At 49.3% G+C, this 71,023-nt stretch overlaps 1 protein-coding gene across 3 annotated transcripts; it reads left to right on the top strand.

Annotated features, from left to right (window-relative positions):
* Positions 1 to 5,185: 5,185 nt before the first annotated feature.
* On the top strand, positions 5,186 to 45,096 carry Kiaa1755 (KIAA1755 ortholog). 3 transcript variants are annotated; one of them, XM_063248362.1, is made up of 14 exons: positions 5,186 to 5,729; positions 15,312 to 15,509; positions 19,008 to 20,349; positions 20,759 to 20,956; positions 23,755 to 23,878; positions 25,895 to 25,988; positions 26,741 to 26,827; positions 28,697 to 28,813; positions 30,688 to 30,786; positions 31,639 to 31,787; positions 34,414 to 34,552; positions 35,221 to 35,343; positions 35,873 to 36,082; positions 41,953 to 45,096. In XM_063248362.1, exons 1-14 carry the CDS (start codon positions 5,727 to 5,729, stop codon positions 42,004 to 42,006), a joined length of 2,937 nt encoding a protein of 978 aa, XP_063104432.1. In that variant the 5' UTR covers positions 5,186 to 5,726; the 3' UTR covers positions 42,007 to 45,096. The 3 variants fall into 3 exon arrangements, with proteins under 3 accessions (XP_063104432.1, XP_003467797.2, XP_063104431.1); XM_003467749.5 differs by lacking the exon at positions 41,953 to 45,096 and adding an exon at positions 38,964 to 40,163; XM_063248361.1 differs by lacking the exons at positions 5,186 to 5,729; positions 41,953 to 45,096 and adding exons at positions 5,751 to 14,144; positions 38,964 to 40,163.
* The last annotated feature ends 25,927 nt before the right edge of the window (positions 45,097 to 71,023 follow it).

A 71,023-nucleotide genomic window follows, 5' to 3' on the forward strand; every position in this document is an offset into this window, starting at 1 on the left:
CCTAGCATCTGATCAGGAAACTCATATAGCATAATACTTTCCCCTGTGAAAATAAACATCACAGAAAGAAGACACCACATTTTCTGTCTCCTTTCTTCCCAGTATGTATGAAGTGGTAAGGATCATCAAAGCTTTTGCTAATGTACCCGGTATCCTGAGCTCCCATTTACTGATCTTTTGGGAGAACTTCTCCTCACTTCATGCAGCCCTGATACAACCAACTTCATGCCACCCCACCCTGGAGCGGGAATAGAAGCTATCCAGCCAGTCAGAATATCCTCAGTTACCCTGGGTCCAGTGATTGATTCAGGAATGAACATGTGACCCAAGCAAAGCCAATCAGGGTCTTCTTTGGAGTTACAAATTTTGCTATCAGGAAAAATATACTCTCTTTGGGCTAAGATTGCCTGCTTTAAGACAATGTAGGCCTAGAGGTCATCTTCCAATGATAGAGAAGAAGCTATTAGAAGACAGATGGCAGAGATCTTCTCACTTGTAAGACCTTTAACATCCTTTTTACCTAAATGAGGTCAAGTTGAGTTTCTATTATCTGAAAAAGCTGGGATGCCCAGGGTTGTGTCACTGTGGCCGTGAGCCTCTTTTCCTGTCATTCATTACCCTGCCTTCATAGTAATTTCTGGGCCACCACAGAAGAGGAGCCCTGCTCCTTCTCAGTGATGATGTCACTTGTGACTTCTGGGGAAAAGATCCCAAAAACAGAGTTAGAAGGGCAACTAATCCTCATGCAGGTAAAGGAGCAGGAAGAACAGGAGGCCCAGGGGACCCTGAGGTTGGCCTGACTCTGTAAAACCAGAAGGGGATGGAGGAGATTCGGACAATAGCACACCTTTGAGAAGGCCTTGGTCAGCCCAAAGGGGAGATCGGGGCAGAGATTATTCACAGAAGAGTCCTGCCCCAGGCAGAAATGGTGAGCCCTAGAGCAATGGTTTGATGGTGGTTTGTCTCCATGAAAACTCACACTGAAGCCTGTGGCCACTTGACCTTGGATTTTCCAGTTTCCACAATCATGAGCTGAGCAAAACTTTTTATTTGCCTTCTTTTCCCTCTTTCCTCCCTTCTTACCTCCCTCCCTCCCTTTTTTCCTTCCGTTTTTCTTTTTTGTAGTACTAGAAGATAAACCTAGGGATTTAACACGGAACTATATCTTTAGCCCTTTTTATCTTATTTTGAGTTAGGATTCACTAAGTCCCTAAATTGCCCAAACTAGGCTCAACCTTGTGACCTTCCTGCTTCAGCTTCCCATAGTGCTGGGGTTATAGGCATGCACCACCATGCTTAGCTAACCCATTTGTCTTCATAAATTACTTGGCCTTAGGTACCCTGTTACAACAACAGAAAGAAACCTGGGACACTTTGTTCACAGTGTCCTCCCTGGAGGCTGCCCAGGAAGCACATATCCTCAGCTCGAACACTGAGGCAGATCCTCAGGACAGCCACAGGTCACAGGCTCTCTCGGGGGAAATCTGGTTCATACACTGCTTTAGTACCTCCTTATTAGCACTGGAGTCAAGGGCATTGCACTAGTCAGCTTTCCTGCTGCTGAGACAAAAATGTCTGATATGTACAATAGAAAGGAGGAAACGGTTTATTTGTCTCACAGTTTCAGCTGATGATCAGTGAGTTCCAAGACAGGAACATCACAGCAGAAGGGAGTGGTGGAACAAAATGGCTCACTTAGGATGGCCAGCAAGCACAGTGCAGGGGAAAGATGCCAATGAGAGACGCACCCTCCAAAGTCACCTCCCCCAGGGAACTCCTCCATTGGGACCCACCTCCTAACTGCACATTCAGTGAACAGCATCAGTGGGCTAATCTGTTAACAAATACAGCACCCCATGATCCAACCACCTCTTAGGAGTCTCTAATCCAGTTGATTTGACAAGATTAATTGGCACAGGTTTTAGGGAATTGTAAGGCAAGATTCAGACCAACTTTCTGTCATGGGAGCCTGTGTCTTCTTGTACACCAGTTGGCCTATAAATTTCAATTTTAGAAGATAAATAAACATAGAATCCATGATAAGCCCTATTGACTGGAAGCAGCTGCCTGCACTCTGTGTTGAGGAAGGTTCTAAGGTTGCTTCTAGATTTAGCCAGGAATTCCATGATTGATTAGTGATGTCTGTCATGGTTATAGCTGGGGTAAGTATATACATGTATGCCAAGTATTTGGTATCCTTATGGTAGGAACACATACTTATTGGAGGAATGAATATGTTCTGAATCTTGTAACAGTCTGCCTAAACTAGGTAACTCCTTTCTCCAAAGTGAGCTTGTCCCCTGGTGAGGTTCCTGGGAGCCTTAACCGTAGGTAGAGCTGTCATTTACTGAGGATCTATTATATACCAGCCACTCCTTTAAGCCTTTTCAATCCATTATCTCACTAGGTTGGCACAATTCCCTCCCAAGGAAAGATTATAACATCCATCTTATGCTGAGAAAACTGACTCCAAGACGGGATGGATCTGCCCAAGGCCACAAAGAAATCAGCAGGGAAGCCCATTTCTATATCACTTCCTCATTTTCCCTACTCCACCGTTCGTCAAACCAGTGATGGATTTTGTTATTTTTCAAAATCTAGTGTAGCAATTGGAACATGGCTTGATTATTCATTTGCCAAAGGGAGAGGAAGTGAACATTTAATTAGTCCTTGGAAAATCCTCTGGAAAGTCCCTGAGAGATGCATCAAGTGCACTGCGGTAGTTAAGCCTGTGTGTTTAGAGACCGATTCCACAGCCCTCAGCACCTAACATAAACAACACAATTCCATGCCTTACCTATTAATTCTGCTAGGTACCAGGCACGGTGCAGTCTTTCACATTCATTAACTTATTTACTCTCCACAAGGGTCATTTGTGGAAGTATTTTGTTTGCAAAAGTGAATCCGAGGCACAGCCAGGTGAACTTCCTTGAGGTCACATATAATATGAGTCCAAGCAGTACAGGTGTTGGCTGCACAGAATTGCTTTACCGTGTCAGAAGAGCACAGTTTTGGAAGAACATGTGTGGGCACAAGACTACGAAGGGGGCTGAACAGCCCAGGAAGTGGGCTGTAATGATACTTGTTTATAGACCATTTCATGCCAATTTCCTCTTGCTTCTTATGCTATCTGATTTCCTCTGGGGGATTAACTATTCGTGGTATGTGCAGTCTTAGCTAGGCCTTAGGCACCTGGCCCCGTTATAATCTGCCTTTTAAGTCTTTAAACCAAGCAAGGAGTGACACAGAGTACAAAACATGTTGGGATTCATTCAAGTAACTTAGTAAAGTAGTTGATAGCATAATTTCCAGAACTAGTTAGCCTTGCCCAATTCTGAAATCCAGAGTTTACTGGCTATCTGACACTAGGGAAGCTGTGTAACCTTTCTAGGTCTCAGCTTTTAATTTCTATAGTAAGGGCAATAATTGAAATTACTTTATAACTTATACACTTACAAAAGTATCTGACACTAAGAAAGTCCTACTTTGGTGTGTTTGTTGTACACCTTGTAACTTTGTCAGTCTTCAAGGGGTCCCACCTCATTCTTGCCAGTTCGTTTCCTCTGGAGTAAGCAGCTTGTCCTAGAAAAATGGGCCTCCAGCCTTCTTGCGATTCTGTGAGCATCTGACAGGTTTTCTGTCACCTGCAACTCCAGAACACTTACTGCAGGTTAACCCTGTGTCACTGCAAGCTGGGTCTCTGAAGCCTCCACAATCCCCAACCCTAGCTAAATTCTTCACCAGACACCCACAATTTTATTCTCTACTAACTGGATGAACCATGACTACGAAACCATCCAGGTTGCTTCCTAAGTTGGAGAGGCCTGTTGACTGCCTAGTAAGCATTATCAGGGTGAGCCTCTATTCTGTCTGCCATAGCAGAACTATCTGGAGGATTATTCATCTCTAATAATGAGCAAGGCAGGTCCCAGGGAAGTAAAGGGACTCTCAAAAGTCACTCAGCAAGGTAGTACACGCCTACCTCAGGTTCTCTCTGCTAAAACATTGGTGTGAGGTGAGTTATGAATAAAGCTTGATTTTGAACTCAAATGGTTGCCACTGCTTTCTCCCTTTTCAGCTCTTCACTGACTTCTCATGTTTTTAAGTCTAATATTACCTCAGACCCTTTGCACATGCTCTTCTCACTGCCTGGAACTCTGCCCCCCCCCCACTACCACAAACACACTTTCCTGAATTCCTCCCCTTCTGTCAGACTAAGCCCCTCATCCCCTTCCACTAGTCCTTGTGATACCCCTACAGTTGTCTGTGTCAACATCTGTGTCTTTCCTTCTTCTTAACAGTTCACTCCATTATTTCTCTGTTTATCTGTTTCTCGCCTGTCTTCCCACCAGATCGTACAGTACCCAAGGGCAGGGATTTTATCTGTCTTGTTCTGGCTCAGCACTTGGCACAACATTTGTAAACAAATCTATGAATCCTTGAGTCATCCAACCAGAAGTGACTTTAACCACTGTTTAATTCATCTGTGCTGCTGCAATAAAATGCCTTACACTGGGAAGACTTCTGAAAAACAACAGAAATTTGTTTTTCACAGTTCTGGAGTCTGGGAAATCCACGATCAAAGCACCGGCAGTTTGGGTTTCCGTTGGCCTTGCATTTTGGCCCACAGATGACACCTTGTGACTATGTACACCCACAGGACGGAAGGACGGAGGCAGCCCTCCGCGTCTCTCTGTAAGGGCACTAAGCCCACTCAGGAAGGCTCAGCTCCTGGTGATTACTAATCACCGAACACCTTTGCATTGGGGATGGGGCGGGCAGTGAGGGGATGGGGGTCCGGGTTTCAACACACGGATCTTTTGAATGTCTCAGACTATAGTAATCACCCTCTAGATCTCAGTCTACTGCCGCAGCTGCAGCCCTGGAGGGAAGGCGGGGTTATGCTGAGTCAAGAAGAGACGCTCACCAGCAATGGGCCACCTTCATCTGAAAGCCCGGGATCGGGCACCCCGCGCGAGGAAGCATTCTTGGATGGAACAGCGCTGGGACAGAGGCTGACTCTTCACTCCCAAATCTAAGAGGCGGCACGATCACGCTCACCCTCACGGGCACCAGCCCATTTCACAGATAAACAAACAGAGCCTATGAGTTGCTGGAAGCGGATGAGAGACTGGCAGGCAGCTGGACCCCGCGGTCCGTGGACTCTGAACCGGGCTGGGCCGGCGGGGTGCCGGGAGGCGGGCGGGACTGGCTCCAGCTCCTCCTGGCAGCGGCGCGGCCGTGGCCCGGAGGGGGGCGCCTGGTTCTCGTCATCTGCGGCGGCGGCGGGCGGCGGGCGGGGGGCGCGGCGCCGGCACAAAGGGGCCCTGTCCCGCCCTCCGCGCCGGCCCACGCGGGGCGCAGCTCCGCCGCCGGCCGCCCCGCCCCGTCCCTGCACCGCCCCCCACGGGTGGCCGCGCCGAGCGCACTCCGCTCACTCCCAGCGCAATCTCGCTGTTTCTCCCAGCGTCTCTGGGGCTCTCTGTCTGTCTGTCTGTCTGCCTGCCTGTCTGCCTGCCTGCCTGTCTGCCTGCCTGTCTGTCTGTCTGTCTCGGGACGCTGGGCCACTCTTTGGAGATGAGATCCTGGTCGTTGCCCCAGGCCCGCTGGTCCAGCTCGCTCCAGGACTAAGCGAGGGCCGGGGCTACACTGGACTGACAGACCACAGACACAGACGAACAGACGCGCACTCAGGAGAGAAGCTGTGGCTGCGGCACCCCATCACCATGGTAACGCCTCCTGGGGACTGGACCACCGAACACTGTCCCTTTCCTTTCTGCTGGGCACAGCCCTCTGGTACCCTCTGTGGGTCAGAGTAGAACCCCAGCGTGTGTGCTGAACTGATCCGCAGTACCTGGACCTTCAGCACCTCACCAGGGGTCGATGCTTAACTGCACCTCCCCGCCCCCCGTAGGGGTAGGGTAAGAGGGGTGCAGGAACCCATCTCTGACCATGTCTTCCCTGGCCTCTTCGTGGGCCAAGTGGACGGACTAAGATGGGATGGCTTGTAACGATTCAAGCTGTCTAGCCCACAGCACAGGGCTGGTCTTGAATCTTGACTCTTGAGCTATGCACAACACTTGGAGTACTTTTGCATTTTAAATTTGGAGCCAACTGTGTTATCCCAAAGTGGAATCTGGACAGAGAAGGAGGTCAAAGTCTGCTCCAGGGCAGCCCCGCAGTGCTGGGCCAGAGTGGTAGTGTGGTGGGGTTTTAAGGGTGCTGAAAAGAGAGGAGAGAATTGCTTACAGAAACCTGGTCTGCTTTGCTGTTACACTTGGATCTGGAATGTCAAATGTGTATATTGTCCCGGCCTGGGGTGCTTCCGTGGGAACTGGGTGGAAAAGTAGTCTGGGGAGGGGACAGAGGGAGGATGGTACCTCTATACCTGGGCTTTCCCAAAGAGCACTCTGAGAAGGTGGGGACACTGGGGGGAGTTGTGTATATGCACACTTGTGCCAGTATCTGGGAACAAGGAATCAAAGAAAAGTTTGTTTTCAGAGAATCCCAGCCCAGCTGCAGACAGACCCAGCAGAGCAGGGTGGATTCACAGCAGCAACTTTCCAAATCACAGGGGATTTGGAAAAGGGCTGCGAAGACAGGCCAGAGCTTTAGCCCTTGACTGTGGCCCACCATGGTGGATTTGTGTGTTTTCAGTCTTATGCACACCCACACATAACAATTCCATACAGAGATGTGTTCATACACACATACGTACACCCTGAAGCCCACTCCTGCTGACTCACACGGCTGAACACATGTGCCTTTCACACACACAACCTTGTTCACCTGCTGTCCCACACTGCCGGAATATGGGCATACATCTGCACACACAGGTGCACACTAGAGGCATACTGCAGAACCAGGTGCCCACATCCATATACCTGCAGGACTCACGGACACACTCATTGCTCTCAGAAGTACCTGAAAACATGTCTTGAACTGGCAACGTTCCCCTTTCCCTATAGGAAGGCCCTGTTCTGGGTGCTTTAAACACAGGAGCTCGTGTCACTTGCACCAGCTTTAGGTGTAGTCTTGCTTGTATCTGCACCCCAAGATGGGGACCGGACATTCTGAGAGTACAAGAGACTGTCCAAAGTCACCGCACCAGGAAGTGCAAGTTAGATGGGCACCCCAGAGCCACAGCCTGCACCAACCAAGCGTTCACCGCATCTCTCCTGGTCTTGGATCTAGTCCAGTTATTAGTTTTAGAATCTAGAAACTACTCACCAAACTCCAGACCTTCAGGTTAAGGTTCAGCCATTGGGATGCCCCTCTTGAGCAAATCTTGTCTGAGTGGCAGATTTTCCTCCCTGCTCTGATTTTATTTATTTATTTTGGAGTTTTTCCTTTTTATCGGTACCAGGGATCGAACTCACGACTGCCTGCTTGCAAGGCAGGCGCTTATGCCGCTGAGCTAAACCCCCAGCCCCCTCTGATTTTAAACATTAAAGCCCGCTTCTCTGATCTCTGTTCCAGATCTCTTATGAGCCATGCTGTCTGTTATCCCAGGGTCTTTACACATGCTGTTTCTGTTGGGAGGAACACCTTTCTCTGTGGAATTCCTGCTTACCCTGTAACTCTCTACCCATACATCACCTCCTCGGGAAAGCCTTTCATGATTCGCCTCTAACAAGGCATGTCATATATTCCTCCCTTGTGACAACCATCATAGCTGTAACTTTTGTGGAGTGATTTGCTTAATGGATGGCTAGTGTTTGGGGCCAGCTCAGGGTGAGACACTCTTATACCAAAGGGCTTAAGACACATCCATTGTTACATTTCCCCAATTTCAGAGAACATTTTTTAAATATACACTCATTGGATAAGCAAGATATTATAAGGAAACAAATTATATGGTCAAAATTGTTCTTCAACTCAACTTATTTTATAAACTTAAAATAATCTGAGTAGGAAGCTTTGTAAGTAGACAGTAACTGTAAAAATCTGCACAATGAAGGCAGACCCGTGTTGGTAACCCTGCTAGGGAGGGTGAGCTGTGGGCCCTTCCACCTCAGGATGCTTTCTCTATTGAAGGCGGTAATGAGGAAGTGCCCAAGGTGTCTTCGAGACACAATGTCCCCAGGCTAAGGCTGTCTCCTTGGTGTCCTCAAAGGAACTAGGAGGCAACTGAGTAGCTTTCCTGTGTGATTTTGCATCAAGTCCATGTCCACCCAAGATTGTCTTGCAGGCCGCCTGCAACAACACATCCTACGCTTCAAAAAAACAATGGGTCTGGTTTAGTTCATTCAACATTGCCTGAGAACTGGCTGCATGGTGGTTCCCGTCCAAGCCTCTAGTGTATGCCAGGCCCTGAGGCCTCAGGGTCCATAGGGAATGGGGGCTTGTTTGCTGAGAGTTTTGGGCCATGTGATGGGTGGTGGGAAGCTGTCCCTCTCCTCACAAACACATGTGTCGTGAAAAGCTAAAGAGAAGAAGAGGTACAGATCCAGCAGGGCCGTGGAGGGTGAATAGGAGCTCTACTAGTCAGGGGAAGAGTACAATGTGAAAAACAAAAAGAAGTGTGTGCTCAGGAGTGAGTGCTTCCTTAGGTGGAGCCCAAACCATGGGTTCTGGGGTGGGGAGACTTCAGATGTACTGGGTGAGCATTTTCATTTTATAGTTTTTCATCCTAATGAGTATTAGGTAGTAATTACCACAGCACAAATCATGACAAATAACAAAAATCTAAGTTGAAAACAGACAAAAAGATAAACACTAAGTAAATATTAACTCATAAATATTAAACAAATAATATTAAACAAACCAGGGCATGTGGACATAGCACGAAAACCTTGTGTCCGGGACACACAGATGACTGGGAAGCCCTGGACCAGAGCATGAAGAAGCAGGAGAGGTTAGCTGAGAGCCTACGGCCTCGAGCACCAGACCAGCACCTTGTTAGGCAATAGGGATTTAGCTCAGCGGCATAAGCACCTGCATTGAAAGCAGGCAGTCGTGAGTTCGATCCCTGGTACCGATAAAAACAAAAAAGACAAAAAACAAAAAACAAAAAACAAAAAAAACCCCAAAGCAATAGGGAGCCACTGACACTGCCGAGCATGGAGGGTCACAACTGCGTCCCTATGTAGGAAAGGCCATTGTGGTCTCCAAAGGGGAGCCTCGGCTGGTGCTCGGATTCATACCCCAACTTTATCACCCACTAACTGAGCCTTGGTCATAGTTTGCAAGCTTTAATATGAGAAAAGCCCAGCTTGTAGAACCGTTGGGGCGATACAATCAAATAACACGTGGAAAGTGCTCAGCACGGGCCAGACCCCAAAGACCTGCCCGGGAAGAAGTAGCTCTAGGTGTATCTGCTACCGTTGTGTGGCGTGGGTGGGAGACAGTGAGCCGAGGGCAGAGGCAAAGGGAAGAGGAGACAAATAGCATAAGGCTAAGGTGCAGAGAGGGGAAGTGGCTTGCTCCAGGTCACACAGATGAGAGGTGACATTAGACGTATGCTGTGACGGAGCTAGACTTGAACATGAGTCTTCTGGTAGCCACCCACCTGTTGGTTTAATGCATCTGGGCTGTTTTTCCAGTTTTCAAAAAAAATTTTTTTAATAAAGAGCCAATTCTTGCTCATACCTCCACCCACACACAAATACTAAAAGGGACTTAAAACAGTAGAAGTTTTAACTGGACGTGAGCAAGAACTTTCTGGCAGCCAGAAGCTGATTTTAGAATCTCAGCCTAGACGAGTTCGAGAGAAATGGCTAGATAGTTAAGGCTGGACTGGAGGTCATGACCTCACATCTGCCGGGCTGCATCTGGCTCACAGACACATTAAAAATCAGTAGGTGTGGAGTGCTGGGCCGAAGCCACACTTGGCCGATGCTGAGGGGGTGAAGTGGGCACTCAGGGTCCACTGGTCCACTCACGTTTGTTCCTGTGGCTGCTGGTGTAGACGCTTCTGAGGCAGGAAGATGGGTAAGAAAGACCTTTCAAAACCTTCTCACCAATTGAGGGTTATCTGACCCCACTTAGGACCCACATCTCAGGTCCACACCTTCTTGAACCTGCCTCTGTTGGATGTAGAATGCCCCCATTGGAAGGGGATGATGTACCCAGTGCCTCTTTTACAAGTGGGGAAACCAAGGCCAGGGTTGCCCGGTGAGTGAGTCAGGAGCAGACTTGCACCTTCCCCATGTGTTTCTCCCACAGCGGGAAGGGAGGATCAAAGGTAATAAATACTCCCCAGCTCAGCTTTTCTCAATCTGCTCTCTTTCCAAGCCAGAGGCAGCTGATGCTAAGTGAAACTAAAATTTTTGTGTGCTGGAATAAGTGGATAAATCTGGATCTTTAAGAAAGTTCAGCCCACATTAGGGGAGGCCCAGCTAACAACATCTGGTGAGACCATTTAGAAAGGCCCCAGTTTTAAAAATACACAAAATCACACTTTTATTCCCCCACCTTTATAAAAGCTATACAAGCTGCTTACAGAACATTTGGAAAATCCAGAAAACTATGAAGAAAATTGAAACGCTGCCTTATGAGACCCCTGCCACTCACAGCCCTTGGGGTAACTGCAGTTAACACTTCACTTGGCGCTCATTTGGACTGGGTCTGGGCTCATACGCATTCTATAGATCATGCCGTAAGGAAATTCTTCTTTTAAAAACTATAATGAAGAAGTGTTCTGGCGTGCAGGCCGTTGAGGGAAGGGGTGGAAACCTTTTTGTATGTTGATCTGGGTACTGGTACAGCAGTCTGCATATAATATCAACTATACGTTTTGTCTCTGTTTCATTTTGCTTGACTAAAATAATACGATGACAGTAATAATACAGACTCACTACAAAGACATTAACATAGAAGAGTATGCACACTGCTGCTTCCTGCCCAGACCTCACCCCTGTGAGCAGCTGGTTTCTGTGTCCTTTGGCACCATTCAGGGGTCCCCAAGTCAGACAGGAGGTCACGAGTGTCGTGCAGGGTCTGGTTCCGCGACTCTGTGGTCCGCACGACAGACCCCTCCCCTGGCCCAGCTTGCAGAGGGGGCTGGAGGGTGCCGTTGACTCTGGCTGGTCTTCCCTTCTTGCTTCAGCTTTAGACCCTACTCACTTGCTGCCGAAGAACAGTTAGAGCCCTGCCGGGCCGACTCACTGGGTAGGAATGGAAACAGGTCTATTGAGTTTCATGGAAATCATTTTGAGGGGCCCACGTCTGGCTGATAGTGTTCAGGTTCCTGTGGTTGAAGGCTGGGCGCCAGGTTGATTTGGGATGGCGAGTGGCCAGTGTTCTTTTTTGCAGCCACCGTGGTCTGCTTCATCATGAACTTGGACACTTTGGAGCCCCTGGGGTTCAGGCCTGTGGCAGGTAACGCACTGGCAGAGAGCACAGAGTTCTGCTAACTTGGAGCAGCCTCGCATTTTATTGGCTGCCCGTAAATGGTTACAGTGTGTGGAGAAGCGAGCCAACTTGTGAAGGCCAAGGGCGTCTCAGTCGGCGAGGCTTGCTCTTCAGAGGTAAACAGTTTCTTTAGGCGCCGCTGGAAAGTGGGAGGCACGGGCAGCTGCGCAGGCCACCCCTGTGGCTGGTGACGCCCTGGCAGAGCAGGCAGCAGGAGGCAGGAGGAGGAGGCTGGTTCAGTGTCTGGGTCTGGGTTGGAGCCTAGTAGCTCTGTTTCTCCTTCTCTCTGTGACCTTGAGCAAAGTTGCCCTCCCTCTTTCTCTACCTGTAAAATGGGTGTCCTTGCCTGGTACCAGCACAGTAGTATGAGCTGAGCAAGAGAACACAAGGTACCAGCCTGATGGGACGCAGATGCTTGGGGAACTGCTGTTATCACTTGGGGGGTGGTGGTGGTAGCAGATTCAGGGGGATGCCTGTCTTCACTCGGGGTGGGGCCGAAGCTTCTGGCCGGTGGGTGAACACAGATGACAATAAGAACAGAACCTGCAATACCTTTTGGTTTTCTCAAGACTCTCTGTGCGCCTCAGTATCTCCTTGCATCTCCAGGACAATCAACTGAACAGGATATGATGGAGACTAGAATTCCACTTACAGATGGGGAAACTGAGGTACATGGAGGCAGACAGCGTGTATGTCACTGTCTCCTAGAGGTTGGATGCTGCTGGTAGTTAGGATATCAGATGTATCACAGACATGAAGTGAGTGACATGATAAATAGTTATAAATATGTACAATATAAATAAAATTCATATAACACACTGATGTATTTGTATTCTATCTGTACCAGTTGACACAGATTTTTCCTCTTGCAGTGGTGATGTGATAATATGTACAATAAGACCACAAAAATAACAATGATGGCTCGTACTTAATGAGCACCTACTAAATGCTAGTCCTGTGCAGGAAATTTCCATGTATACTCTCACCGAATCTCTACCAACTATTTAAGTGAGATACTGTTACAATCTCTATTCTGTAGATGAGGACATTGAGGCACAGCGAGTTCAGTAACTGTCCAGGTCAAACCATCAGTAAGAGACAGAAGCAAAACCCTGAAAGTGTGGCTGGGTTTTGTCTGTGCAGTTTTTAAAAAGTGGATCTGAAGAAAAACAGAGTAATAGTAAGTACAAAGGGCATGAGAAGAAAAAAAAAAATCATGAGTGACAGTGAATGATTAACTTTCTCAAAACAGAACCAACTTAACCCGGCTCAATCTGCACAGAGAAGCGAAGCCCAGAGAGGGAAGGGACCCACTCAAGGCTGCAGGGCGAGACAGAAGCCAGGTGTGCCAAGGTCCAGCAGAGGCGGGATGGAGTGGGACAGTTGTGTGGCCGGGAAGAGGCCCGGCCCAGTGGACTTGGTGTGTGCTCATGGAGGGCAGGTGCAGGCCTCTGTCCCTTGCCCCAACACTGACTGCGGATTGCAGGGGTGGGCAGTGACAGTCTGACCTTGTGTGGTGAGGGCTGGGGCATTGGAAGAGGCCACCAGGCTGGACGAGCCTTTCCCTGTCCTGCCACACTGACAACCCTTCACCCCTCCTGGGAAGATGCCCTGTGGACATCAAGTGTCTGTCATCAGGTCACCCCTCTGAGCCCACTGCCACCCAGGGCCAGGAGGCTCTTCCTTCCTCAGGATGGGGCTGTAGACTTTTTTAGTCATTTATTCTGCAGGTTGTGAGGGAGGCCAGCCCCGTGAGCTCTGGGGGGAGAGGGGCTTGGGCTTCTGTCATGTCCCTCCCGACAATCTTGGACAGAGCAGTGTCCTGTCCTCCTGCTCAATACCCCCTTTTAGTTCCCAGTCTATCTTCCAAGGCCTCATTCATAAAGACGACCTTTCCCACCTGTTAAGCTCTGCTTCTGCGGGGTCTCTCTTCGTTTCCACCCCTAGCCCCTGAGCCACAGGGCTCCCAGCCTGGCTTCTCTTAGTTTCTTTAAGAGTTGAAAGTCAGAATTCTTCTCATTGCTGCAGCTTTTGGAAACCTCTGGCCTTGTCCAACTTGCCTGTTTTATAGGTGGAAAATGTGGTTCAAAGAAGGCCATTAGGTTCATCCTCCCCCACAATGTACTGAGCACTTACTCTGTGCCAGCCCCTTGGCAGGGGTGGAGGACCCAGAGCGAGGAGGAGCCAACGTGTGCTGTGGTTTTTTTTAATCACTGCTGCAACAAATGATCACACATGTACCGACCTACAGCGACGCAGCTGTATTGTCTTGCAGTTCTCTGGATATAAAAGCTGACACGGATCTTGTAGGGCTCAGATTCTGGCGAGAGCCAGGCTGAATTTTTTTCTGAAAGATCTAAGGGCAGAATCTGTTTACTTGCCTTTTCCAGCTTCTGGGAGCTGCCCACATTCCTTGGCTCTTTGTGCATGTTCGGAGCCAGCGCGTGGCATCTCTGTAATCCTGCTTTCATAGTCACATTCCCTCTCGTTCTCCCACTTTTGGGGACTCTTGTGAATACAATGGGCCACTTGTAGATTCCAGGAGGTTCTCTTTGCTGTATGGCCAGCTGATGAGCTTAATTCTAACTGTAACCTCAATCTGCCATTGTCTGCGAGGCAATACAGTAACAGGTTCCAGAGATTAGGATGTGGGCGTCTTCAGGGCTCTTCTGCCTGGCACACCTGCCCTTGTGGAGCAGCGGTCAGCATGGAAGCTGCTCAGACACAGGAAGAGAAGAGCTCAAGAGAGGGAACATCCAACCCCTGAGCCACGAGGAGGCAAGTTTAAGGTCAGAGAAGAGCTGGAGGAGACGAGAGATGTCCTGAGCCTTAAAGGACAAGGAGCCGGGATGGGGAGGAGGCAGGGGAAGGGACGGCACTCAGGAGGAAGGAACATGGTATGCAAAGGCCTGGAGGCGGATGAGGGAACACTGGTGCCATTGTAGCTGAAGCTCGGACAGGGGTAGCGAAGCTGGGGCTGAGCACAGTGGCCAGATCCTCCGATATTGGAAGCCTGAAGGCCAGATGCTTCTGGGAGGTAGCAGGGAGCCCTTCAGGAATGTTGAGCAGGGGTCTGACAAGGTCAAATTTGTTTTGAAGAAAGATCACCCTGGTGTCCTGGTGGAGGATGGCTGGAGTGAGGAAGATGAGGGGCTGGTGACCAAGGAGGAGACAATTCCCTGGAAGCGGGGGGTGGATGTCCAGCCTGGGCAGGGGCAGAGGACTGAGCACATTGGTGAACTCTTGGAGGAGGGGGGCAGAATGGGGCATGGCTGAGGGCTGTGGTAAGTCAAGAAGCTGCTGAAAGAAGCAGCCCAAAGAGCCTCAGAGTCTGCGTGGATGGGGCTATCACTGGGAAGGGACACAGGGAGAAGCAGGTTTGGGAAATTGCTAAGGTGTGATGTCTATACCTGAATGACAGTTTGGGGAAGTTGTTCAGGAGGCAGCTGGATGTATGAGTCTAGAGCTCTGGCTTATATTGTCAGTTACTGCTGTGTAACAAATCACCCCAAAGTCAACGGTATGAAACAATCACTTAGTACCACATCTGCACGTGGACCAGGAGTGTCTGATCTGTTCTGACCACCTTTAAGCTGTAGATCCGTCAGATGATGGGATTTGGGGAACTGACTCCTTTCCCTTAGGCCCCGACCCATATGCCTCCTCCCCATCAGACCTCCAGATGGCATCTGCAGCAGGTGAGGCAATGCAGATGTCTGAGACACGGTATTCTAAGCAGAGCCAGCAGCCAGTGTCAAGGCCCTGAGCTGGGCCTGTGCTTCATGTGTTCCAGGAATGGGAAAGAAGGGCTGGCGGGCCAAGTGATGGGAGGTGATACAAGAGGAGCTTAGAGACTTAGTAGGGGCTGTATTGACATGCCTGGAAGGTCACAGGTAATGGCCACTGGCCTTTTTATCACTGCTGCTATTATTTTCATCCTCTCTTCTTCTCCACAGGACCCTCCATCCCTCGATGCAGCCATCCAGCATGCCCTGGCAGGCCTCTACCCTCCTTTTGAGGCCACGGCTCCCATTGTCCTGAGTCAGGTGTTCCGGCTGCTGGACTCTGACTTCCAGGGGGATGGGCTGAGCTTCCTCCTGGATTTCCTGATCCCCGCCAAGCGTCTGTGTGAGCAAGTGCGTGAAGCCGCCTGTGTAAGTCAGCAGAGGTGCAGAGCCAGGGCCAAGATCCCCCTGGAAGGGTGCAGGGCTGCTGGGTGTCATGTCACATGGGTAGGGTAGTTTGCAAAGTAGTTCTCAAATGGAGGAGGAAGGTCACCTGGTCCTTTTCTCTCTGACCTCTAGGGGTCAGTGGCATCTGTTCTTTCACCAGAGGGAGGGAAGCCCATAGATAGGCATCCTCGGGGTCTCACTGGCACTTGGCCCGCATGAAGCAGCATCCATGGAAACAATAGAGAATGTGCCAGAGTCTCCCTAGAGCCCTCAGGCATCAAAGTCTTGCTTTTGTCCGTGGAGAACCCTTCAAACTCATATCTCAAGGAAACTGCTTCTGGGGCAAAGAGGAGAGAAACATACTTCAGATAAGACCTGGTGTCTGGAAATGACAGGATCCTCCCTTAGACCAGACCTGGCTAATCCACCCATCAAACGCCTGAGCACCCTTTCTGCCTGCCTGCCAGCATCATTCTTCCAGGCTGCATGCTCCAAAGCTGGGCCCAAGCAAGCTCGAAGATTATCTTCTGCCCTGGAAAGGAAAATGAACTCTTCCTTGGCAGCTGCAGATAGACTGTCAAAGAGCCAGGCATGGTGGCATTTGCTGATAATCCCAGAACTCTGGGAGTCTAAGGCAGGAGGATCATAAACAAGCCCAGCCTGGACAACATAGTGACTTAACAAGACCCTGACTCAAAATTTAAATTTTTTTAAAAAATGGCTATGGGTGTAGCTCATTGTCAATCTTCAGTGCCATCAAACAAACACCTCAAAGGAAGATCCTGATTGGCCAGATTTGAATCACATGTCCATTGCTAGACCAATCACTATGGCCAGAGGGATAGGGTAGTAGCATTGTGTAGACCAGTCATGAGCTTCCCTACCTCTGTGGCCAGGCAATGAGATGACTGTTTTAAGAAACATGTGGGGAGATCTCTGAGGGGGATCAAACTCTCAGAAAGACAGGACCGGAGTTGCACAAACTCCTCATGTGTTGGTCAACTGTTCCTACACTGCTGTTACTTAATACCTACCCCCTGCCACTCTATCTCAAGACCCCCAAAGAGCTTCTTAGGCCAACCAGCCTTTTCTGGGTTGCTGCCTGCACATCTGGAACATAGCTAGTGAGGAGTAAAGTAAGGGTGGGGACTGTGTATGTTGTTCAGGAACCAAGTTGGAGATGGTCAGGAGCAGGTGGAGGGATCAGCTGTTCAATGGGCACAGCACAGAGCCTGACACATCAGGATTTTCGATGCACAGGAACTGCACTGTAGGAAAAGGAATGTTCTCGGGGAACAGACCCTCCCCATCCTCACCAGGCACACAACTGCCACTTCCTGGATTGGGCCATTAAGGCCACATTTGCTGTACTACTTCCTTTGACAAGGTCACAGCCTTTCTGCACTTTTATTTTTAATTATAGGCAAACCCAGTTTGGCTGTAATTACAGGCAAATTCATGTCACCTCAGCAGGAGGTGCACTGTGGGATTTAGAGCAGGGCCTCTGGTGTCAGGTGCCCATGTTGGAATCCAGGCCTCATCAGCATGAACCTGGGGGATCCGTGTCACCTCGCTGAGCTCCAGTTTCCTCGTGTGAATTTTAATAACAGATTAACTAACGTACTGATGACACCACAGCTGGCCCAGAGCCTGGCAGCAGCAAACGCAGGTAGCTGTCGCTGGTTTTCTCTGCCTTCCTCATTTGCCTCTTGGGAATTAGAGTGCCAGCTCAGGATCTGCTCTCTGCCTCCATCACCAAGATGCACCTCCACTCACCTTCAGATGCAGCCTAGCGAGCTTTGGGGACAGACACATCACACTCCCATGGGAAGAACTAGGCACAGTCCTGCTTTTGCTACTTCTCAGCTGACTCTGAAGCAAGTTGTCTCCCCTCTGGGAGCCTCGGCAGCCACGTGTGTAAATGAGAACGATACCTGAGCAGCCTGCGTTACTGTGAGTCAAATAGGACAAGCACAGCTGTCACCTCCTTGGTGCTTTGTGGGGGAAATCTAGGCTGGGCTGTTTGGTCTCACCCCGGGAGAAGGCTGGCACTCTAATTTCCAAAGGGCAAATGAGGAAGCCAAAAAAATCCTGCAACAGCTACCAGGAAGACCCAAGGGCTGCATGCAAGGGGAGACATCATTCACGCTCAGGAGAGATGAGGGTCACGAAGGATCTGGAGGCAGCCAGGACCACAGTGCAACTGCCAGGAGCTCGTTTATCTCCTGGGGAGCAATCAACATCAGATCTCACTCTTCCCCCAATTAATAACTTTGGGAAACACCTGCTCCTTTAGTCACTCCCTGGGGATCTTGCACACATGCGTCTACATTGTGTAAAACTAGCACTTACTCAAACCAAAAGCCAGGCAGAACATAGGTGAGTACAGTTTCTTGTCACCGTTTGGTGCCATTGCTTAATACTGGTTCCAGGCAGCCTCATGGAGAGGAGTCACTCAGGTCTGGCCTGCTGCAGGGTGACTTGTGGTGACTGTCTATTCTGAGAATTTCTGGCACCTTTGTCTGATATATATTTGTCTCACTTGCCGTATTCATACCCATTGATGGGAAATTAAATAAATAACAAACCAACACATGATTAACATTCAATCCTGGAATGACTTTGGGGTCAGAATGAAAGAGTAAAAAAGTGGCTTTTCCAAGGTGGCCTGGTAAGCTAGTGGCAGGGCCGGATTTCCTGCCACAGTCCAGTACGGTTCCTACTTTGTGCTGTAACTGCTCTACTGAAAACTAAAGGAGGAAAAAAAAAAGCAGCAAATGACTTTAATATTCCAACATGGTGCAGATCTCAGGAGATGCTGGTGGCTCTCCCCCTGGGGCGGCTGCAGCCTGCCACACCACAGCTGCTTACCAGGGAGGTGAGCTCTTAATATTTTAACTGAAAATCCCCACAAATTTTTTAAAAAGGTAAGTGTTGCTAAAAGGAGAGGGAATGAATATTTATTGAACTTTTACCTGTTGTATGCCAGGCGTTGTATTGGTTTTCATGTCACTTAACCCTTATACAAAGCCACCAGTACTGATGTGTTTTATTGTTCCTATTTGCAGACAGAGAAATGAACACCCAGAGCAGCTAAGTAATGCACCGGGCATAGTTATTTAGACCTGTAACCTGGTGTCTTCCTGGCTTAGTGGAGGGCTAAGACATGAGCTGGGTTGGGAGGAATTTCAGATAGCTGGGGAGGAGGAGGCGTGAGCTGGGCAAGAAGATCGTCATGGGAAAGGCACTTGTTAAATAGAACCTACTCTCAGCGCATCATCCGTGGGGGCAGTAGACTGTTTTCAAGGTCAGGGCCAAGACTAGGATGAGACAAGAGAGGCAGCCCTCACCCAGCTCCAAGAGTGAGGGGCTCTGCAGTGTCACATCCTGCAGTCCTCACTGGGTCCGGGATTCCAGGAGGGACAGGGAAGGAAGCAGATCTAAGGCTGAGATCCCTGATGTGTCTCCTTCCCTCTGCAGGCTCCCTACACCCACCGCCTCTTCTTGCATGAGGGCTGGCCGCTCTGCCTGCGGGATGAGGTTGTGGTCCACTTGGCTCCCCTCAATCCCCTCTTATTGCGTCAAGGCGACTTCTACCTCCAAGTGGAGCCCAGGGAGGAGCAGTCTGTCAGCATGATGATCAAATGCCTCTCCTTGGACCTCCGTACAGTGGACAAGAAGCCTGTCCCTGAGTCATCCCACCCACTGCTTTTCACTCAAGAGTGGCTGGAGGCCATCAACAGTGACTTTGAGGGGAGTCCCTTGCACAACTGCCTGGTGGCTTCAGAAAATGGGATTGCCCCTGTGCCTTGGGCCAAGATCACCAGCCCAGAGTTTGTGGATGGTAGACCCCAGGCAATGACAGTCCCTTCACCTCCTCCGGACTCCCTTCCACTGGAGGCACTTGATTTGAGCAGCCCCCAGAAGCTGCACCTGGTCAGCTCCCCAGGCAGCCGGGCGCTTCTGGCCCAGAATTCAGTCAAAGACATGGAAAGGACATCTGGGAGCAAATATCCAGGACTTATCAAGGTGGAGCAAGCCAGGCCTGGGGAAGTAGCCCTCAAGATGGACGATGGGCTCAGCCAGGGCTTAGAGGGAGACTATGTGGCTCTCCTGGACTTTTCCCTAGAGAATGGAAGAAAGCCAAATCAGGAAGTGGAAGCATCTAGTGGGTGTGTTTTGGGCGCGCTAGAAGAGCAATGTGGGTCTAGGGAGGTTCCTCTGGCTCAAAGGACCCTGGCTGTCTCAGAGCCTGATGGGGGGCCTTCCTTGCAAAACTGGGACTGCGCAAAGCCAGTACACCCAGAGGAGGAGCCCTACATGTTGGGATCAAGGAGTAAAGTCAAGCATGAAGAGCTTGGCCACAACTCAGAGCGACAGCCCTGCCTTGGTGTTCCTGAGGAGCCACTGGACTGTGCCTCTGGATTCTGGGCAGCTGGCTCAGAAGACCCCACTGCCTCCAAGATGCAAGAACCCCTGGGAAACCAAGAGACCATGGTCCAGCTCAGGCCAGGACCAAGACAAGCATCTTCTCCCCGCCTTTCCCCAGCTTCTCCTGTAGGCCAGGCCTCTGAAACCAAGGTGAAGAAGACCAAGCAGGGAGACAAGAAACCTCCCAAGCCCACAGCTCACACTACTCAAAACACCTCCTCTCCCTCCTCCTCTGGGTCCCCCACTGCTGGGCTCAAAGTCTCCTTCTTAAAGGGGCAGAGGCGACTTCCTGTGCCCCAGGACAAAGCTTCGCTCCAGCATGACCGGCCCTGGAAAGTCCTGCAGTCACTGTATCCTTCTAAGCCACACCAAGCCAAAGCCCTGGAGAAAGGTAGGATGCCCATGTGTTCCACTGAACAGTAGCATCTGGATGAGGCCAGCTACAAGATGGCACTGGATGTGAAGGACGGAGACCCACCTAGGCTGGCTCAGCATTAGTGCTTTAGTACACAGTGTAGCCTGTTGAGAGCCTGGAAGTCTCAGGGGCCTGGAATTGAACAAGGCTGCGTGACCATGGCCAAGTGCCTCACCTCTCTGTGTTCAGATCCTGTGCAGTGGGATTCTCACCTACTTCACAGAGATGCTCAGATGGTTCAAAGAGATACTGGAAGCAAGGGGCAAACACAGTGCTTGGCTCGTAGGAAATCAGTGATTGTTGGAGGGTGAAAGACAAAGCATTTTCCCCCCAGAAAAGCCATCTTCTGCTTAACATGCTTCTCTTTGTTATTGTTTTTCCCCAGATGGAGCAACTCAGACAAAAACATCTGGACCTGTCTCTGACTCAGGCCTACTGTCTGGGAAGAAGGCTGGCTTCCCAGAAGCTGTGGCAGGCCCCCCAGAAAGAGCCTCTGGCCTGGAGGAGGAGCCCCCAAGGCCTGAGCCCAAGATTGAGACCGTGGCTGCTGAGGTCTTGCACTCCAGGATAGCCTGCCTGCCAGGTTCTGGGGGAGCAGATGGGGGAAGGTGGGAATGGGGGGGGGTGGCTGGAAATCCCAAGGCCTGCTCAGGTACTGGTGGGTGAAGAGGACATGGGAAAAGCCCAGAAGGCCAGTGTTTCATCTCTGGGCCTCAGTTTCCTCATTTGTCCATGAAGAATTTGGATTGGAGGGAAACAGTTTCTAGGTATCCATCTATGCATCTGTCTGTTTATCTGTTCATGGATCCGTCCATCCGTCAGATTTGTGAGAGCAAAGAGCTGTTGGGATTACTAGAATCAGAGCTGGCTCCTTGGGAATGTGATTTATTAGAGGAGGGGACAAGGAGGACAGTGCCGCCACGGAATGAGCAAAAGCTGTGGTCTGACCCTCGGGGGAGCTCTGGAGCCTGAACAGTGCTGAGCAGCTGCGCCTTTCAGAGCAGAGGGTTTGCTTTTACACCTGATTGGTTAGTCATTAACTGTGGACTGATCCTGGTGTGTCCATCATCTACAGACTGAGCCTAGGTCTGTCAGTTGTCAACTGTAAACTGATCCCGAGTCTGGGATCAACCGTAATCTGATTCTAGGTGTGTCAGTCATTAACTGCAGGCAGATCCTGGGTCTGTCAGCCACCAGCTGAAGCAGCCTGGGACAGGGCTGAGGGAGAGCCAGTGAGCCAGCCTTGCCAAGGGCAGGGATTCAGAGCACAGCCACCTGTGAGCCATTTGTTGCCCGTGGTTCCAGCCTCTGGGGAATGAGTTTGCTCTGCCTGGGTGGCTTTTGGCAAGAGCACCAACAGAATCCAATCCTGAAAGTGTTATTATTCCTGTTTAATTTTATTCAATAAATACTTACTGAGCCCTGAACTTAGCCCTGGGGATTTATTAGAAAGTAAGTTCAATATGCCCTGTGCCTTCAGGAAACCTATATTCTGGTGGTAGAGAAAATTCAGCAGGTCATAGCAACACAATGTATTGTGACCATAAGGAAGGGCAGAGGCTGTGGGAGCACAGTTGGGGTCCCGGTCCAGGGTTCTGATAGGGAGCGAGACTGGGGAGGCCTCCTGGAGAAAGTTATATAGAGTGCAGTCAGTCATAGAGTCTGAATTGACCAGGTGTTAGAACAGTGTTCCGGGCTGAGGGAACAGTATCTGCTGAAGTCTGAGGACACAAGATATCCCAGTGGCTTTTGGAACCTGTCCTGCAATTCTATTTTATTTCATATATCTCTGCAGGACCCTGGACATGGCCCTGTCTCTTTGCAGCTCCTAAGGGGGCACTTTTTCCTTGTTTTCTTGTTGGAGATTTGTTGAGCTTTTCAGTGGTTGTAGGTATATCCTATTTACCCCTTTTCCACCCCAGATACCTGATGCATAGCCCAGTGTGGACGTCACCATCTTGAGCTACAGTTCTGAGGTGTTAATGATCTGTTTCTGGCACCAGCTGTTAAGCAAGGGCAACATCTGGCACAGTGGGGTCATTAGATGGACAGCAGCCAGGACTGGCTGTGTGTGAGCCTTGATCAGGCAAATCCTAGTGGAGAGCCAGACCCACAAACTGGCCTCATAATCACTGAGTCCTGGTAGCGCGAGTGGCCTGGGTGCTTGGAACCTTTCTTTCAAAAGTGTGGTTGAGGAACTGATGGCTTCAGTGTCACCGTGTAGCCTGGGGAGATGCAGGATCAGGCCTGCTGCTTGGAGTCTGCATTCTGGCAAGATCCTGGCACACTGAATTTGAGGTTCTCAGCCTTCATCGCTAGGAAGCCCATCATGGGCATCTCAAGCTGATCGATCAGGCTTTGCGCTGTGCACAGCAGGCAGCCCCTGAGGTCACCCTGGAGGGGCTCTCAGTCCTGCAGGGTCTTGGAGAGGCTTCTGTGTGCACAGGAGCCTGGGGTGGGCACAGGATCCTGTAGAGGGAGGCAGTGTGGAGATCTTCCTGGAGGAGGTGGCATCTCGGTGGGCATCGGGAGCCGAAGGGGCCTCACCAGATTTAGAAAGGAGGGAAGGGCGGACCTGGAAGCCAGCCAGGGTGAGTGAGGGTGGAAAGTGGGAGTAGGGAGGGTCTGGTGCATTTAGGTGTGACAGGTGAGCCATGCTGTGGGGCCTCCGGTGACAAAGAACACAAGTGTACCAGTTTGCTGGGTCAGCTGTAGCACGGCAGCAAAGATGTCCTCCCTGTCCTGGAGGCTGTGCTCACTCCCGGTGGGACAGCGAGGCACACGGCCTGTGTGCCAGAGCAGGACGCAGCATGTCTGGAACTCACATTTGCAAGTGCACAAGAGTAAGCAGAGCCCAGGCAGAAATGATCCCAGCCTCATTTATGGAAGGCTCATTTATCACGCCTTCCATTCATCCAGCTCTTGCCATGTTCTCAGGAACTATCTCACTTCCCCTCAGAGCAACCTGTGCAGTTCAGGGTTCTGTCTCCTCTAACAAATGAGACAAGGTCCGAGAGGCACAAACTTGCCCAAAGACACACAGGGAGACAGGGCAGAACCAGGCTGTGCGACACTGGCCAGGTTATCTTAGAGCTCATTCTGCAAGCTTTGCCTTCCAAGGTGCCCTCTGCAGAGGGATCTCAGGGAGAATGAGCTACCTCTGTGTGGAGGAAGGACTCAAAGAAGACTTTTCTGAAGAACTGGCATTTCAGCTAGGTCTTTGAAGGTTGAATAGGAGTTCAGAGTTTCCAGAAGAGTCAGGGGATTCTAGACAGAGGGATGGGATGAGTAAAGGCCTAGAGGCCTTAAAATAGGTTCCTACAAACCAGGATTCCACCTGAGTTCTACTTGCTCATGTGCAAGAAATTCTTTCTCTTCCAGGTGGTCGGGACAGGGCAGGGAGGCCCCTCCTTCTGGTGTCAACTGCAGAGGAGGCCTGGAAGGCACCATGGTGCACAGCCTCAGAGATCACCAAGCTGCTGTCCTACCTGTGCAGCATCCCCAGGTGAGGACCTTGGCCACCCTGACCACTCTGTCCTCTACTGGATCCTCTCAGTCCAAATCACCCGACAGGGCCAAGTGGCGAGGTCCTGGGTCTGCCCATCCTGTGGGGTGCTCCGGGAGGCCAGTGGGACCCAGCGGGACCACACACAGGAAACCAGCTGGGGACAGGTGCCTTTCAGGAAGCTCAGTGTGGTGCTTGAAGTGGATGTTGGGCATCAGTGGTTCTCAAACTTGAGCGAGCACAGCAGTCACTTGTGGGGAGGGGCTGCTCCCCCACATCGCAGAGTTCCTGATTCAGCAGATCTGGGCTGGAGGACCTGGGACTTTGCGTCTCTCACAAGTTTGGCCTGGGGAGACCACACTTGGAGAGCCCCCATCATCCTGGGAAGAGTGCGCTCATTACAACTGGAAACTCAGGACAGACAGGAAGTGGCACTGTGCTTTCCCTTGAGCCCCAGCTCCAGCCAGGACAGCCTTGGGCTGCTGTCACTCAGGACCGCAGCCATAGGCCCCCAGCCCAGCCTGCAGTTGGGCTGCTGGCGTAGGAATGGGACCCTTCGGCATCTGCTCTCTGCCATCGCTGCCCCTGCTGGCCCCTAGATTTGTCTTCCTCTTGTCCAAGGCAGATGGCTTTTCCAGCAGGGATGACGGGACACCCTTTGTGGTGCTGAAAAGCAGCCATTGTGGTTGACAGAACCCAGGAACCCCCCTGACCAGCCGTGTGGCCTTGGGGCAGTAACCTGTCCTTCCTGAGGCTCGCCTGATCAAGGAAATGGCCAGGGGCCACAGGCAGCAGGGGTGAGGGGACCAACAACTGTGAACTTTGGGTCTGCAAACAAATCCTGTTTCCGCACAGGCCTAGGGGTGGGCATGGTGGGGGAAGTGACCTGGCCACCATTTCTTGCTCTGTGCCTCAGTTTCCCTTTCTAGGACAGTAGCAGCAGCAAACACTTACATCCCTCTCACTCTACACAGTGACTGGGTGCTTTTCCTGAACGAACTTATCAGTCTGCACACAGCCCCTCTGGCTGGCACTGTTAGTATTCACTTGTTTCAGAGAAAGCAGCTCGCCCAGGTCGCCAGATACTAAGGGCAGCACCACAACCTGCAACCCTGTGGACTCGGCTAGTTTTGTCTGTGAACTGGGTGATCATGAGGCTTGAGGGAAGTTGGGAGTTATTTCCCAAACCTCTCTGATCATCAGACTGGCCAAGGGCATGGGCAGCCCCATCCAGACCCCTCGGCCCACACACTACCTGCTGACCAGACACATGGGGGTGGCATGGGTGTGCGGTATTTTAACAAGCCCTGGTGGCTGGGCCAGGGTGGGAAGTCCTGGGGAACCACCACAAGGTAGCCCACCCTCAGCCTGGATCATAGAGCTGAACCGGCAGAGGGGGTTTGGCTACAAGTCACCAAAATTCCAATTCAAAGCACCTTATCCACTTAGGAAATGCATCATCGTATGTTTCTGCCTTCTAGCTCTTTCTACGAGCTTTTTAAAAGAGAGGATGTCTCCTTCCCAAGCCTGCAGCCACTTTCCCTCACATTCCATCAGTCAGAAAGATGTCACATGACCTCCATGTCCCCAGTCATTGGCCAGGGAAATTGGGTCACTAATGTGGTTCCCACCAATTAGAAACCACTCTTGGCCTGGGTGTGGTGACGCACACCTGTAATCCCAGTACTTGGGAGGCTGAGACAGGAGAATCACTGTGAGTTCAAGGTCAGCCTGGGCTACATAATGAACTCAAGTCCAGACTGAATAACACAGTGAGACCCTGTCTCAAAAACCAAACCAAACACCTGTGGGAGGTATGGCTGTGTAGAAGCAATGGGATCTCTAGAAGTCCTGGAGGGCTTCCTGGAAGGGCACTGGAACTTGGCCTTGCAGGTGAAGCACTTACCAATCAAGCAAGGCCTCCAGAAGCCAGTTTTCCTGTCACCTAGTAGGGCCATCTGTCCAGTGAGCACCAGGCTACCCAGAAATACTGTTACTTCCACGTCCTATCCACAGGGCAGAAGATAAAGCCAAGGGCCTGGTGGTTGTGATAGATACCAGGAAACAATCCCCACAGCCAGCTCTGGCCAGCGCCCTGCAGGCCACCCAGGTGAGTGGGAGGTAAAGAGCCGCCACGTCTTGGCATCACCAGGGACTCTGACAGGCCTAAGGCCTTGGGCTCAGGATGGAACTAGAGACTTTCAGTGGCAGCTAACGGAAAACACAGTGCAAACAGACTTAAAGACAAACGAGTTCTGGCTATCACTGGACTGCCCAAGCATCGAATCCAGCTGCAGGTACTGCTTGATCCAAGCACTCAAATATTGTCACTGGATGTGGTTTCTCTCTCTCCATTTCTGGCCCTGTCCTCCTGAGAGGGAACTGTACTCCCACAATCCCCCCTGGCCAGCTTTGTGACGGTATGATTCCAGCAGTTCTAAACACACATGGTCTCATTTAAATACAGCAGGAAAGAGTGAGGTCCCAGCAATAGTTTCTTCATGTTCGTTAGTCCCAATGACTTTGGAAATCCCCATGGCCAGAGAACGCAGCCCTCTAATTGGGTCAGCTGGACCCCTAGAACTGAGGGTGTGGAGGGAAGAGGTTCCCAATTAACACTACAGGCAACAGGGTGGGCCGGATTTGGGATGTGCCACTCCTGCTCTGGCCTCCTCATTGGGCAGGTGGAGACACAAGTCACAGGAGTGGGACCCCTGGGAAGGGAGCTTGCACCTGCTGCTCCCCTCCAGACACATCACACAAAAGCCTGGCCCAGGGGACCCCGGGCCCACTGCTGCATTGTGGGGTGTGGGAGCCCTTGAGGGCTTGGCCAGGGCACCCTTGAACAGATCTCTCTGACAGGCTATGGCCCCAGCTGCCCTCGGTACACTGCTCATCCTGGGGGAGAAGGAAGACGCTGTCGCCCTGCAGGTGTCACCTGACATCCAGGTAAGCGGAGGCAGCATGGGAGTGCGAGGGGACTCTCTGGGCAGAGCTGAGTGAGGCGAAGGGCGTGAACAATTGCAGGACTCACGAGCTAGAAGAGGCCTAGACATGATCTGGCGTAGGGAAAAAAATACAAAGTCTGGGGCCACCTCTCTAGTCCTGTCTCCAAATCAGGTGCCACTGCATCAATCAGTGGATTATGAGGCATGATCAAAATATATGGTGAATGTTTAAATTTATAAACATTTACTATAGTGGAAGGCATGTTGCTACTAATCCCCCTCAGCACCTCGCCACATACACACCTGGCCTTGAACGCGCTTATCCCATAATTCTTGCCACTGTCTGAAGCAGCCCCAGAAGCTTTCCCGAGAGCCTTTACAAGGTAAGATCAAAAGTACACCGAGCCCTGGGCCAAGTGCCATCCGGTAGAAAGGCAGCCTCCTAAACACGCGTGCTTGCCGTTATCCTCCTGATTCCCTGGCTCTGGCACCATGCAACTTCTGGTTCATCCCTCAAGTTGAAATTACTGAAGGTAAATGTTTTGAGTTAATTCCGGACGTACAGGCAGCTATAATAGTGCAACTACACACTTCCAAAAGACCACTTCCGGAACTGCGTGGCAAAGTGGCCAGAATGACAGAATGAGACCCTGTCTCAAAAACCAAACCAAGTGTTCTGGGTGAGGAGAACACTTGGAGAATTAATGGCAGTGTGTCTTTTAATGTCATAAATTATTCTGATTTCAGGGCTCACCTCAGTGTTTGATCATACCTCGTGTGTGTCTCTCTGTCATCCCAGCTGTGCCTGGGAGGCACCGCCCAGTGACTGACAGCTGCACGTGGCAGGAGACCTCCTTGACAAGCTGCTTATAGTCAGCCTTCCACCCCTTTCTCAGATGGAGAAACTGAGGGTTAAAGCCACCCAGCAAGCCAGAGCTGGAGTCTCCTGACTCAGGGCCCAGTGCCTCATCTGCCCTGTGGCCGTCTCTGCCTGCATTTCTGTTCCTAATTATTATAAACACAGTTGACTTGGAGCTTTTTGGGAAAGAGCCTGTGGCTGCCTTTAATTGGTGCCATTCACTCTCACAAGAGTGAATGTGGCCACCAGCTCTGCCCTACTTCAACAAGTGATTCACAAGGACCCTTTCTTTCTCCTGTTCATTGAGGAGGCACAGTGTGAGCTAGAGGTGTGCTTAGAGCTTCCAGATTGACTGTCCCGAAAGTGACTCCTAAAACACAGCCCCCCTCTGTGGCGTGCAGGTGCTAATGATCCAGTGACTCTGCATTTCTAACGTGTGCAGAGGCAGTGGTGGTGCTGTTGACCCTCAAGCCACATTTTGAGTAGCAGGGATAACAGACAGGTCTGAAACCCCGCAGAATCAACCCCATCCCAATCCTAGGTCTCTGAGCTATTCTTCACATAAAACCGGAACTTCATTGTATGGCAGAAGCCGTCACCAAGTCCCTTCTCCGTGTCTTAGGGGCACTGTTAGGACTGGTGACCTTTCCTAGCCATCCCAAGGAGGAGGCAGCACCTTGGTGAGTCACCAGGGAACAGTGCAAGGATTATAGGGAGTCTCATCACAGAGCCAGGTTTGATCAATTTGTGTTATTTCCTGGAGAGCTATGTTGGGAAAAAGCCAAGCTCCGAGGGAATAAGTGCTGTGATTGATTAATGATGTCTGCTTTGGGCACAGGCTGGCAGAGTGGTTGTGTATTTGCCCTTTCTTAACCAGAGTCTGGTTCTGAATTTTGATTTTTCTGAAGTCATAGAGCTGGACTGCTGCCAAGGCAGGAATCTAGGCAGACCCTTCTAAATGTCATTCTTCAAGAGTTCTGTGGTCTCCTGAATCACTTCTTTTGTCTGCAGGTGGAGGTGTTGGGCTCACTGACAGCCCTCGGCCACCATGTGGAGCCTAGCCAGTTGCCTGCAGCCCTGGAAGGCCCCTTCCCCTACTGCCACAGCGAGTGGGTGCAATTCTTCCAGGTGTCTACCATCACAGCTTTTGGCCCTCGACTATCACTCTTTTTCTTCTTCCCTTCACTGTCCTGTTATGCACATGTGTCAACCCGGTTGAGTTTAAACAGATTAGTCATTCAACAAGCATGTTTAATGAAGGTGCAGAGTGGAATGAGTAGGAGTTCAGGATCTGGGGCCAGACTACTTGGGTTCTAATCCAGCTCTGCTGTGCGACCTTGAGTAAGCTACTTACATCTCTGAGCCTTGGTTTCCTCTCGGTGAGATGGGAGGGTGTTAATATTACCACTTTATGGGGGCTGGTGTAAGAATTGAGTCAACATGGGTAAGGAGCTTAGTGTCTGGCAGTGCTGTCAGCGGAGCTGTGTTAAGTGAAAGTAGATCTACAGGCATCGATTGTGGGCCCGCAGGACCTGGGAGCTCGGGATGCGTAGGGGAGGAGACACGCAGCCTCCGTCAGAGGGAGGAAATGAGGGAATCACCAGTGCTGGGCTCCTTCCCTGCAGGCTGCAGTCCCTCCCCAGAGCCACCCGACAGGGGCCCTTCGTGTCCAGTTTCACACGCGGGCACAGAGTGGGTGTGACTTGCAGGAGGGCACATGGAACACCACTGGCTTAAGGCACTCAGGGCGCAGCAGCTACAGATGCCGGCCGTGGGCCCTCTCCAGCCGAGGGCCCAAACACAGCCTGGTGAGGGCTGAGGCCAGGTCACACTGTCTCATGTAAGGCGCTACCTTGTGTCCCAGGGCATGTTTAGTAGCGTCCACTCGAAACTCTCGCCACGATTGCCAAATGTCCCCGGGCTGCAAAGTCACCGGGTTGAGAATCGCTAGTCTATATGCCACCAGTCTAACAGGGTGATGTATTTGCTTTTTGCTTAGGGGGCCCTCTTTTTACAGCTGTGCTTGGGTTTGAACAGGCAGGACAGTTGGCCCAGAGTATCTGTGCTTTCTACAGCCGTGGCTCACCCCACTGCAGGCTGAAGACAAAACCTGCCTCTGTGGCAAATAAATGTGCACAGCTTTCTCCTTGTCATTATTCCCTAAACCACAGGTGCAGCAGCTTTTACATAGCGTTTCCATTCCTTTAGGTACCATACAGGGTCCAGGACGCTTTGAGGTACAGGGAGCTTGTGTTGAGGGTGTATGCAGACACTACACCATTTACACGAGGCACTGGAGCACCCCTGGAGCATGGTATCTAAGGGTTCTAGAACCCATGGCCCTCACATGCCAGGGCATGACTGTATCCAAATGCCAATGGTGGGACCTGAGAAACCTCCCTTCCTTGTCTCCAGGCTCCGTTTCCCATTTCCAGAGACCTCCAGTTAATCCAGTAGCTTCTGACTACACTGTAGCTTTCAACAAGTTTTCTTTGCCATGAACTCTTATTTGAACCAGAATATAAAGCTGGTGGTGGTGACAAATTCTGGTAGGCCCTGGGCTCTAAGTGACATGAACAAATGAACCCATAGAATCAGGAACTATGGTGATCCCCATTTCACAGAGGAGGAAGCAAGGGACCAGAAGGCTAAGTAACTTACTCAAGGCCTCACAGCCTGGGCAGAGCTGGGCTGAGGTGGGACCGAGCCAAGGATATGGCCTTCACTCTGCCTTGCCCCACTACAGGGTCCCCCGCTGGCCTTGGGGGTGGCTTTGATCTGTCTTCTTTCTGCCCGACTCGTCCCAACACCAGTGGTTTCAGCCTGATGTGAAGCCTCAAAGCCAGCAGCACCACCATTTTCCAGGAACTTGCTAGAAATGCATGTTCTCATGTCCCCCGAGAGGCGCTGAACGCTGCCCTGACACCTCCCTGTGCGTCCTCCTTGGTGGGCCAGCCTCTCCCTGGCTGGGCCTGATACCCGCTCTGGCCTCTGTCCTGCAGAAGTTGGATCCTTTCCTTTCTGAGCTTCACCGGGCCTCTTCCCTGCTGCAGTCCTCCATCGAGGAGTTTGAGAAGGGTGACCCCCCTGGGGGGGTGCAGGTGAGCCTGGGGCGTGGACTGGGGAAGCCATACCATACCTCACCTCTACAGACCAGGCTCAGAGAAGGGACAGCCGTGGTGGGCAGCAGCATCTTTGTCTTTCATTCATGCACTTGGCTAACACTTGTTGGGCACCTGCTGGGCCAGGCTGACTCACGTCTGCCCTAGCAGAGCTCACAGTGCAGTCATTAAAAAGGTGGTCATTAAAAAGCACCCGAGAAACAGACAGCTAGTTATAGATTGTGCCCAGGTGCCGTGAAAGTAAGACTGAGAACAACAAGAGGACAGTCTCTCCGAAGAGATGCTCTGCAAGTTGATGCCTGAAGCTCAGCAGAGTCTGCCTTGGAGGGGGATGGAGCTCCAGGCAGAGGTTAGCCTCGCACGAAGACCTTGAGAAAGGATAAGGCTTGGCATGTACAGGACTAACATGGAGGCCAGTGGGAAGCAGAGTGCCTAGGAGGCAAGAAGAGGCCACTGAGAGCTCTTGCAGGCCCAGCAGGAGCTAGGTCAGGGAGCTGGCTTGGGGGTCCATCACAAGTGTGCAGAAAAGCGGCTGGAGAATTTTAAGCAAGGGGTGATCTGATTTGCACTTTTTGATCTTTCTGGTTGTCATGTGGAGAACAGACTGTAGGGGGAGCCAGAGGGCAGCAGGGAGATCTGTAGCAAAGAGGTCAGGATGTCGTGTCCCAGCAAGTGACAGGATTTGGATCAGTGAAGTTGCCATGGAGGAGAGGAGGAGTGGCTTGAGGAGATGCACTAGAGAGAAGAGGACACTGGAGGAATTGGTCTTGATGTGGGTAGGCCAGGAAAAAAATGAGGATTGGGCCTCAGTGTACCTTCCTATGCTGGCAGGAGGCCACCAGTTGTCTGAGCAAGTCCAAGGAGCTGATGGAGGCCGTGCTGAGAGACCCAGGCCTGCTACACCTGCAGCAGGAAGGTGGGGCCATGCTGGCCAGGCTGCAATGTGAGGCCAGCAGGCTGGACTCCAGCCCTGACATCAGGTACAGACATCCTGGCCTTTCCCGCCCCCACCGCTCCCTTGTAGCTCCCAGCTGGGAGCTACAAAGCGGGGCACCAGCCGAGGGGAGATGTAGAGCGGGGCCCCTGGAAGTGCAGGGCACATGTCACAGGCTGAAGCCCCATCACCGGTCCCCTATGTGGGCCTTGGCAAGTCCCTTGGGCTTTCCCTGCTTCCCTCCTTCCTCCCGCAGGCATCAGAAGACATCTCTCCACTTCTGCTCAGCCTTGTGGGCCAAGCCCTTCACTGAAACACACTGGGCCAGGCCCCCAAAGCCCCGTTCACTCATCCCTGACAGAAGCCCGTGAAGCCCACGCTGTCCTCCTTTGGAGGATGGTGAAGCAGTAGTGGCCTACTGGGTTCCTAAGGCCAAGACATCTAAACGTGTAACCCTCCACGCCCCGTGTCCCTACCATGTCCCCACCACTGTCACTGGACAGGAGAACTGCAGTGTGTGTGGGTGTCACAGAGAAAAAGATGGACACACCCGTGCCCTCAGGTGGGGGTGAGGGACAGTGCAGTACAGGCATAGCCTCTCCACCCTGAAAAGCAACTCCCAAATGCTCCAAAAACCCAAGTGGAAAACTCATGCCCAAAATTATTAAAAAACATTCTATAAAATTACCTTCAGGCTGTATAGAAGGTAATTATGAAGCATAAATAATTCTTGTATTTACACTTGGGTCCCATCTCTGAGATATTTCAAAACGTGTATGCAGATATACCAAAATACCCCCCCCCCAAATTGGAAATCTGAAACACTTTCGGTTCCAAAAGAAGGGATACTTGATCTGTGATTACAATGATAAATAATTTGAAATATTTTTTCTATTAAAACACAGCTACTTATATTCAGGAGTCAAGAGCAAAGTTCGTATAAACTTTTAAGAACAATTTGCTATTGAGCACATACAGCGTCGTTCTAAGGAATCGCACATATTAACTCATTTAACTCCCGCAGCAGGTCCCAGTAGCATCCTGACATCAGAGCGGAGGAGCCAAGTGACAGGCACAGGGTCACCCAGAGGGATGCGGTGGGACCAGGACTTGAGCCCAGACGCCCTGAACCCAGAATCTTAAACACGGCCCCTTGGGCTGCACCCGGCACTCAGGCAGGCTCACGCAGCTGGGAGCCCAGGCAGGACGGCTGCCGCTGGCACTGTCCCTCCTCGGCTGGTCCCGCCTCACCTTCCCAGCCCGCCCCCGGCCCACCGTGGTCTCTAAGGACCCTCGGTTGCCGTCAGCTCCACTAGGGGGCGCTGTGGGCCCGCGCGAGCGGCTGCCGGACCTGGGCCTGCTGGTCCCTCCCTCTCTCCCTCTGCAGCCTCTCCTGCTGGCATTTCTGGCATTTTCTGTCCATCCGCTGCACTCACTCTAAGCCCTCACCCCTTTTCCAGAAGGTGGAAACCTGTGGGAAGATGCAGTCAGACGTGGAGGGCGAGGCAGGGCATTGCTGGCCTGGAAAAGCAGGCTTTCCTTCCATCTCCTCTCCCCCAAACCCTCTTCTTTTCCTTTCCTTTTCTTCTCTTTTCTTTTTTCTTTCTTTTCTACTCTCCCCTCCCCTCCTCTTTTTTCTTTTCTTTCCCTTATTGCAGCTCTAGGACTGGAAGCCACGCCTCCCACAGGCTAGACAAGTGCTCTACCACTGAGCTACATCTGCAACCCTTTTTTAGGTTTTTTTCATTTTTATATTCATTTAGTTTACTTTGAGACAAGGTCTTGCTAAATTGCCCAGGCAGCCCTTGAACTTGCAATCCTCCTGCCTCAGCCCCCCACATACTGGAATCACCATACCTGGTAGATCTCCTTCTCTTTGTTCTGTGATTCTCCTCTCACCCAGCCATCTCTATGCTGGAAATCCCATCTACTCTGTTTGTGTCTTGTGACTTTGGTTATTTTTTTTAAAGTTTGTGCAGAGACAACTCTGGGCTGGTTTCTATACAGACTGCCATGAATGAGAGTAATAGCCCTCAGTTGGGACCTCAGTTTTCCCACCTGTAAAATGGAGAGGGCCCTGGGCAGCTACCCACCCTCATTGCAATGGAAGTCGTAACCCACTGACCATTGACTTGCGTGGCCGCTGTGTGAAGCACTTTGCTGCATGAGTGTGGTCCTCACTCTGGCCACCCTAGCACCTCCTGAGAGCTTTAAGAGCACCAGGGCCCTGCCTGACAGAGAGAATGACGTGGCTGCCCCCGGTGGAATGTTTCTGTGAGCTCTCAGGGCGGGCTTTAGTGGAGGGCTGAAGCACTGGGTCATTCTGTCTCACTGTTGCTGACTCCACTTTACAGCCGGCAGAGACTGTTTGCACAAACTCCATCCTACACGGTGGCAGGACTGGATCTTGAACCCAGATCTGTCCAGTGGGCTTCGTGCCCTCCTGGGGAAGGGGATGGCATTTCACTTCCTGCTGTATCCTCTGGTCCTCCCAGTTCTGCAGAGGGCCAAGACTGAATCTCAGAGAGGCACAGGAACCTGCCCAAGGTCACACAGCAAGTCAGTAACTAGAAACCCAAGCTAGAATCCCAGACGCGGGGAGCTGGGCTCTGCCAAGCAAAAGTGCTGGGAGGGGCTGGGGAGGCTTCTTCTCATCGTCTTCCACCTCCCAGGAGCCGGCTGGCTGAAGCGGCTGCCCTGTACAGCCTCGTGGATGAGCAGCTTCATGTCCTGGTCACTGCATCCAACCACCTCCTGGGGAGGCTGGAGCTCCGCATCCGCCTGGGCCGCCTGGAGGCTGCCATTCGCCAGGTGAAAGGGCAGACTGGCCGGGGACCCAGGGGCATGATGCCGGGAGCCCAGTCCCAGCTTCTGGGTGTCCAGAGCCTAGACCTTGATTGGGGGTGACAAGATCAGCTGCTATCTTGGCCTTTGTGAGGACACAGTGAGTTAATCTCTGCCCCGTAAGACCCCGCAGAGGAAGCAGGGAACTTCTGCTTCTGGGTAGGAACCCTTTTGTACCCTCTGTCTCTCACTGGATTGTCATGTATACCCCATTTTAGCACTGGTAAACTGAGGCCAGAAGGGGAAGTGACTTGCTGGGCTCACACAGTGAGTTTATGGCAGGCTCAGATCCCTTCCTGTGCAGCCCATTACCTGCCCCCAGGGACAAGGAGCTCATCACCTTGAGGCCACTCATTTGATGACTGAGTGGCAGTGAGTGGTTAGGTAGAATGAGCCAAGACCCAGCACCCTGTGACTGTGTGCAGGACGCCAGGCAAGCCCCCTCCATGCTGGGTCCTGCTGGGCTGGGAGTTTGTTCAGATGGTCAAAGAACACGCCCTTCCCGTGTCTCTTACCCAGAACTGGCAGGTTTCGGGGTGGTGAGTGACTGAGCTCAAGAAGACCTCTGGCTCCTGGAAGTCAGAGGGCTGGAGAACCTGCCCAGCAGCCCCTCATGTCCAAACCTCCCTGCCCAGGTCAGCGACTGGATGGAGCAGGAGGGGAGCCGGTGCCTGCAGGAGCTCACCCCAGAGGACGGGAGTATGGAGACAGTGGCGCGGGCCCACGCTGACTTCGAGGCCTTCTTCCTGAAGGCTGTGGTGCGTTCCAGAGGGGAAGGAGAAGGTGCTGGGGGGGGGGGCTGCTGCTAAGGCCCAAGGGTGCAGGTGGGAAGTGCAAGGAAACCTGCAGAGGGCGGGAGGAATCAGCTGGGACTCCAGAGGATCCCGCTGAGATGTTTCCACCTCCAGGAAGCCTTTCAGATGGCCAAGACCAAGGAACATTCCATCTTAGCGCAATTAGTAAAATGCAGATTCCAAGGCCCAGATATGCTAAGCCAGCTTCAGGGAATGGGTGGGGAGGAGCCAGAGGCACAGGGTGCTCAGCCTGTCCAGCCCTCAGGGGACTCCCAGGCCAGTGGGGAGGGGGGGGGCTGGGGACAATGGGGACAGAGAGAACTGGCAGACACAAAGGAGAAGCCTCAGACTTGGAGGCCGGAGCTTTCCAGAAGGACGTGAACAGCCAAGGCAAAGGCCTGGAGACTAAGGCGCCTTGGCCTCTCTAGGTGTTCGTCACTTGCCAAGGCTGTAAGGGGTGAGAAGGTGAGAACACCCTTCTCTCCCCTCCCAGGCCCAGTACCGCCGCGGCCTGGAGCTGTCCAAGCAGGCAGCCCAACTGGGAGCCGGGAGCCAGGCTGGGGGCCAGGAGCTCCCGGAGCTGGTGGCTTTTGCTGCGACCCAGCGGGCCTTCCAGGCCAAGCTGACCCACTTCTACATGGCGGCTGAGCGGCAGCGCACGGATCTCGACACGCTGCTGCATCTGCATCGCTTCTGCAAGAAGGTGAGCCCTGGGGCCGCCCTGCAGACCCTCCGTGGCTGGTGGTGCAGTGGGGACGGGTGGGAGCCCAGAGACGCCGCCCTCAGCTCTCCGCGTGACTCCGGCCCCAGTCCCATGAGAGGCCAGGGAGGTTGGAACAGATCCATCCTGTGTCTTTCCTTAGAGAAGAGGAAGAGGCAACAGAGAGAGCCTTACCCAGGTGGCATGACGAGGAGGAGGGTGTGTGAAAAGATTAGGTTGCTGGGGGGCTGCTCAGAGCCTTCTGTGAACACCTCACACCCTGACAGGACACCAGTGCTGTTCCCATCGCACAGATCAGAACATTGAGGCCTAAAGAGTGGGTGACTTGCTCAAGGTTAACCAGAGTGTCAGGCATCAAGCAGGATTTAACTTAAGGCCTCCTTCTTAAGATTTGAGAGAGCTTAAACCCATGCAGCTCTCATTTTTCTGAGAGGGAAACTGAGATCTTTGAGGGCAGAGGAGTTGCCTAGAGATCCAGAGCCCTCAGGGCCGGCTCTGTCCAGTGCCCTCGGCTGCCCCTTGAACTTGCCACTTGGGACAGAGCATGGGAATAGCCTGACCTCACACCCCAGCTATGAGGATGGCCGTGCACGCAGGGACGGGGAATGCAGGATGCTCTGGGGCTCACAGGAGGGGCCGGGTCCATGCACCCATGCCAGGGCCAAGGAAGGACAGTGCTCTCTGTGTCCTTGAGGCAGCGGCAGGGCAGGCAGATGTCAGCGGTGACAATGAAGTCACCACACACGCAGCCTTATGGGCTTAGTGAGCAAGGAAGAGGCCGCATCCGGGGCTCAGAGTCAGGGTCACATGTCCTGCGTGGGCTGTGCGACGGTGACAGCAGCCTCACTGCTCTGAGCCCGGCCCCGTGGTGGTGGTGATGCCAGCTGCTGCTTCTCTGGCTCTGATGTGCCAGGCCGTGCCCCAGTCATCTCACACCTGGCTTATTATCCCCACCCCTGTACCAGCGTTGTGCCTGTTTTACACATGAGGGTCTAGAGAGGTCAGCTAACATCCAGGGCCACTCAGCTGCGGGGTGAAGAGCTGAGACTCTGGCTTTAGTGCCTGCCCTTCCAGGCAACGAGAGACTTAGATTAACTGTCAGTAACCTCCAGCATCGGGCCGTTCAACTTAAGGGTCTTCATTAACGTCACTCTTGTTATCTGGAGGAAGAGTAATGCAGGGTTCTGGGCAGCAGGAAGCTTCTTTTCCTTGCTCCTGATTTTTGCCCACTGCAACCCAGCGTCCTTCACTGGATCTACCCAACTTCTTCCAGCTCCAGGGCCTTTGCACATGCTGTTCCCATGCGTTGCCCAGGAAGGGCTTCGCTGGCTGAGCTGGTCTTGTCTTTCCTTCTCCCTTGCTTCTCCAGGCTGCCCATCCTGACCACTGTGCTACCCAGCCCTCCTCTCTCATCAGCCGCTCTGTTGCTTCATGGCTCACTGTGATCTGAAGTGACCCCGCTGCTTTGTCCTGTTCTTGTCTCTCCTGAGGTCCTTTGGAGATGGCCGGCACAGACCGTGCACACTGAGCTGTCATAGGAGGCTGCCTGGGGAGTGGGGAAGAGCGAGAAGAGCAGGCCTGGGTGGCCTGTGAGACGGTGGTGTCTGTGCCAGGCTCAAACTGGCACTGAGGGTGGGGAAGCCTGACTGTGAGCCCGGCTCCAGTGACACTGGCTGTGTGACCAGGCTAGGTGCTGTTCCTCTCTGGTCCAGACCTTTGCTCTCTGCCTCATGGTTTGGGCCAGCTGGTTTTCTGAATCTGTGGTTGTCTGTGTCTGTCCAGGTTGGCTAGAAAGGTTGAATCCCAGACAGACACACAGACAGACAGTCTACCGGAGGTCAGTCAGCCCCAGGTGGGCACCTGTGTGCAGCAGCTTGGCGCTAAACGATAATAACACGATTGTGCCGCTAACAGAGATTTATGGGGCCCCTTCCTGGCTGTGAGCTCCCGTGTAGCCATGAATATGAAGCCATTTATCTAAAGACAAGTTCCCTTAATCCGCGGGAAGACGGTCTCTGCGGAGGAAATGGTTCTGCCATCCCACAGCCGAGCAGCCCGGTGTCGGGCTCTAAATTAATGGAGAGGAAGATTAGGTTTTTCACGAGCTCCTAGGGACATGTGGGCTTCTTTTCAGCCTGTAGATATTTTGTGGAGGAATTGGGACAGGCAGAGTCACAAGATGGGCAGGGGCCCTACCAGAGTGAGAGGCCTCAGGGCCTGGCCAGGTTGACTGTCCTGCCATGCCTGGGCCGGTTTCTCCGTCAGGCCTAACATCTGTCTATCTGGAGAGAACCCACATCCTCCCTGCCTTGCTGTATGACCTGGGGCGTGTTATCTCATTGCCCAGAGCCTCAGTTTCCTCCTCTGTAAAATGGATTGCTGGCACAGTTCAGTTTGATCATGTGTGAGACCCATAGAACCTGGAAAAGAGTTAGCATTTGATCCTTCTTAACCAGACTCCTCCCTCAGCACCTATCGGGGTTAAACCAGTCTAGGAGTTCACATTTACAGCTCTTAGGAGATTTTTTGCAATTACTGCTGCTCCCATTTTCCAGGAGAAATAGCCCCAGAGACGGTGAGCCCTGCTGGACTGTTGGTCTGTCGAAGGTGCCTGCAGAGCCCTAGGGTGCTAAAAGCTGTTGCCACATGGTGGGAGTTTGTAACTCAGGGAAGAAAGGGAAACCCTTGTTATCCTGGTCAACAGAGAAAATTGCCACCGAACAGAAGGTCTCCAAATTTACAGGCACTGGTCTGCTCAGCAGAGCGAGGCCCTTGCAGGGGTGCCTTCTGCTCAGACAGGAGCCTGTCCTTGCAGGGTCCCATGCCCTGACTGCATCTGCCCCTCCCTCTCTCTTGCCCCCAGATGACCTGGTTCCACAAGGACTGTCAGGATCTGGTGAGCCAGCTTAGGCTGGGCAAGGCTAAGAGGGCCAGCCCTGGGGACCAGCGCCGCCTGCACCGTTACCTGCAGCGCCTGGCATCCGAGTTCCCTGCCGAGAAGTTAGCAGCCATGGCATTGCAGGTGACCTCCCTGAGCCAGACAGGCTTGGGCCAGGAGCTGTGGCAGGAGGCCCGAGGGAGACACCAGGAGATTCAGAGCCTGCTGAAGAAGGCACTGGCCCACTGCCCGTGCCTGGTGGACTCTGCTGCCCACTTGGCACCATCAGAACCAAGAGGGGCAGTGGCCAAAGGCTGGGGTCCAAATGGAGAAGTGTTTTCCAAGGGGAGGTGGGACCTGTCCTTACAGGACTCTTTGGGTGTGAATCATTTGCCAAAAGCCTGCTGGCCTCCTTGGGCTGCCAGAAGCCAGCAGAGCAGAACTTTCCAGGTGGACCCTCCATCCTCTGGCCAGGTGGTAGGAGCTGATGATGGCAAAGGCTCTCAGGAGCTTCTGGAGCCCACCCCGGAGCGCTCTCGTGTCACCCTCTTCTCCTGGCAGTGGCTCCCCAGGAAGAGCCAGGTCTCCTGCCCCACCGGGGACAGCTTCTCCTCGGAGGGGACAGACTCACAGACATCCTTGGAGGACTCACCCCAAACAAGCCCACCTGCATCCCTCTAGCTGGAGATGCCCTCCCTTCATCTCCCCAGGCTCTGGGGCGGCTGGCACAAGACTAGCTGGGGGGAAGAGCTGGTCAGTCTCTCAGAGATGTGGCCCCCAAACAGCTGACTGCCAGGAGGATGGGAATTGTGCACCTGCTTCTGGTTCCAGCAAACTCCAGGAAGATGCACCGCTCACACATGCAGAACCAGGGCCTGTGGGAGTCAGGATCCCATACTGATTAGCCCTGTCACTCCAGGGTCTCCTCGTGGAAGTCCTGTTGGTACTGACGCTGCCAAGACTCCCTCTTGGACAGCCTAACACATTCCCCACCCCATCCCCGGGGCACCAGGCCAGCATAGCTCCCCAACAGGACACAACACATGTGGGCTCTTGTCTTAGGTCACCCAGAAACACACCTGGGACAAGGACTCAAGTGAAATGCTTTTGGCAGTGACCCCAGGAGCCAGTGGCAGGGAACAGGACATCAGTCTGTGATGGAATAAAGCAAGGTTGTCGAGCAGATTTCCGTGTGGGTAGCTAGAGCGCCATCCTGCTGGGTCCTGTGGGAGAGAGCGTGGAGCCCTGGAGGGCAGCCCGAGCCTCCAGTGACGACTGCGTGGGTGAGTTTAAGGCACTTAGGAGTTGGCACCCAAGGACCACAGGCTCAGCCTCCAGCTGGGGGTCTCGTTGGAGCGGAAGCCAACTGTGCACTTGCAGGTGAGGGTGAGGGACTCACCCCAGCTCCATCTCACTCAGCTCCTCTAAGGCTAGGGACCCCCTGCTTAGCCAGGGAACCCCAGGGAGTCTCATCATTGTACCCCCCAAAAATCCCACCCCCAAGGTCCGCTCGCTGTCTTCTTCATCTTCCCGCCACATCCCTGATGCAGCATCTCGCGTGGCACCCAGGCCCTCACTCCCCTTTTAGCAGTGTCGTCAGGTGCTGTGGGGGCTGGCGCTGGGGAGGAGAGGGAGCAGCATCCTCACCAGCAGGTGTGGGGAGCAGCAGGAAAAGTCTGGTCCCAGGTAGAGCATCTTGCGAAGGTTCCATGCCTTCATTCAGCTTAGGTAGCGCCCCTTAGTGCCTCCCGTGAGCATCACGATGTTGACAGTGCTGGCCCCATGAATTAGTCTTTGTCACCAGTCTGGCAGCCTAGCCTGAGTTTTCCGGGCCCCAGATGACAGTGTGGGCACACATGATCCATCAGAAGGAGAAGGAGGCCAGGGTTTCTCCAGAGCTGTCTCAGTACAGGGTTACACATACTCAAGGCTCCAGACGGCTGCAGGAACCTCCTGTTAGCCACAAGATTTCTCCAAGTGGGCTGCAGCCTGCCTGCCTAAGAGCCAGGAGCAGAGATGAGCACAGGGCAGCTTTCTGGGGGAGCCCACCCCAGACAATTGAACTCAGACTTGGGGTGCATTTGGAGTCACCTTCTTGATTCTTTACCCTGCTGCTTGAGGAGGTGAGGGGTGTCTTAGTCTGTTTTGTGCTGTGATCATACAACACCGTGGCCTGGAACGGCTGTAGACCAGAGGAGTTTATGTGGCTCGTGGTTCTGCAAGCTGGGAAGTCTGAGCAGAGGGGCCACATCTGCCAAGGGGTTTTTACTGTGTCATAACCTAGCGGAAGGCATCACATGGCAAGAGAGGGACGGGCGGAAGTCATCCTTTACAAAGAGGCCACTCCTGCCCCGCCTCTCAACCCTGGGGAGAGAGTTTCTGACGCGTGAACTGAGGACCCACTGAAACCCTATCAGGGGTGTCCCTAGGGAAATACACCCCAAACCGGCTCTGCCTATCACTTGTCCTCCCCTGCCTTGCACATCCGGACAGGCCCAGGGATGCTCGAAGCATTTGATCAGCCTGTCTCCATCCATGCCTGTCGCCTCAGAGGGGGGTTGAAGGCTCTTAAAATGCTGCTGCCATGGAAACAGGATGTAGCCAGTGGGGACCACAGGCAGGGAGCTGGAGAACTGGGGTGCTAGGATGGAAACTGATTGAGAGACCGTAGCTGCTTCAAGGGAGGAGGGGGCTATAGGGCGATGGGTGGAAGGGGTCCCAAATGCTACCTCACGCATCCTTCTGCCTCACAAAGAACTGTAGGCCAATAACTTCTCTACACGCAGGCAGCCCCAGGGGAGAGGTTGCTGAAATGGAGTGTAATAGTGAATGATATATAAATGTCACACCAAGAGCGGACATTGGTTCTGCATTTTCATTGTGCCTGGTTTTGTGCTAAAAGGCTTTAGGGGCTTGTTGAATGCTTCACAAAAGCTTCACAAAGCTGGTACTAGCTCTCCTTCATTTTCCTAAGGAGGAAACTGGGGTCCAGAGTTGCTTGGAGGTGACTTGCCCAGGGTCACAGTGAGCAGTAGAGCTGGATTTACACAATGCCTGGACCGCTGTGTGGCAAGCCCCGGCTGACTGTTTCCTGAATCTTCCTGAATTGTCTCTCAGAGCCCAAAGGGGTCTTGCTTAATGGCCTTGGCCCAAACCTGCCACCCCCGCTCATGGCAATTCCCTCAAGAATGACCCCACAGATTTAAGTCAGCAAAGCCTCAGCCCCGAAGGGGTCGGTCTGAGGAGGCCGAGGCCACCAATCCTCTGTCGGACTTCACAACAGAATTCACGGTCTGCTGGTGAGAAGACAATGTTTATAAAGGAGCACGCGTCTGCCTGTGCCATGCTGGAGCCTTCACCTTTGGGACCTCCTTCAGGCTTGGATTGCAGGCCAAGGGGCAATGACAGGAGGCAAGGCCTCAGGGCTATTTTGCCTGAGGTGACCCCAGAGAGGTGGCTTCTTCTCTCTAAGGCTTGGTTTCCCCCATCCATCCAGTGCAGACTTAGCATGAATAACGGTCATTCTCACCTCGGAATCAAGACCCTCCTGAATCTAGGTTCAGTAGCTGGGTGCCTGATATATGGCTGCCCTCTAGCTCTCCATCCTTTCACTGAGCTTGTCAAGCCTGCTGAGGCAGGATGAGATCTCTGGGTCCCTGAGCACGACCCCAGCTTTCTCCACTTCAGAGGAGTGGTGTCCTGTGAAGGAGTAAAGCTTTGAGAGTCTGCTGGGTGGCGATGTGAGGCAAACACAGAGGGACTGAGCGCAAACAGAAGTCTCAGCACTTTACCATTTACAAATCATCCTTTAGTCTATTAATTTTCTCATCTGATACTTGCTTCAACACTGAGGAGCATGGGAGTCACACTATTCCCATTTTGCAGATGAGAAGACTGAGTCTGCAGAGGGGGGAAATGTCCCAAGGTCACACAGCTAGGAAAACGTTAGCCAGGAAAACCTCAGGCCTGCACATCCTGATCAGGGCCATGCTCCCCAAGAGAGCAGATACACATCTGGAGGTGGGGTATACCTTCACCTGAGTAGTCATCTGCTTGAGGGGCCTCACTCTCTTCTGCCCCCCAGTTGCCCACTGCAGACCCAGATGGGATGGCTGTCCAGGGTCGAGCACAGTCTGCCCTCATGACACAGAGCTCCTATGTTCTCTAGAGGTTGTGAACTGGCATTGAGCCCAAGCCGAGCCCATCCGGCCTGAAGCCCACACTTTCTCCACTGGGAAGTAGCTCTCAGGGGCTGGGGTCCAAGAGCTCCTGGTGACTGTGGCTCTGGTTGGACAGGAGACTCCTGGATCCCATTCCCCAAGGCTCAAGCCATTTTGGGGGCTCTGGGTGGTAAACGACTGTAGCCCCTCAGGTCTCATTTTCTCTTCTGTGAAATGGGCCATGATAGTGGGATAAATAAGAGATATAAAAGTGATCTCTGTCCCTGGCTCCTGGCTCACAGGTCCTAAAATCCCTGGGATTTCCAGAGTGGTAAGAGTGCCTTTTGTACACTGGTGAGATGAATGGTGGCCCCTGTGTGCTTTGGGATAGGAGCTGCTCACCAGAAGACCGAGGCAGGTTACAGGTGGGACCTCTCACCCATCTCAGTCCTCCCCGGCGGGGAGGGCCGAGGGTTGAATTGGTCACCAGTGGCCACTGCTTCTTCAATTATGATTGTGATGAATTTGATATTAAAAAGCCAACAGGATTGGATCCAGAGAGCTTCCCGGAGCTGAACACAGGAGATGCTGCAGGCAGCAGGTCCAAGGAGGGCGTGGAAACTTTGTGCCCTCTTCCCACCGGCTTGCTGCAGCCTCTTCCATCTGGGCCCTTTGTAGTATCTTCTATAACAAGCCGGTGGACACTACCATTTCCTACGTTCCTTCAGCTGCTCCAGCATAGTAACTGAACCCAGGGAGGGGGAATGGGAACCCCAATTTATAATCTGTTGGTCAGAAATGCAAGTTATAGCCCTGAGCTTGTGACTGGTATCTGAAATGAAGACAGTTTTGCAGGATTGAGCCTTTAACCTGTGGAATCTGACTCTAATTCCACGTAGATAATGTTAAATTGAATTGTAAGACAACTAGTTGGTGCCCACGGGAGGATTGCTTGGTGCATTGGAATACACACACACACATACACACACACAAAATGTCTTAGACACAGAAGTCTTCTATTGGGGCTGGGGATTTAGCTCAGTGGTAGCACCTGCCTGGCAAGTGTGAGGTCATGAGTTCAATCTCTAGTAACACCAAAAAAAAAAAAAAAAAAAAAAAAAACCAAAAAACGAAATATTCTATGTTGTGTAACTATGGAAGAGAGTAAAAAATGGCTTGTTTTTTTCCTTCAGAGGGTAGATCAGACCAGCCCTGGGGAGTGGAGATCCTGATCTGCCTCTCAATCCTGTCTCCTTTCCACACATTGGCCATTGATCTGGGTTTCTGGATGGAAAGCCACAAATTGTCCTTGAACCTCCCCAGAGCCCCTAAATGCACTGGGAAAATCAAAGGAAAAAGTGACAATGAAAACAACTTGAAAAGCCTTTAAACTGGGCGTGGTGGCGCCTATCTATAATCCTAGCTCTTTGGAGGCTGAGGCAGGAGGATCGTGGCAAATTTGAGGCCAGCCTGGGCTACAAAGTGAGCACAAGGCCAGCCTGAACTGCAAAAGCAAAATCCTGTCTCAAAAAGACCAAAAAAAAAAAGGTCTTTTAAAGAGTCAGGAAGCCACCAAGGCGGGAGAACTAGAGCACAATGCCAGTTGTACCCGCAGTGTGAACGCCAGGTAATTTTGAACGCAGGCTACCAGAACAGATGGTCACACTGTGCCCGAGACTTGGAGTGTACGTCAGAGGGGCATCAGACTCACGTTCTGTGGACTCTGAATGCACACACTTCCTCTGTGTGTCCAGCCTTTTCTTATTTTTCTATTGGTCATGTGGCTGCTGTGCCTGTTTTCAAGCCCAGTAGGGGCTTCCCCACAAAGGAATTGTTATTAGTGTGTCATGAGTCACACATAAACTGCCACCCTGGTATCTTTGGGATACTGATTCAGAGATATAAGAACTTGTATTTAGCAACTCCTTAGACTCTAAATAAAGCCCTTTTGTTCTTACTGTGTCTGACTTAGAGCTGATTATCACCCGCACCCCATATCTAATCTCCCTCTGGCCTCCCTTTTTACTTACCGCACCCTCGCACCCTCGTTCCTGCCTCCTTCCCATCAGCCCTGGCCAGTTTCTGTAGAACAGTGTCCTGGATGGTCTTCCTGTAGATCCCCTTCCACCACTTTCCACACAGAAACTACAGGGGTCTTGGCAGACGTCGGGTTAGGATCCCCCTGCTTACACTGCCCAGTGGCAGCCCCTCACTCTCCAGATGAAAGAGGCCACCTTCACTCCAGTGCCCTGTGGAGCCGGCCACTGCTCACAGCTTTCACCTCACCCAGTCTCTGGAAGTTCCAGTTGCACTGACTTCCTTTGAATCTTTCGGGCATTCCAAGGTCTATCAGAGGTCAGGCTCCCCAGAAATAGAGCTGGAGATAGGGTCCAGGTGCAAGTGATTCATTGAAGAGGTGATCACAGGGGAAACATGGGAACTCTAGAGGGTAATTCACACCTCTGAAACACTTCGGTCTCTGCAAAATTGTGTGGCACAAAGCAGGTCAGAAAGCTTGAGAGCAGACCCTGCAAAACCGTTGCAAGAATGAACCTGCTCAAGACAATGTTCTGTATCAAAAATATATGAAAAGTTTCACAACTAAATTATCATAATTTTAAAAGCCCCAATTTAAAAATGTGCAAAGAATCTGAATAAATATACAGATGACCAACAAGCACGTGAAAATGCTTATCATCGTTAGCCATCCAGAGAAAAGCAAATCAAAACCACCGTGACATAGCACTTCACATCCACTAGGATGATTATAGCCAAAAAAGGCAAATAATAACAAGTATTGATGAGGATGCGCAGAGATCGGATTGGTGAGGTGAGCTTTCTTGTTGCTGAGACAAAATACCTAATACATGCAAGCTGGTTTTTTTTGGCTCATATTTTTCAGAAGTTTCGGTCCATGTGTAGCTGACTCAAGGCAGAAACACCATGGTGGACATTTGTGGTGAAACAAGGCTGCTTGCTCCCCGGTGGCCAGGACATAGAACATGGGAAGGGTGGCCATGAGAGACAGAGCTTCCAAAGTCAGGTCCCAGGGACTCAGCCCCTCCAGCCACACCCCACCTCCTCACAGCACATTTAGCTACGAGCTTGAGTGGATTCATCCCCTGAGGAGACCAGCACTCCCATGATCCAGTCACCTCTCCAGGGGTCTCTGAATCCAGGCAAGGTGACACAACTAACTGGCACAATGTGGAGAAATTGGAACACTCAAAAACTTGTTGATGAAAATCAAATGATACAACCACTTTGGAAAAATAGTTTGACAGTTCTTGGAATAACTAAGCATCAAGTTACCCTATGATCCTATATTTCTGTAGTAGGTGTATATACTCAGGAGAAAGGAAAGTACATGTCCACACAAAAATTCATACATCAATGTTTAGAGAGTACAATTATTCTTAATTGCTGAAATTTGGAAGCAACCCAGATTTCAATCCGTTAGCAGATGGGTATACAAAATGTGGCACATCCATACAACAGAGTATCATTCACCAATAAAAAGAAGTCACTTCCTAAGTTATTCTAGGGAGCCAGTGTATCCTAATACCAAAGCCAGATGATAAGGTCAGCATCTCCAGTCTTCCAGCTGCTCAAAAGTGAGGACATGAGCCCTGAGGACCTGAACCCAAACCAAACATGAAAAAAACACAGACATCTATATGTATCCAGATGCAGAAAAAGCAACAAACATCAGGCAAAACTAACAAGGTATTTGTGAAGGCATTACAGATTCATATCAGACTTCTTGTCTGCAGCAGTGAACATTAGATGGGTGAAGAAACACAGGTGACTGGGAGAAAAGGAGTGAAAATCAAGAGTTCTATATACACACACCAAATATGTCTTTCAGATTGTGAGAAGGATATTGGGAATATAAATATTCTACCAAAAATATCAAATAAAACCAAATGGGGAGAGAGAGAGTGAAAGGGGTGTGTATACATTTAAAATTAAGTCTATTGGGGCTGGGGATTTAGCTCAGCGGCATAAGTGCCTGCCTTGCAAGCACATGGTCATGAGTTTGATCCCCAGTACCGATTAAAAAAAAAGCTAGAAAATTAAGTCTATCTAGGAATGTGTTATAGTACCTTTACAGAAGAACTCTTGAACATAGTTCAAGAAATATTCTACAAGGTACTATACTGTTTCAGTGAAGCTTAAAGGTAAGGGGAAAGGTTAGATAAAAGTGTAATAAAAGTTAAATTGCATCATGTCTCCCCTACCCCAAAGACCTAGTCACCATATACGGTGATGCAAGCTTGTAAGGGCGGTGCTCCAGGCCCTGAAGCAAGAGGGAAGCAAGTTCACGGCTAACGCGGGCCAAGGCCAGTTCTTGGACCACAGATCAAAAGTCTGTCTCAAAAAAAAAATAATCAAATTCCAACTTCCAGTACCTTAAAACGTGACTTATTTAGATTATTTCTAAATCTTGTATTGCAGACTTAATTAATCAAAATGAGATCATATTGGAATAGAATGAACCTTATAAAACAAGGAAATTTGGATAAAAACATACACAAGAAAAATGCCATTTGAAAATGAAGGCAGAGATCAGGTTGATTCTTCTATAAGCCAGGGAACATCGAAATTTCCTGCAAACAAAAGCCAGAGGATGGGCAGAGAACAAACTCTTTTCTATAGCCCTGAGAAGAAACCAATTCAATGGACACTTGGATCTCAGACTGCTAGCCTCCAGAACTGTGAGCCAATATGTTCCTATCAAGCCAAATAAATAAATAACAAGAAAAGAAATTTACATATGAATTTTGTTATGAATATAAGTGCAAAAGTCTTCAACAAAGCACTAGCAAAATAAAAACATCATATTAATAGGCTACACAATGTGACTAAGAAGTGTTATCCCAGGCATGCGAAGGTAAACATAAGAAAATCAATGTGGCTGCCTGTGGTGACACTGCCCGTAATCCCAATGAGGCAAGAGGATCACTGTGAGTTCAAGGCCAGCCTGAGCTACATGGTGAGACCCTGTCTCAAAACAGAAAGAAAGAAGAAGAAAAGAAAAAAGAAATGAAAGAAAGAAGAAAGAGAAGAAAAGAAAATGAAACAATATTTCATGACATGGATAGGAAGGCTTAACACTGCTAAAATGTCACTGTTAGTCTAAAATATCACATATTCAAGGCAAGCCCTATCAAAATTCTTACAACCTTTTTTTGCCGAAATAAAAAAGTAGTCCTCCAAATTAATATTAAATTGCCAAAAGGTCTTCAATAGCAAAACAATTTAAAATGGAACAAAGTTGCCGAGGTTACAGCTCAGCAGTACAGCACTTGCCTGACAAGCATGAGGTGGTGGGTTCAATCCTTAGTACCAAACCAGTAACAACAAACAAAAACAAAGTTGGAGGACCCCAAATTCCCAATTTCAAGACTTACTACAAACCTACAGTAATTAAAACTGTGATACTGCCATAAGGATAAGCGTATAGACTAATGGAAAAGACTTGCAATTCTAAAAGAAATCCATACATTCGTGACCAATTAATATTTTACAAAGATGCCAACATGGAAAGAAGTGTATTTTCAACAAATGTGCTGAAACCATTGCATTTCCATATGCAAAGAAAAATGAGGTTGGACTCCCACTTCACACCATGTCAAAAATTTACTCAAAATAAATTACAGACTTAAACAAAAGAGCTAACAATGTAAAACTCTTAGAAGAAGACGTAAGAGTGAATCTTTGTGACCTTGAATTTGACAGTAGATTCTTAGATTTATCCAAAAAGCATAAGCAATAGAAGTAAAATTTTACAAATTAGATTTTGTAAACCTAAAGAATGTTTGTGGATCAAAGAACTTCAGTAAGTGAAAAGACAGTTTCTACAGAAGCAGAAAATATTTGTGAAAGAGCTTTGCCCTAGAATAAATTACTGTATGGTTATGGTGGTGATCTAACCTAGCGGAAGGCCAAAGCGGAAATGCTTACCACTTCCTGCTTCTTCCTCAGCCTTAAATGCAACTTCCCTTCCTGTTTTCGCACCAAGAAAATCCCAATCAGCGCCTGGCACGTCATCAATGCCCGCCATAAGCACCGCCTCCACTCAAAGGTTACATATGTCCCATACTACCTCCCCCCATATTCCAGTTGAGGAGACAGCGCAGCCGCAGTGGCTTGTACGCTCCTTCCCACGTCCTCATCTCCATAAACCTGTTCTTTTTGTACTTTTGCTTCTCTATTGCACCAGAAAACTCTTTCAGTTTGCAAATCATGTAAATGATAAGATCATAGGAACTGGATGTGATGGTGCACACCTGTAATTCCAGCACTCCAAGAGGCTGAAGCCAAAAGATTGTAATTTGAACCCATCCTGGGCAACTTTTAGTGAGTTAGTGAGGCCTTGTCTCAAAATTTAAAAAAAAAAAAAAAAAAGATTGGGAATGTAGTGCAAAGCTCTTGGTTCAATGTCAAGTGCTGAAAAAAATTAATATCCATAATACACAAAAGAACTACAGATCAACAAGAATAAAATAATCCAATCAACAACTGGATAGAGAACTTGGACAGCCACTTCTTCAAAAGAAGATATATAAATTTCCAACAAGCACATGAAAAGATACATCACTGCTCATTAAGGAAAAACAAATGCAAACCACAAAGAGATGTAATTAGGCCTACTAGGATGGCTATAATTTTTAATGAAGAAAATAAGTATTTTCAAGGGTGTGTAGAAATTAGAACCCTTTTACATTGTTGGGGGAAATGTAAAGTGGTACAGCTGTGGGGAAAGCAGTCTGACATTTCCTCAAAAAAGTTAAGCATACAATGACTGAACAACTCCATTCTAGGTACAGACCCAAAAGATCTAAAAACAGACTTAAAGAGGTACTAATTGCAGCATTATTCACAATTACTAAGAAGCAAAAACAACTCAAATGTCCAGAAATAGAATGTACATCTATATATAGATATATGGATATAGTAATCATATGATTCCATTTATATGAAATATCCAGAATTAGGCAATCTGGAGAGACAGCAGATTGGTGGTAGCTTAGGGCTGAAGTCTGGAAGGTGGAGGATCTGGGAAGCGATCCCTATAGGGTACTATATTTCCTTCTGAGATGATGAAAATGTTCTAAATGTTCCTGTGAATATGGTAAAAACTATTATACAATGTATACTTTAACCTTGTATTAGTCCACGTTCATAGTACATAATGATTACATTTAGAGAGGGGAGTCGGTACCTGTACATTTTACAGATTAATTCTTTTTCCCCCACTATCCCTCCCCCCCTCCCTGTTCCTTCCGACTCTTGGTTCCCTGGCAAAAGCTCTAGTTCCATCTTTTTTCTTCAATTCTTTTTTTTTTTTTACCAATCCGTTTCCCTTCACTCCCTCTCACTCCATTTCTTGTTCCCCTTCCATTTGGGTGAATTTTATGGTATGCAAGGTGTATCTCAATAAAGAACATAACAATTATTTAAATACACAACACACAGACACACAGAAACCAACAGAGAGATGCACAGAAAAACAACAGCAATCATCAGGGATCTGGGTGTAGCACTGATAGTATCTGCTACAACTCTGCCTTAGTCCAAGACTTAGAATGTTCTTCCCTCACCTTTCACCTGCTAAGACTTCCTTGTCCTTCAGGTATTTCTATAATTGGCCTTTTCTGGCCACTGAAGGGGCCAAAACCCCCTTTCAGCATAGAGCACTAGCACAGCAGGTCTAAGACCCTTCCCAGAACTGGAAAAAAAAACCACAATTTTTAATATTGAAATTTTTTTATCAATACGGAGGATCAAACTCACCAAAGCTTGCTTGCAAGGCAGGTGCTTGTGCTGCTGAGCTAAATCCCCAGCCCTGCCCCAATTTTTATAAAAACCATATACTACCAAACTGCCATTTTGTAATATTTTCTTAATGTCCATATCCCTAAATAACCTGAATTCCAACTAAACTTTCCTCTTTCATGTATTCTTGGTTTAGGGGAAAAAAACTTAGTAAAACTTGTCAGATGAATGAATGAATGATGAATGAGTGCCAACACTGATTAGTAGAGGCTGCCTAGAGCCAACAGTTGGTGCAGTAATCCATTAATGATGTCTGCCACAGGTGCTGGTACAAGTGCTGGTAGAGATATAAGTAGTATATTTGTCTCAAATTTTCTAATCTTGAACTAGATAGGGCCATGTCTCAGGCTTCTCTGTCAGAGTGCCAGGCTACCTAGGTAGAGTCTCACTTGTTCCTTACTCCCAGGAAAGAAGTTCAATTGTTATTCCAAATAGCCTTGATAATCATCACACAGCCATGCAGTACCCATCAGGATTTGTTGCTGAGCCACATCCAGGTGTACCAGGCAGAAGCTGGCAGGCTTATTTGCATCTCATCTACATCAAATTTGCATATTTCTGTATGGCCCTATCTCCTTGCAATTTTCAAGTTAAAATGTCATTAAAACTCCTATGAAGACTGTTATTTCTCGATTTCCTTTGCTCTGCTCTTCTACCCCTCCTATGACTCAGACATAAGTTTGAGGTGGGAAAAGGAACTAGGAGCCCTGAGTCAGTTTCTGGTTCATTCATGACTTCCTCTCTGGGCAGTGTCTGTGGCACTGGGCACCAGGTCAGGTAGCCACAGGAGGGCTGACACACAGTTGTGCTGCATTCTCCACATAAGGTACTGGGTCTGTGTTGGTGCTCTGCCTTCCTCCAGAAAAAGCCTCTACCTTCTATCCATCAAAATAGTACCTATCTATGTCCATAACCTATCAGGAAGCGTCTCCCATTAGTTCTCCACCTAGTGGCTGATTGGTTGGCGAGTTAGACATGTGACTTGTGCTAACCAATAAGATTCTTTTCCCCAGGTTTTGGATTTGTGGATCAGAGAGATGCTTGACCGTGTTAAATCAAATGCCAGGGCCATTGTGTCCAGCCACATTACTAGAAACCAGAATAACTGCAGCACCAGCTCTTATCTATGTCCAGTACCCTCACCTGCCCGGGCAAGCTTCCCAGGTCACATGAGTTCCATCAGGCATTGCTCAAATCCACTCTAAACTTTCTCTTCTATTTCCTTTTACTTAGAAAGAAAAACAGGAAGGTGAAATGGGGATCAAGGACCCTAAGAGAAGCTAGGGGAGAATGAAACTTACATCTCAAAAAAATGTAACAACATTGTCACAAAAATGGAAAGCAGAACTTCATGAAATTTTCCTTTTCATATTTATATTGACACAAGGGGGTATTATACACTTACTCTTCATAAATAGGTATATCCAGTGACATTCTGCCAAAGAGCCTTGACTATGATGAAGCCCAGAGGCTACCTCCTCCATAAAGCACATCCTGAAGCCCTACTCAGGTGAGAAGGCCCTTCCTGCACCTCTGAACCCCATATCTCGCATTGGTCCCTCACATTCAGCTCACAGACTCTAACCTGGGTCTCATCCACTGTACCCAAATAGTTCTGAGTCAGGGCCATTGCGGAGACATTACCTTAGCACCCCGCATAGTTAATTAACAACATTAATACAGCATGACAGTGGTTTCTTATTTCCTGAGCAAGTATTGTGTATCAGCATTGTTCTGGGCAATTGACTCATGTTATCTTATCTTCCTTTGATGATTCCTTTGATGATTTTATGGGTGAGGAAACCAAGCATCAGAAAGGTTAGGTATGTTAGCTTTCTGTTTCTATAACAAATACCTGAGATAATCTATTTATAACAAGGAAAGCTTTCTTTTGGCTCATATGCTAGAGGTTTTAGTTAATAACCTGTTGCTCCCTTTGCTTTGGGGGCTGTGCAAAGCAGCATATCATGGTGGGAGCCCATGTTAGAGGAAAGCATTCATCTCATGACTGGGCACTGAAAGGAGAGAGGAAAAGACCAGCATCCCACAGTCCCTTTGGAGGACACACCCCCAGTGACCTAAGAAGTACCACTAGACTCCCACTTCTCTGAGACTCCAACACCTCCCAGTGCATCACAGTCTAGGCACCAAGCCTTTAACACAGGGGCGAGGACATTCCAACCAGAACTGCAGCATCAGAGAACAAGGCTGAGTTCGTACAGCTGGTGAGCTTAGAACTGTGGTGTAAAACCAGCCAGTGACACATTAGAATGTGTCTTCTAAATGTCCCTGGTGGTGCCCTATGACTTGAGGCGTTCTTAAAAATAGACCCGCCTCAGAACATTTTGACCATAACCTGTAGCTGAGTGTCTGACTAGGGCATCTAATGCATTGAGTTAAGCAATGACTTATGCAATGGGACGACCAGACAATTGTTTGTCATGGCCAGTCTTGGTAATGCCTGCTGTCCCTAAAGAGTTAGTAATAGCTCCACAACATCTTCCAATTTAGCCACTAATTTATATGATTGTCCTACCAATCTGATGAAGAAAGAATGTCTCCCCAGGCCTTGGGAAAGGGGAGGGGTAGGTCCAGTGTCCTCACTGCAGAGGAACAAGGCTAGGGCTGAGCAGCGCTGAGGCCAAGCAGTGTCAAGACCACTGCGATGTGGGATGAGTCACCCGGACTGCCTAGGCAGCTAAAGTCTGCAGGGAGGAGCTGCCGCCTGTTCCTTTCTCCAGGGTTCCCACACAGCCAGCTTATCCTGGGGAAGGAGCCATGGCAGGATGTCAGCCAGGGCCCAGCTGCAGCTTCTTCCCCTCCTCAACTCCTCCAGAAGGTGACCCAGTTTCTTTTCTGGGCCTTTTCTCCACCTATTAAATAGGACACTTATCCCACAACTAACTGTCCGAATGACTGGCCTTCAGGACCCACCTCCTTCCACTTTCCCCAGGAGCTCCTGGGAGTTCTAGGAGTTGATGGCCTGAAAGCTCCAATGTGCCTAAATGAGGGTTGGGAATGTTCCCTGCACCCTCAAGGAGGGCCAGCTACAGAGAGTGCCCATGAGTGTGAGCCCCAGGCTCACGGTCTCACCCCAGCTCAATCATTTGTGCTCAGTGTAAGCTGCACTTCTCCCTCTGGAAAATGGGGGACAGCCAGAGGCCTGTCCTTTAAGGCTGTGATGGGATTGGGTGTGGTGATGCAGGAATGGTTGGTGCAGGACGTGCTGCAAACGGCACGTGGCATGAATTAGACCCATCTCCCAGAGACCCTAAACGTTAAAAGGCCTCTGCTGAATCACCTCAGTGGAAGGAAACAGGACTCTAGGTTGGAGCCCCAACTCAGCCATTGGCTTACCGGGATTCCTGTGCCAGCTCCTCTGACCCTCAGGGGTCACATTGCTGGGGGCAAGATGCAAAGACAGAACAGGTAACATTTTTCTGCAAAGAATTAGAATAAGGAGCCATTGTCACACTAATAACAGGCTGATCCGGCACTTAGATTAGCCCAAGAGCTCAGCAACCCTGATCTCAAATATTCCTTCCATGCTGCAGCCCACTCACAGCTACGTGACCCCGTCCCAGCCTTTTGCAGAGGCCCTGTTTCTGCCAGCTACTCTGCAAGGGTCTGTCTTCTGCAGGACCCACCCTCCAGCCCTCAGTGCGGTCATAGCCTCTGCCTCAGGCTACATTTCCCAGCTGGTTCTGTCTCAACATTTCCCCCATCTGCTTGGCTCTTGCCACAGCTGGGGTCACAGGAAGACATGTGGGTGGGATGTTTGCTTTTGTTTCCTTCACTGTTTATAAGAAAAAGGCTAACAAGCCCAATTGCTAATGCAACTCTGTTGCACAGTGCCCAGGATCTATTGTGTAAGGATATTTAAGATTGAGTGCCCGCGGACTCTGATTAGAGAAAGCTCTCTGGCCTGCGGGAGGGGTCTGAGCCACTTTGAATCAGTGAAGGGAGATAAGGGACGCTTGAGCACTCACGTCCTGATTATGAGGCAATTCGGTACTTTCCAAAAGTGACCACAGCGTCATCTTCAATCCTATGTGACTTTCATACAATGTGACTTTGACTTTCCTGTTGAGTAGTGGGAATCTGTTCTCCTCCCTCTGTGATTGCTTTGACAGTAATGTGACAGCAGTGACACTCTGTGGCGTCCAAGTCTGCTTTGCTCTCTTGGAACACAGCCAGCACAGTATCAGGAACCCAGATGAGAGAGAGACAAAGACAGAGACAGAGACAGAGACAGAGACAGAGACAGAGACAGACAGGAGAGAGAGACCACCCAAGGGCCACATGGAGGTATCTGGCTTGCAGCCGCCCAGCCTCTAGCTGACAGCCAGCATCAGTCACCAAGAGCTGCCAAGTCATGATGCTTCTAGGTAATTTCAGCTCCAGCCATTGGCCTCCCTGCAAGGGTTCCCAAGTCACAGCACAGACCTGGACAACCTGCTTGTAACTTCTGACTGATAGGACCCACAGTCTCTTTGTGCTGTGAGGTTGATCTCTCCCTGGTACCAGGTCTTTGGCCCTTGCTGGAAGTGTTACCTCGTGAAGTTGAAGAGGAGATGGGGCTCTCAACTAGGGCTGCTGGGTAACTCTGGACTCATATCATGGAAAAAGCATTTGAGGATGTGTCAGTGTGAGAAAAGGCAAAGTCATTAGACAGAGGTAGAAAGTACATGAGCAGGGGAAGGAACTCCAGCTAGAGGATGGACAGGCCCACCTGGAGGCAGGAGTTCACGCAGCCGCCTCCAAAAACACAAGACCAGCACCTGTGAATTAGCTGAGGTGGCTCAGGGTCCAGTTGGTTATCATCTCAACTCCAGTTCTGCAGGAATGCTTAGGGTTTGAGGGATGTTCCGTTCCCATGAGATGATTGTTCTTGCTTGGCAGGAATCTGCTCAGCTCTGTCTCAGGGGAATGGCTCCTACTCTGGGGGAGGTGATCTCATCATGATAGTCGGAGAAGCTCTGCTTTTCTGAAATCTGAGATGACTGCAGGTTTGTTAATGCCCAGGTGTCCTTCCAGGGATGGAACTGGTCATTGTGAAAAGTGGCAAGTGGATGTCTCTGCAAACCCTGAAAATTGCTTTAATTATTTTTATCTTGGTGCCCTTAGTCTTCCTTTCCTCTGTACTAAGAATTGAATCCAGGGATTTCTCACTGAGCTACATACCCAGGCCTGCCCTTTTTTAAAAAAAAAAAAAAAGTTTTTTTCAAGACAGTCTCTGTTAAGTCTCTAAGTTGCCCAGGCTGGGTTCAAACCTGAGACCTTCCTACGTCAGCTTCTCAGAGCGCTAGAATTACAGGCATAACCACCATACCAACCTAGGGTACTCAGTCTTAAAGGCAGATGAGATAGACTAGGTGAATTTAAGGCTAATGAACCTGGAAATACAGACACTTGTTAGGTGATTAACACGGTTATGTATGGAGCTGAGCAGTGGTTTGACCCAGGGTTTTAAGTTAATAAGGGAAATAGATTAAAAAAAAAAAGTTGAGTTTCCTCATCCTCTTTCTACCTATTTATGTTTTTCTATCCTGTCTCAGGAGCTGCTTCCCTTGGAGTTCTGAACCCTCTGTTGGTGTCTTCATCTTGTCCCTCTTGTCCCCTATTATTCAGAATAAACATGTTTGGGGAGTGGGGGACTTGCCCAGGGTCCCTTCGTAGCTAACTACCTGTCCAGGGGAAGCTCTTCTGATGCCAGAGCCCACAGAACCTTGGCGAGCTGCGTGCTGGGTTTGGCCACCCCTCTGCCTTTGTAGAGAAAGTTGGATTGAAACAGCCACACTTGCTCATTTATATACTGTCTGGGCTGCTGTGGATCTGAGGATATAGTAAAGTCTGTGCCTTTACAGAACAGCTCTGTGTAACGCTGCCTTAGAGGCAAAGGAAGTTGCACTTCTCCCCGAAATCCAGATCTCTCTGGGGTCCAAGGTGAAAACCTTCCAACCAAAAACTAGAAAGAAATCTGGGTCCTCATCTCCTTTCTCTCCACAGGCCCCATATAAGATGGTAACCGTTCCCACTTCCGTTAGGATGGGCCGATAGATGAACTTTTTCTTTCCTTTTCTGTGCTCGAAAGCAAGAGGTTGTCTTGTGAGCTCCTGCCCACACTGCCTTGTTCACTCAGGGAAGTTTCTGGCATTCAGGGAGGGGCAAAAGTTATGTTAGGGTCTCTAGAGAAATTATCTCCTTGGCCCGGCTGCTTCACCTCATTTGTGATGTTAATTGAATAGATTTGCATAATGCAATGCAATCACTGAGGTGTTATTATACTTGCACATTTAAATCATTTAATCATCTGTGTTTTTCCCCCTTTAATCTTGTGCCAGTAAGAGGAGGGAAAATTTAAGAGAGGAAACAAGGAGTCTTTCTCTCTCTCTCCTCTCTTCCTCCCTCTTTCTTTCTCTCTTCTCTCTCTGTCACACACACACACACACACACACACACACACACACACACACACACTGACACAAATCCAAACACACTCCAGTGTGCAGTCCAAGGATGTTCAACTCCTCCGTCTCCACTGCCAACTTCAGATGCACAGTAAGCACAGTCCTGCTTGGTCCTTTGCTGTCATCTTCCCTAGGCTTGGTGCTGCCTGGCATACCTTTTCGCAGAGAGCCACCTGGCATCCTCTCACTTCCTCTAAGTCTCTCTCTACATGTAACTTCTCCTTTAGAGCTTCTAGCCCTCTGGATTGTTCGGCAGTATACCTGTTACTGCCAACATCATAGTATGTGCTAGTTTCATTCGTCCCCTGTAGGACTATTTTAGCAGAAGGTGCTCTCCACAGGGAGGGATTTTCACTGTGGTTTTTGTTCTTTTGCAGGTTTTTGCCTGCAATTGCCACCTCCCTAGTCCCTAGCATGCAGTGAGTACCCGATAAACATTTATCAAATTAACACTTAGGCATGAGCGGGAAAATGGGATAACTGTGAAGTCATAGGTGACGCAGGACACGTTTCTTTAGAAATGGAGCAACTTCTGGAGTGCCATAAAAGCCCTAACCTCAGGTCAGCATCTACTGTGGGCTGACATTTCCCAGACAGAAACAGCCATGTGCACCCAAGGGAGTCTGAGTTGGCAGTCTTCTCAGACTGGGCAGTGGCTTTGCAATCCAGGCATTTACAAGTGGGGCCTCTGAAAGCCAGGCTCAGAAGACAGAGAGGTCATAGTCTGACCACAGGGAGGAAGGCACTGGGGTCGAAAGGACAGAAGTCACTGGAAGTTCCTGGATAGCTGCTTTTCTTACTCCTCAGTGGACATTTTGAGCCAAGGTCTGAGCTGAGAGTCCAGGCTTCCTCTGCACTCTTGTACAGATGAGGAAACTGAGGTGCAGCCAGAGAAATCAGGTTGTTCAAGTCTCCTGGACAGGAGCCTTTGCAGGCTTGAGAGGCCAGCAGAGAAGTGGTGGGTAGCTGCCATTCCCTCTTCTGTGTGGTGCCTCTTCCTCTCCAGCCGGCATCACGGAGCGTCCTCATTTAGGTCAAGTTCCTCTCTTCTCAGCAAACCACACCCTTTCCCTTCAGAGCCCTTGAGTCTTCTTGGTGATGATCTGACATCTGTCTTCCAGGTGGACCATACATCTATGAAGGACAGGATGGTGCCAGGCTGTACCTTGCACTGTCATGCTCCTGAGCTTGATGCAAGGTGGCTACAGTGAGGACCACTGGTTAAATGAATAAGATGCATGTGAAAAAGTTTGTAGGGCGGACAGCGCTCAACAAGTCTTTCTTTCTTCCTTCCTTTCTCCCTTCCTTCCTTCTTAAAAGAGGTAGGGATGGAGCCAGAGCCGTCACAGTGAGCCATATCTCCAGTCCTTTTTAAAATGTTTTGAGACAGGATCTTACTAAGTCACTAAGTTGTCCAGGTTGGGCTCTCACTTGTGATCCTTTTACCTCTGGCTCCCAGAGTGCTGAAATTATAGTCATGCACCACCAGGCCTGGCTAGTATAGAAGCATTTTGTAGAGTATGTGGCAAGACAGGTTGGGAACCAGAATGTTTGCTCAGCAACTCTGGGGACCTGTAGATTCTTGGGTCCCTTTCCAGGCTGTAGCACACCAGCTCCAATGTATGCTGATTTCCAACAGCCTGCACTGTGCCTCTGACCCAGGATGCCTCAGGCTTTGGGAAGTCCCTTTGCCTGTGCATCGGGTAGGGGGTGGCTGGAGACGCTTTCTCCAACCTATGCACCACAACAGGGGCTCTAACCCTGTACCATCTCCTGCCAGAGACCTTGCTGATACCTGGTACTGGTGTTAGAATTAGGGTAAAAGCCTCAGCTCCAGGAAATCCCCACAGACAGGGCTCAAGCCAATGAGAGATACAGGAAAGGAGATTTATTTTCAGTACAACTGTACCAGGAAGAACAGAAGTCTAGTGACCTAAGATGTGACTGAAAAAGTTTTCTGCAATCTCAGGGCTACATAGGAAAAAGGAACCAAAAGCCGGGGTCAGAAATTCCATGGGTGGCAATTCAGGTCATGCCTAGGCCACTAGGCAGTGGTCTAGTTAATTACTATCCCAGGACCAGCCATATGGAGCTTTGCTGGCTTCAACATCACTGTTTCTCTTATGGAAGTTGCAGTCCTTTATCATAAGATGATCATCAGTCAGGCTGGAATCCAGAGTGCCTGGAGAGGAGTATCACTCAGGAAGACACCAAGGGGAAAAGAAGAGAAAACACAAAGCAAAGCAAAATTATGTTAGTCAGGTCAGTCACTGGGCCCTCCTTCCCACAGTCCCCTGCCCAGGCATCCCACCAGGCTTTGGTGATCCCTGGGAGCACATCCTTTCACACAAGCCCAATTCCAGGACCTGGCCCACCACATACTGTCTCTCCTCTCTCACTCAGGACCCCTTTCACACAGGCTGAGGCTTCAATCAGAGGCACCCGCATCCCAGTTCTGCCTCTGACCATCTGCACAACTTGGGAAAAACCTCCTCTACCTCCTCAGCCTCAATGGCAAATGGCATGGCAAGAATTAGAGCCTGTGTTTGCAAAGTGCCTGGCCCAGACCAGGTCATGGTGGATACTCAGTGTCACCACCATCACTATATCCTCACATGACACATTCCAGGTCCCGACACCTGTGGAGCCTCCAGTGGGGAACACAAGTCAGAAAAGCAGCCACCTTAGCCCAGGAAGTTCCAAGAAAGCTGCCTGGCCTTCACCTCCCCGTTTCCGCTGAGCTTCTTGGAGCAGTGCCCAGCATCTCCACTCACAGAACAGAAGCCTGAGCATGAGGAATTGTGTAGCCAGCCAAAGGTCTGCATGGAGGCCCATACCTCATCTTATCCCACGTGCATCCTTCAGGACAACTGGCCTCCTTCAGGTCCCTACAGAAGCCCCACTCAGTGGATTGGCCAGTCCTACTTGCTGCCTGGCCAACTCCTACATAGCCTACCAAGCAGCTCCCGCATTGTCTCCTGGAAGCCCTCTGAGACCACATCTTCCTCTGGGTGGTTTGCATACTCTCCCTGAGCACCCACATCTATTCCTGACCCAGCCCAGAGCGGGCTGCATTTGTGTGTATTTACTACGACCTCTCCGCTTGTCTGTCTCCAGGAAAAAGCCGACGGGGTTGTGCACAACTGAATCTCGGAACACAGTAAGCAGTAAACCAATATCTGGTGAGGGAATGAACGACTCCAGGCACCAAACCACCTCTGGATTTCCCATCGAAGTTTGTGGCCTGAGAGTCAGCTGATGATGGTTATGATTGCTCATTGTGGGTTTTGTATTTTTGTTTCATTTTCCGTTATCTAAGAAAACGGTTTCAGTCCTGAGGGCCCTTCTCACTGCAAAGGGACATGCAGGCTCTTGCATCATTGTTGGATCTAGCAGGGGCTGGAAAGAGTGCTGGCACCCTCCATCCCCAGTGCCTCTTCCCATCTGCCCTTGGTGACCTGCAGTGCTTTGGAAAGCCCGCCCCCAGGTCAGACAGGCTGGAGCTCTCCTCCCAGAATCACTACTTTATTAAGTGCTGACCTTGAATATGTCCCTTCCCTGTCCTTTGCCTCAGTTTCTCAGAAGTTAAATGGACATTTTAGAAACCCTTGCAGGCATTCTGGGACTCTTATTTCCTGTGTTTTTATTTTTTGTTTTTGTTTTTGCCTCCAGGGAAAATAAAGGGCCAAATCACATGATCATGGAGAGAATAGAGGTTTCTCTTCAGGATTTGGCCCGGAGCCTGGGGCTGGCTGGGGCACCGTGCTCTTACACTAGACCTCCCTGATAAGCCTAGCCCTGGGCTGTAGACCATGCCTTTGCCCCTGAGGCCCCACCAGCGCTGGGCAGACTGAGATAGCCCATGGAGAACGCTTGCTTTTTAGGGCCTGGCCTTCCCTGGGAGTGAACCCTTCTTGGTGGCTCCTCCTTGTCCCTAGGGATTTATCTAGCTCCTGGTACTGCCAAGCTGCTGCTGAGCTGGGGAGGGCTTCCAGGGATGACCCTGTCCTGTCTTCTGTCACCTGATCTGGCACCAGTCTTGTCCCACTTTAGACTTCCTGCTTTCCACCTGAACATGTGTCCCAGGAGGCTACCCAAAAAAACCTGCTTTCCTAGATGGGTTTTTAACGGTTTGAGGACCCAGTAGGTGCTTGTAGCAGTGACCATAGGCAAGGTTTCTAGACAACAGAGCATAGTGGTTAAAGGGGTGATGGCTGCTTTTTAAAATTCAACTCTGCCTTTGAAATCCCTGGGGACTCAGCGCACTCATCTGTAACACAGACTAGTAAACAGTGTCTAGAGAGGGCTGCTAGAGGAGCAGGTAGGTGGTTGTCCATTTTGTGACACTACTTGGCACAGTAAGTATAGAGCTTATACGTCCATCCTTAACACCCATGGAGGCCAAAAGTCCAGACTTTCCTCTGATGGTCTAGTTCATGGGGTTCAAGTTAAAACAGCCTGATGGGCAGCAGGACAGAGAAGGTCCAAGGGGAAAGGCGAGCGGTGAGGTTCCTGGGCAAAAGAACAGGTCTGGGGATGGAAGGGTTTGTCTTTAATCGAGAGGCTGGGCTCCTTCAGGAAATGGACACATGCGAAGGGTGCAAGACGGAGGTGAAGCAGTGCCTGAACTGGGGTCAGGAGAGCCTGGGTCTGTGCTGCTCTGTGACATGGAAAGTAGCTGCCCGTTTCTAGCCTGATTTCCCTCTCCTTCTTGGAGGCGAGACTCAGAAGCATCTGGTCTTAAGAAGCTGCTTCTGGCACCACTGACAATTAGGGCTACATCCCCAAATCAACTCAGGAACCACAAGGCTTGAGCCGGTGGTGGGGAGACACAGCTCTGAGTCTCATTCTGACTATCCCTTTCCTTCTGCCCAGAAGAGGACACCAGGCTCAGTTTCCAGATGGGAACTCAGGCTCAGAGACTGACTGAGGATGGGCCTTCAGCTCGTCCAGGTGAGGACTGCTGCAGGGCTCTCTGCAGGTAGAATCACACACTTGAAGGAAATGAACTCTGTTTCCTTGTCACCAAAGAGGGTAGAGTTTCATACACTAGAGCAGGATGTTGGGGTGATTTGATTTTTAAATATCAGCCTCTTGGAGTATTAACAGCCCCCTTTGGGGTGTCCAGTTCTACCAGGGCATCTCTGAAGAAAAGCAGCTACTTGCTGGATGTAGTAATATATACCTGTCATTCCAGCACTCTGGGAAGCTGAGGCAGGAGGAAGACAAGTTTGAGCCCACTCTGGAAAATTTAGCAAGATCTTATCTCAGAACAATAAAGTTGAAAAAAGGCTGGAGATGGAGCTTGGTGTGAAGACCCTGGGTTCATTCCCCAGGGTCACAAATAAACTAACAAACAAATGAATCAGCTAGCGTGGTGGTCAGGCTGGGTCGGAGGCTCAGGGGTGGGGAGAGCGGATGGGAGATGAGAAGGATGTCAAGAAGCTGAGCAGAGAGAGAAAACTGTGGGCACTCCAAATGCAGGCACTCACGCCTGCCCAAGGTGATGCTCCTCAGACAGTCAAACACGTGCTGGCCCAAGTCACACTGATGGGGAGAGACAGCAGGGCTTGTTTATTTAATGATGATCGACCAGATAGTCCTGCTTGGATGTCCGAGACAGCTCACATCTCACCTGTCCTGAGCCACACCCGTTGTTCCAGTAGCCCCTTCCCTCCCCATGCCAGACAGTGACAGCTACCTCCAGCTTGGGTCCATCTTTGATGGCACAGCTCTTCTTATCTATGGGTGAATGCCATTGGTTCCACCCTTAAAATACCACACACGTGACCCTTTCTCGATGCTTCCTCACCCACTACCGTCTTGGGCTTGGATTATTTCGGGGTCTCCTCCAGCTTCAGGTCTTCCCACGATGCCATCTGTTCCCCACTCAGCACTCACATCATCCTTTACCCGTAAGACATATTACTTCTCTCTTTGGCTCATGCTGTTTTAATAGCACCATCTCAGAGCAAGACAATGTTAGCAGAATGTTCACAAGGCCTAACTGGACCTCAGTGTCAGACTCCTACAATGACTCTGGAGATAAACAAAAGAGAATGGATTGCTTCCACTTTGTAGATTAAAAAAATATCTAAATCCAGAAGACAAGAAATGATGTCCTTGGCCAGGAGCACAGGTTGTCCATCTGAGGCTCTGTCTATCACTCTGTCCTGGAGTTCTGAGTGGGCAATTGCTGATGTCTCCAATCAAATGCGAACAGTCACCCTCCCCTCCCCACAGTCCTGGCTTCCTGCCCATTCTTTGGCTTCAAAACAGTTACTAAAACGAGCTTGTGGACACTGTGCTCTTGCCTTGGGCAGGGACTTGGATTCCACCCCTTTTTAGGCATTTGGTAGATGTTTAGATTAGAACAGTGCATGGCCTGCTCTGAGCTGCTGAGTCGCCATCAGGGAATGTAAAACCCCTAGGGCCTGGAACAAGTCAGTCTCAGGACAGCGGGCTGTGCCCTGCTCCGACTGAATCACCAAATGACCCTGTGCAGTCATTTCTCTTCTGAGCTGCACCTTTTCCACCTCTGTGGATTTCTTGGCTCCTGAGCAGTCTTAGAGCATGTTTATGAAGTATCAGTACACCATATGAGTTTTTAAAAAGAACCAGGAAGATGCCAAATATCAGCTCACCATTGGCCTTTGGAAGGTCTAGGGTAAAATGTCACAGGGCTTTCGATGCCCAGTCCCATCCTGCCAATCTATCAGTCACTTTAAAGGGAAAACTGGCTCATTACAGCATGACTGGAAGGGATGATAAGACACTGAACCTTGACCAAAAGGACTGATGGGCCGAATAATAGAAGATGAACTATAAGAAGAGTGAATATCAATCAACCTTGTGCTTGGACTTAAAGGAGTTTGGGACAAGCATTGAGACAAAGTGGGCTTAAATCAGCAGTTTTCTAGGAGGCATTTTGTAAACCTATAGGGTCACTTTGGTTGCCTCAACAACTGGGGGCTATAGTGGCATTTGGGGTGCAAGAACCAGGGATTCTGGGCAGCCTCCAGTGCACATAGAAAGCTGCACCACATTCTTCTAATTTTTTGTTTGTTTGTTTGGTACCTTCCAACCGCGCACTTGGAAGGCAGGCACTTATGCTGCTGAACTAAATCCCTGGCTCTTCTTGATTTTTAAACATCCACCAAATGAAAATCTACTAGAGATGTAGATAGTACATTGAGTACTTTGAGATACTGGGTTTTTATAAGAAGTTCCAGGGAAAACTCAATAACTCAGGGAAAACATGTTATTGACAAAGAAGCGTAAATGGAATGACAGTGACTCAACTCCTGATTCATTTTCTCATTCACAACAGCCTGTCTGGTCAACCGGACCATCTCCAGCTATCAGCTTGCAAGAGAGGGCTCCAGGGCAGGCAGGCGGTGACTGAAAAACAGTGAAACACACTGCAAATATTTAAATACTTAAGGAAAATAGATGAGGAAATAGATGAGTTTTTTTATGACAGGCTTAGTACAAAATATTTGTAAATTCATAGAGTTCCAAAAAGTCTTCATGAGTTTCTTTGGGAATGGTCATTTTGAATATCTATTGTGAAAAGTCGGTGTTGAGATGATCTGTTTGGGGTTAGCTACTGTTTTCTGTCTTACTCAGAAATGGTCCCCATCCATGCACCACGTGTCTTCTCCATAGTGTTGGATGGGAAGTGGGTTTCTTTTTGTGGCCCATCTGCTTGTCACATCTGCCTAATGAGGGACATAGTCAAGAAGGGTTTTCTAAACTCTGCAGGCTGAACGCATTTCTCTGTGGGGGAGTGGGCTCTCAAGGACAGTGCTCTTCCTGGTGACCATACTCTCACCTCGGCTTATGATATAAAACAGGAATTGTTCGTCACTATGCTCCGAGGCTCACCTTTCTTATTCTTCGTCATGACCGGCTGTAACATGTCTCGATGTGTCCTTCCTACTTTAATTAAGATTATTTCTCCTTCCCTTATCACATATGAATAAGTTCAGTCTGTTACGTCTTGCCCTAACAGCAGGTTTTGTTTTAATTTTCACCCACTTCTGCCCTTTTCTGTACTTCTCGAGTTTAATAACGGTGATTAGTCTGCTCACACCCCTGGAATCCAGAGTTACTCATTATGGGTAAATACGAATTTAATGTTTTTCTTAGGTTTCTTGGGTAGTTGCTCCCAAGAACATAGTAAAATATACATTATTTAGTTGCAAATTATTTCCCTTTTATACCTCATTTATCAAAGTCTAGGCATTCTACGGATATGTGTGTATTATCATCTGTGAATTTCATTTCATAAAATTAAAGCATTAAAGAAAAAGGAAACAAAATATTTTATATAAAAAGGGACTTGGCCATTACATTTGTGGGTTTAAACCCATCTAAATGTGTTCATATGTTCACCCAAAGATACACAATAGTGTTTGAAGTGGCATTTTTTTGTGATGGTCCTGTACTGGACACAGTAGTAATGCCCATCAGAACTGAAGGGACATGCTAACCGAGGTGAGCCACACAGTGGGCTGTCCCAGAGCAGGAAGAGTAGGCGATTTACAGCTGCATGCAGCAGTATAAGGATCTCAGGTCAGTGAGTAATCAAGTGAAAAAAAGCCAGACCCAAAGAAAGCTGTATGCATTGAGTGGAGCAATTTATACCAGGTTCTAAAACTAGCTCGGCTAATATATGCTATTAGAAGTCAGGCTGAGTGACCTTTGGGGAAGTAGTGATTAGATGGAAACACAAGAGGACCTTCTGGGGTGGTTGGTGGTAATGTCCTCCATCTGATGTGTTCAGTTTGTAAAAATTCATCAGGATGCACACTTGTGTCACTTGTGTGTGATTTCTTGCATTGACAGTAAGTAGTAGGGCTCTCCAGAGAAGCAGATAACAGGATGAATAGAAATAGATAGATAGATAGATAGATAGATAGATAGATAGATAGATGATAGATTTGTTTTCTATATCTATATGTAGATCTAGATCTATCTATCTGTCTATCTGTTGACATGAGAGTGAGAAAAGAGAGAAAGAGAGATAGGCAGGGAGAGAGAGACACAAAGAGACACAGACCGGGGGGGGGGAGGGGAGAGAGAGAGAGAGAGAGACAGAGACAGACAGACAGAGACAGAGAGACAGAGACAGAGAGATTTAAAGGAATTGGCTTACTTTTAGGAAGTCCGAAGTCTGCAGGGTACACCAGCAGGCTGAAGATGAGCCAGGGAAAAGTTGATGTCACACCTTGAGTCTGAAGATCATCTACAAGCAGAAGAAGATCAATGTTGTTCTATTAATGCCATCAACTAATTGGATGAGGCCCACCAATATTATAGAAGGTAATCTGATTTATTCAAAGTTCATGAATTTAAATGTTAGTATTATCTAAAAGAAATATCCCAGGGGAAATATTTAGACTCATGTTTGACCAGATATCTGGGTATTGTGACCTAGCCAAGGGAACACATCCCGTTAACAATCACAAGGCTGATGTTGGGGGTGAGAGGAGGCCTTTGCATCAGCAGCAGAGAATCACTAATGTAGCTGAAGTTCACAAAGGGATCTACATTATGATTGTGGTCACTGCAGGGTCAGATCCACATTTGGTTTATCATAACTGAATCAAAGGGGAATGTGTGCCCATTCATAATCACCACTGCTGACTGGTTGTTACCTAGAGAGTTTTGTTTTTTTCTGGATGCTACAGCATCATAATGACCACACTTGTCACTGGAATGATATGGCCACTGTAGTAGTCAACAAGAATAATTTTCATGTGAAAAGTATATGAATCACACAACAAAGCCAAAGGCCAAAAAACGGGTGAGGCCTCAACACACAAAAAAACCCACAGCTGGCATACATATTGGCAAAAGGTGAGATGTCTTCTTCAAAGATCAGAAATAGAATATCAGTGTCCTTCCTGACATTTCTAGTCAACATTTTGTGGAGGTTTAATTAAAGAAATTAAGAAAATAAATAACATCCAGATTAGAAGCAAAAACTATTTCTATTTGCAGATAACATAATCCTATGTATAGGAAATGCTTAGGAATCAATAAGAAAATTATTAGGACTAACAAAAGAGTCCAAAGACTTAATATACAAAAATCAATTGTATTTTAATTCACTAGCAAAAAACAGTCTGAAATGAAATTAAGCAAACAATTTACAAAAGAATAAGTTTCAAAAGATAAAATACTTAGGAACAAATTTAACAAGACATATAATGAAAACTTCAAAATATTATTAAAAGAAATGAAAGATCTAAACAAAGAAAGGAATTTTCCATGTTCATAGATCAAAATACTTAATATTGTTAAGATGGGGATATTCTCCAAATTGATCTAAAGATTCAATGCAACTTCTGTTAAAATATTAGCTGGCTTTTCCCCCTCCTCTGGAAATTGACGTCCTCCTAAATTTCATAGGGAATTGAAAGGGATTCCAAATAGTGAATCTTTAAAAGAATCTTTAAAAGAACAGCCAGGTTATAAGGTTCATTCTTCTCAATTTCCAAACTAGCTACAAAGAAAAAATACGGCAATGTGGCACCAACATAAGGACAGATATACAGATTAAGGGAATAGAATTGTAAGCCTAGAAACAAAGCTCTACCCCCCCGCCCCCCGTACTGAGGACTGAACTCAGAGCCTCATCAAGCGCTTCACATAGCGAGGCCCTTTAAACTCTATTTTGAGCCACGGTCTTGATAAGCTGTTGGTGAACCTGAACACTTGCTCTTCCTGCCACAGCCTCCTGCCTGCCTCCCTCAGCTGGGATATAGCTTCCCATGTATTCATTTCAGCAGGGTGTCAAGAGCATTCAGAGGAAGAAAGAACAAAATTTATTCTTTTGAAATTCATTCTTTTGTAAGAAATTTATTCTTTTATAAGAATTAAAACTATAAAACTGGAAGAAAACAGAAAAGTAGACCTTCATGACCTTGAGTTATCAAACCTTCTTAGATATAACACTGAAAAGCACAAACAGCAAAAGAAAAAATAGGTTAATCTATACATTAAAAAGCTTTTGTGCTACAAACAATATCATCAGGAAAGGGGAAAAGTAAATACACTGAATGGGAGAAAATATTTGAAAATGTTATATCGCCTTAAGGTATTTATATCCAGAACATAAAGAACACTCGCTGGATTACATGCCTGTAATGCGAGCACTCGGGAGATTGAGGTAGGAGGATCGCTGCAAGTTTGAGCCTAGCTTGGGCTACATAGCGAGTTCAGGACCAGCCTAAACTACAAAGAGAGACTCTGTCTCAAAAAAGAAACAAAACAAAACAAAACAAAACAAAACAAAAAAAAAACAATTCAAAACCAGAAATAACTCAATCTAAAAATGGGCAAAAGATCTGAGTTAACATGTATCTGAAGAAGATATATGAGTGGAAAAAAGCATATGGAAAGTTGTTCAGCCTCTTTAGTCATCGGAGAAATACATATCAAAACCAGGAGCTATCACTTCACATCCAACAGAATGTCTATAGTTAAAAGGAGAGACAATATTAGGTAATAACAAATTTGGAAATCCCCACATTGCTAGTAGGAATATAAAATGGTGCAATAACTTTGGAAAACAGTTCAGCAAATCCTCAGAAATTTCCACATAGGGCTGGAGACGTAGCTCAGTGACAGAGCATGCGTCAAGCGTGGCCAAGGCACAGGCTTAATTCCCATCATCACACACACGCTTGCGTGCACATGCACATGCACAAACTAAATGCAGAATTATCATATAAATCAGCAATCCGACCTCTAGATGCAAGCCCAAGGGAAATGACAACACACATCTACACCAAAACATATATACAATGTTTGCAGGAGCACTGTTCACAAAAGCCTAAAAGGATAAACAATTCAAATGTCTTCAAACTGATGAATGAATGAATAAAATGTAGTGTGTCTGTGTGATAGAACATTATTTGGCAATAAAAAGAGATGGAATTCTGAGATTTGCCATAATATGGGTGAACCTTCAAAACATACTGAGTCAAAACAGTCAACTGCAAATGATGACATACTACAATTCTCTTTATATAAAATGTCCAGAGTGCGCAATCTATGGGATCGGAAAGTAGATTACTTGTTGCGTATGGTGGAGGAGGGGTCTGGGAGAGGTGTTAATGGGTATAGTTGTTTTTGATTTTGGTTTTGGTTTGGTTTGGGTTTTTGAGACAGACTCACTGTGCCGCTCAGGCCAGCCCTAAACTTGCTCTGCAGCCCAGGCTGCCTCAGCCTCCTGAGTGCTGGGATATAGCAGTGCACCAGCACTGGCTGGAGGTTTTTTTTCCCAAGGTGAAGAAAATGTGATTATGGGTCCAAAATTTTGTAAATATACTAAAAATTATTAAAACGTACAATTTAAATGGCTATATGCTATGCTCGCTATATTTAAATAAAAGTAATCAAATGAAAAAAACATGAATCCTAGACCTAAAAATTTCATGGCTAGAATTTTTTGATGAAAAAATAGTTGCCAGCAGGCTCAAAGGCACAGCTTCTATTACTCAGGGTTAGTCTCAAGACACAGAAACTACATTTTCTGCTTTAAACAGAAACATTCAGTATGAAGTTAGTTTCTTACAAAATCATTGAAAAGCCTAGACAAGTGGTCTAGGCCTTCAGGAATGTCACCTTCTCAGATGTCACCACAAAACTGGCTGCCTGTGGAAGCTGCTGCCTCTGCTATAACATAGCCAGTAGCTGTAGGAATCTACTATTTGTAGCCATAAAAAAATGAGAAATAACCTAAATGCACATCAAAAGAGGATTGATAAATTCAGATACATTTATTTGATGAAATTCTAGACAACAAATAAATATGTTGCAGTAATGCAAGTGATTTATGTTAGACACACTGAAGAAAGGCAGGTGACATTCGTACTCGTCGGCCAAGTTTTGTGGACGAGTCACACCTTCTCTCTCCACTGGCAGCACATAGTTGGCATGATGTATGTACTCCATAAAAGTTTCTTGGCTGATGGAGCAATTCTGCTTTGAGAAATTAAATGCGCAGTTATTGTGTATACACGAATACTAGAACAACATTGAAAAGTTCCAACAAAATGTGATCAGTTGCTCTCTGATACTGATAGCGGGAGTGGCTTTCACTTTCCTCTTTTAGCTCTTTCGTACTTTATAAATGTCAAACCATGAACATGCATCAGTTAGAGGGAAACCACTGATGTCCTCTCGGAGCCACAGGAGGAAAGCATGCTGACCTCATTCCTCTGTGCCCCACAAGCCCTGGAACAGAATGGGCACCACTGCACGCTTGCTGAACAACTGCATAGAACTCCATTCACTACCTGACAGATGCCTGAATCTTTCTCCAGGAGCTGCAGGGTGGATGGGAGCTCCTAAGGTCATCCTGACTCCACATGATAATGCTTCCCCCATTTAACACTGGCCAAGTGCCAAAGCCACGGGATGCTGCCCTGGTGCCAGGCTTGATTGTGTACTGTGTGTGTGCCTGGGTAAGGTCACGCTCAAGAATCTGTACGTGTGTGATCAAGGAATTGGTCCTGCCCCTCTGGGCACCCATCAGGTCCCAGTCATTGCTGCATTG

This window comes from Cavia porcellus, unplaced genomic scaffold (assembly GCF_034190915.1).
Source record: "Cavia porcellus strain 051 isolate PalLab524CR breed Dunkin Hartley unplaced genomic scaffold, mCavPor4.1 scaffold_5, whole genome shotgun sequence".
Classification (NCBI taxonomy): domain Eukaryota; kingdom Metazoa; phylum Chordata; class Mammalia; order Rodentia; family Caviidae; genus Cavia; species Cavia porcellus.

Excerpts from the sequence above, each read along its gene's own strand:
- Kiaa1755 (XM_003467749.5), top strand. Across the intron at positions 20,957-23,754 it reads CAGGATAGCCTGCCTGCCAG|GTGGTCGGGACAGGGCAGGG; the intron begins GTTCTGGGGGAG and ends TTTCTCTTCCAG. Across the intron at positions 35,344-35,872 it reads CCTTCTTCCTGAAGGCTGTG|GCCCAGTACCGCCGCGGCCT; the intron begins GTGCGTTCCAGA and ends CTCCCCTCCCAG.